Genomic DNA, 60,948 nt, shown 5'->3' with positions numbered 1-60,948 from the left:
TCTCCAGCCTGTGTGATTCCGTGCTGCAGGCTGCCTGCTGTGCACAGGAATCAAAGCCCTCCTCTCCTGTTCTGGGCAGAGGGAAAGGCTGCACTGTCTCTCCTGCAGCCTTGGATAGCAAGTGAGACCTAGCTGCTGGGAAGTTGGACCTGGAAATGAAAATGAAAGTGAAACTCTTCTGGAAGTGGCAGGGTAAATGGCAACATGGGAGCATCAAAAATCCAGGCAAAAAATCCAGCAAAAATCCAGGCAAAGCATCCTGGGCAACAGGCTGGGATGTACTTGGATACTCCCAGAAAAGGATCCCTGTGCTTCAAGAAGCTCCCACAGCTGCCCCTGTAGGAGGTAGGGGGATGGAGTGAGTGCAAAGGGCCAGTGGTTATTTCAGTCCCATAATTGCAGGCTCATCCCAAAGCTCTGGAGAAGCATCTCACTGTTATTCCAACTCCAGATGCTGGGGAATTGCAGCTCTACCACTCTGCTCGAATCAGTTGTGTCCAAGAACTTGTTTTTGGAAAATGTGAAAGGAGCTGGGGTTGAGCTCTGTGCCAGCTAATTGGGTAATGATAATGAACCTGTGATAATTATCATGGGGTTGTGATGATGAACTTCTCAGTTGTGTAGAAAAAGTCTGGAACAAGGAAGGGACAGTGAAAAATATGAAAAGTCAGTATAATTCCAGGCAAGGAATCATGGGTTGGGATGGAAGGGACCTTAAAACTCATCCCATTCCACCCCCTGCCATGGCAGGGACACCTTCCACCATCCCAGGGTGCTCCAAGCCCCGTCCAGCCTGGCCTTGGGTGTTTCCAGGGATCCAGGGGCAGCCACAGCTTCTCTGTGCCAGGGCCTGCCCACCCTCCCAGCCAAGAATTCCTTTCCAGTATCCCATCCCACCCTGCCCTCTAGCAGTAGGAAGCCATTTCCCCTTGGGAATGTTTGGACTCAATGATCTTAGAGGGCTTTTCCAACCTTAAGGATTCTGTCATTTTTCTGGATCACCTAAAGGAAGCTTTTTTTGCATGGACAAAAACGCAGGGAGAGCTGTCAGTGTTCCTCTCTGCCTTGCATTTTGGAGGAGCAGCAGGAGGGATATTTGTGCTGGAACATCCAGGTGAGCTGGAGAGAGAACTTCAGCCTGTCCATCCTGCTGGAGCTAAGGGATTGAGTCAGCCCCACGTGGGTTTAGGGTCTAGTTTGTGCTTTCCCTGCCAGGAAATTTGGGAGAGCAGCTCCCTGGTTTAGTGCTTCCAGAAGGGCATGGAAGGCAGGTGAGAATCCTGCCAAAAATCTGTGCCAGCAGGGTGTGGGGTGAATGTCCTGCTGCAAAGAGAGCCCTGATTTGGGTCAATCAGCACAGGAGAGCTTGAAGTGACTCCATTTAGGAGCATCCTAAATGCTCCTGGTTTAGGAACATCTCCATAGGGAGTTAAAACTTGCCAGCTGAGGCCTCTGCAGGCTGGGAGAGGATGGAATGGGATAAAACTAGCATGGGTGGTGTATTTCTGAGGAGACACTGGCACAGGACTCCCAGAGAAGCTGTGGCTGCCCCTGGATCCCTGGAAGTGTCCAAGGCCAGGCTGGGTGGAGCTTGGAGCACCCTGGGATGGTGGAAGTTGTCCCTGCCCATGGCAAGCTTGGAACTTTGGTTTTTAAGCTCCCTTCCAACCCAAACCATTCAGGGATTCTGTGATGATATTTGGACAAGACAAAGAGTAGATTTTACATCCCTGGCATTAAAGGCCAGGTTGGTGGTGTTTCTGCTGAGTCCAAGGAAGCCCCTGGATGGTGGAGGTTGCTCCAGCTGGCTGTGCAGGCCATAATTCCAGCAGGACAGCAGTTCTTCCCTGTCTTGTGACTCTTAAATCCCACCCCACAACACCCTCCTGTAGGATTATGGTTTTTTCTGACTTAGAAATGTGGTAATTGAGAGGTGTTTTAAAAACTTTCATTTTATTTTTAGTTATATGTGAAGGGTGAGATAATACAGATGTTATAATTTATGTTATTATAATTAGAAGCTAACTATTTCTTAATTATAAGTGGTTTTTAGCGTATTACTTTTTGTTACACTATATTGTAAATGTTTTAATTATTTAAAATTACCCCTCGTGGGCCTTACTACAATGCATTTTTTATAGTTTTATTTTTCTAAAGTATTTAGTCTTATTTGTAAGGTTATATTTTGAAACTTGTTTATTTTTTAATAATGTTTGCTTTATTTTATGGTATTTCTTTTTTAATAATGTTTGCTTTATTTGATGGTATTTTCAAGTTAGTATTTCTTATTTTAAGGTTTGTATATAAATATATAGTATATAAACCTTCTATCAAACTTTGAAATTTTTTTATAAATTTATTTCTTACTGAGCTCAGCTTCCTCAGTGATAAATCTTGGCAGCTGAGATCTGTGTGAGGAAAAGTGTCCTGGAAAGCAGCTGGGATCAGAGGGGATCCCAGCCCATGGATTCCACTGCAGGATTCCCAAACAAAACCGATGTGGCACAAGCAATTTCTGCCCCCACAAGAGTTTGGGCTGGATATCTGGGGTGGATTTGGTTTCACTTCAGGTCACCTACAGTGACCTCAGCCACCTTGCCTGGCTCTGCCTTGGAATGATGACAGTGGGAACATGAGCCAGGCCTGGCATTCCCTCAGTGCTGTGCTGTCCCTTGTCCATGGGCTTAAGGTTTCCCAGCAGTGACACAGAGCTGGTTCACACATCCCTGGTATTTTCACACATCTCTGGCAATCCTGCAAGTGTCAGTGATGCAGGGTTCTGGCTGTTTGCAGCCCTAGGGGGTTCATTTTCCATTGATGGGAAAGAGGTGACAGAGGAAATGGCTTAAAAGCTGAATATTCAGGTCTGGGTTGATGGGGAGCAGATGCTGGGCAGGATGGAGTGGTGAGGAGGTGAGAGGACTAGAGCAGGGAAGGGGTGAGCACGCATTTTTCACTGCACCCCAGAATGGTTTGGGTTGGAAGGGACCTTAAATCCCATCTCATTCCAACCCCTGCCGTGGGCAGGGACACCTTCCACCATCCCAGGTTGCTCCAAGCCCACCCAGCCTGGCCTTGGACACTTCCAGGGATCCAGGAGCAGCCACAGATTCTCTGGGCACCCTGTACCAGGGCCTGCCCACCCTCCCACCCAGGAATTCTTTCCCAATCTCCCATCCATCCCTGCCCTTTAGCAGTGGGAAGCCATTCCCTGGGTCCTGTCCCTCCATCCCTTGTCCCCAGTCCCTCTCCAGCTCTCCTGGAGTCCCCTTAGGCACTGGAAGGGGCTCTGAGGTCTCCTTGGGGGCTGGAGTTATGTTTTAAACTGCTGACCCTCTCCTCCAGATATAATCCTGGGACATCTTTGAGTCCTTGGAGGCTGCTCCTCTTCCTTCCTTGACAGTGAGCTCTCCCATTTGACCTGGGCTGGTTCCCACGTGCCAGGATTGTGTTTATTTTTCCATCCTGCCATAGCCAAGTTTGTCATTTAATAAACATCAACCCCCAGCCTGATCCCTGTCCCCTCTGTCAGCCAGGGGAACAGATGGGAGGGCACAGGACCAGAAATGCCTGACACTGCCCAAAGCTGGAAAGGAGACAACTGGAGATTTTGAGATGAAAAGAAAAAAATTAATGTATTTCCAGCTCTGTTGTGCCTTCAGGCCTGATCCAAACCCCTCAGCTCCTGGAGAAGGAGCCTGTGAAGGCTGAGTGTGCCTGTCAGTAGCTCCTCACTCCTGGAGCATGGCAGAGGATCTTTCCCTGCTTGTTTTTGGAGTGTTGGAACTTGGGTTGATCCCAGGGCAGCCGTGGTGAGCTGCCAGCCTCTGCCAGGGTGTTGGAGGAGTGACAGCCCATGGACACAGGGGTGTTTGTTGAGGGAAGCAGCTGCAGCTCATGATGTAAATTCTGCATGGATTCAGTCCCAGCTTTGTCCCTTTGTTGAGCAGGGAGCAGCCACACTCCAGCAGCAGAGAGCAATCCCTGAGGAGCAGGCTGGGAAGGAATGGAGTGGGAAGAAGGTGGCTTCTCATCCTTTAACCTCCTCACATCATCTGCCATGGCCTGAAGTGAACAGAATCCCAAAATCCCAGATTGGTTTTGATTGGGAGGGGACCTTAAAGATCATCTTGTTCCATCCCAGGGGCAGGGACACTTCCCACCAAAATCAATCAGTTCAGGAAAATTCACACTTAATGAATGTATTCTCTGGGGAAGTCAAGGTGGCTACCAAGAAGTGGCAAAATCAGTAGCCAGAAGCAGAAAAGATTTTACAGAATTCTTGTCTGACTTACTGCTACACATATTTTAGGTCAAGGGTAATCTGATTTTTTAATTAATCCTTTAAAGGTTAAATTGTATAGAACGCCTGATCACAGAGTAAAGAAAAAACCCAGCAGTATATACAAAAATAGCATCCATTTAAGTTACATAAATCCTTATAAATATAAGAGAGAAATCAGTTATTCTATAAAAAAAATAATTTGGAACATGTGTTCCTGAAGCACCAGCAGAACATCCTCATGCTAAGGACTTCAGCTAGAAAATCTTTATAAATATACCTGCAAAATTCTTCCTCACTCTGACCAGAAACAAGTGCCAGGAGATGCACATTTCTATTTTGCACTGAAACAGGAGCTCTCCTATTTGAATCTCAAATGGCCATTGGGTTTTTTGGCAATCACAACACGTCCCATCCCTTTGCAAACACCTTTCAGGGCCACATAAATTCTACTGGCATCCTCAAAGCTTTGTAGCAGAAATTGAGACAGTTTGGGCGGGGGTTTGTGGATGGTGCTGTCACTGCTTTGATGCCTGTGCATGGAATTTTTGTTTGACTCAAAAGAAATAAAAAGGAGGGAGGAAAAGCAGCCCTAAGCTGAAAGCACTGAGGGTCTGTGCACTTGAAGGTGCCACTCAGAGGGAAGAGAGTGGCCTCTGCTGTCCTCTTTGCAGTTGTCTGAGTCACCTGTGGATTGAGTGACTAATTCATAATATCCTCAAGATGTTTGTGTCATATTAATAATAATTTCCACAGTTGGAAATTACAGTCATGTAGCAGAGTCTGAAACAGAGAAACATTCATATATGTGTTTGTGTGTGTTTATGAATTATATTTTATTATTTTTATTTTTTTCTCCCAGTTGTGACTCTCCTGTGCCTGTAGCTGGGAACAGTCATGTCAGCCCCAAAGGACAGATGGATTTCTTCCTTGGTTTTCCTTCTCTCCTGTGCCTCCTCCATTCCACAATGTGAAAGTGTCAGCCTGCAGCAGGAGCAGAGCCCCCAGCACTATTTCAGTGGCTTGGAAGCTGGAAAACCATCCTTGGCTTTTTTCACCCCCAGTGGTACGTGTTTAATGTGAGTTTCCATCCGCCTGGGGGCTCAGCAAGGCTTGGTGAGAGTGGAACAATCACAGAATCATGGAATGGTTTGAGTTGGAAGGATCTTAAATCCCACCCAGTGCCATCCCCTGCCATGGCAGGGACACCTCCCACTGTCCCAGGCTGCTCCAAGCCCTGTCCAGCCTGGCCTTGGACATTTGCAGGGATCCAGGGGCAGCCACAGCTGCTCTGGGAATTCTATCTCAGCCAGGAATTCCTTCCCAATATCCCATCCATTCCTGCCCTCTGGCAGTGGGAAGCCATTCCCTGTGTCCTGTCCCTCCAACCCTTTTAGAGTCTCTCTTCATCTTCCTTGTTGGCTCCTTCAGGCACTGGAGGGCTGCAGTTAATTCACCCCAGAGCCTTCTCTGTTTTCTCAGCCTTTCCTCTAGCAGAACTGCTCCATCCCTCTGATCAACTTGTGGCCCTCCCCAGTGAAGGGGCAGTTCCTGAGATCTTTAAACCCAAAGGGGTTTTGAAGAACTGGTCGAGTGCTGTGTTAGCACAGTTCCAAGTGCTCCTGACCTCTTGGGATGGGTTCTCTCCTGGCTGTGTCCTCAGGCACAGTCCTTCAAACATCTTCATTCATTTTCTAGATTATTTTCTGGAGGTACTGTGGAGGAGAAAGCCAATTTCCTAAGGAATTTTCCCCTCTTCCATAACACCTGCTAGAAAAAGCAGGAATCCCTTTCATGAGGGAGAACTAAAGGCTGTCATAGATTAGGAGAAGATCCTTGACCTTGCTTTTGTTCTTCATGATCCTCTGGCTGTGATTTCCCAAAGGCATTGGTGTGGGCTGAGGAACATCTCCCACACCTCAGTGTGTGGCAGGAGGATGCTCTTCACCCTGAGGACTTGCAAATGATTTTTGTTTTTGTGTGTTTCAGTTTCTCCTGGTGCCCAGCCCTTCTTGGAGCACATTGAGAGCTCAGCTGAGGCCCTCCAGGACTATGGTGTTTCTGTGGTGAAGGTAAATGGGGCTCAGGGAAGCTGCTGGGCGGGATGGATGAGTAGGAGATGAGCAAGGAAGGGATGGGCACAGATTTTTCATAGAATCATGGACTCACAGCACAGCTTTGGCTTTCAGGGACCTTAAAGCTCATCTCTTCCCACCTCACCTTCCATGGACAGGGACGCCTTCCACTATCCTGGGTATCCCTGTCCAGCCTAGCCTGGAACATTTCCAGGGATGGAAAATCCCCAACTTCTCTGGGCAGCCTATTCCAGTGTCCATGTTCCATGATGGATGAGCTTGGTTAGCTTCTTTTCAGCTCAGTGCAATAAATATTTCAAACAAAGGAGTTTTTAGCTGAAATTTTATGCAGATTCACGTGAGGGAATTACAAATTCAGGCAAGTGTAATTAGACTCTAAGAAGTGCTTATATATTTATATTTGGATTTATTTAGTTTCCTCCAGCTACAGACCAAGTTCAGTAAGGAAGCGCTGATCTGTCACTTTGAATATGCTGGGCAGATCATGGGGTCCTTTGATCCTGTCTGACCCAAATCAGCAGGTTGAGCTGGAAAACTGAAGTACAAACTCCACTCTTCATCTCTGGTCTTCATTTTGGTGGATTTTACCTCCCAAAAGGTTTGGAAAGGCTGGATTTACACTCTTGGATGGAAGAAAGCTGTAGGGGATGTGTGTGGTCCTTGTGGGGCTGAATCCATAATTACATGTATTTGCTGTCTAGGTGAATTGTCCCAAGGAGGATGTCTCAAGATATTGTGGAAAAGAAAATGCATTAAGGAAAGCCTTCCTGTTCAGGTGAGGGGCATTTCTGGGCACTGCACTGGGATTTCTTTCCAGTGCAAATGTTTGAAGGAAGCACTGTCAGCAGAGATGTCTGTGGAGGAATGAGAGGAGCCATGAGGACAGCAGTGACCTGCACAGTTCAGCCAAAGGTACCCACAAAATTCCAGCACAGGCAGAGGAGATGCTTTGTCCTCAGTGTGAATTCTCCCATCCTGCCCCAAGTTCTTGGAGCAGCAGAGGGATGAGCTGTGGAATGCAACCACAGGAGAAACCCTTCATCAGTGTTCTGCTGTTCCTCTGGCCTCCCACACTCAGAGCTATACTCAGGCCACAAGATTTTGGGTCTAGTCCAAGAAAGAAACACTTTCTGGTGCTCTCCTTGTTGGTGGGGTTAACTCTTCTGCCCTGGATGGGAAGGTTCAGCTCCTGGTCTCTCCAAGGGCTGTCACATGGAAGCTTTTCCATGTATCAGCTCAGTTCTCATTGACTGTTGTACTGATAATCATGGAATAATTAAGGTTGGAAAAGACCTTTGAGGTCATCAGGTCCAACCATTCCAAAGACCTTTAAGGTCATTAGGTCCAACCATTCCAAAGACCTTTAGGGTCATCAGGTCCAACCACTCCAAAAAACCTTTGAGGTCATCAGGTCCAACCATTCCAAAGACCTTTAGGGTCATCAGGTCCAACCATTCCAAAGACCTTTAAGGTCACTAGGTCCAACCATTCCAAAGACCTTTGAGGTCATCAGGTCCAACCATTCCAAAGACCTTTAAGATCATTGAGTCCAACCCTTCCCCCAGTGCTGCCAAGGCCACCATGTCCCCAAGTGCAGCAGGAACCTGCTCAACTGGGCTTGAACGATTCCCAACTCCAATCAAAGACATCTCAAGTGTGTTCTGCCATTTCTCCATCGTCCTCTCTGTCCTTCTGTGTCTGCCTTGGCTCCCTTTTCCCATGGATCCATGCAGTGGATCTCTCTCAGTTCCCTTGGTGACTCTCTCTTCCCTCTGCAGAGGGAACCGACTGATCCGAGAGTTCCCCACTGACACCCTGTTCGACGTGAACTCCATCGTCGCCAACGTTTTGTTGTAAGTCCAGACCACATCCCACTCTCTGAAATCCTTTTCCTTTCTAGTCCCACTAAATGCCAGCCCCAGGTTGATGCCTTTTGTCCCATCTGGGTGAGCAGAACTGATGCCTTGAGCAGGCTGCCCTGGAGCAGAGGCTGGGTGGAGTCACAGAATAAAGCAGGGATTTATTCAAAGGATCCTCCATGGACCCACCTTGGGCAGCACCAGAGCCCAGCCAGGGCTGCACCCAAGATGAACCAAAATGGCCCCAAAATGCCCGGCCGGGCACGGGGTCTCTCCCTGGGATCAGTTCTGCTCCATCTGCACCTTGCAGTTCATTGTCCCATCCCAGCTTTAGCCCCTGCAGTCCCACCCTGCTTGTTTTTCTCTCTCCAGCCCACGGGGTTTGTGCTCCTGGCCTGAGATTTGGGTCCTTTGTCCTTGGTGCCCAGCTGGAGCAGGAATTGTTTTGTCTCCCTGCTCTGTGCACAGAGCTCACCATCCCCTGATATGGAGCTCAGACCCACACACTAAAGCAGCACAGAATGTGAAAAATAGAAAAGCTAAACCTGAGGGATCAAGGTATTCCAGAGGCTGCTCTCAGTCAAGCTGCTCTCTTCATTATGGTTTGACCCTGTTAAACTTTTTCCCTTGAGACAACTCACCAGCTCATACCTGGGCACCTCCATTTGGCTGTGAGTCCTTAATCTGTCAGCAAGAAGCTGGAATTTTACCCTGTTTTTCCCATCATGGTTATGTGGCTGCAAATTTACTCTTCAAGCAGTTACTATTGAGGTTTTTTCTGTTTCCTCAGTGCCCTGCTCTTTAATGAAGTTAAATATGTTGAAACACTGGCAGATCTTGAGAACGTTGAAAATGTGTTGAAAGGGAAGTCCAACATGGTCTTTGCCTATGTACCAGCTACTGGGACAGCAGGTATGGATGCTCAGCTTTCCTTCTTTCCTCTCTTCCCCCAGCCTTTTTTTTGGTAGAATATCTAGGAGCTGAGTTTCTGACCCAAAATCCTGCAAATGAAAACCTGAAAGGGCCTCCCAGCCACGAAATCTATACTTCCATGTGTCTTGCTTTGTTTCCAAAGGGATCAGTTGCACCAGAAAAGTTTTGCTGGGAGCATAAACCTTGAGAGATGGACTTGGAAAGGGAAAGCAAGCCAATGGTTGCTGTCTTAAAAATAAAAAATCCTGGCTCTGCAGTGGAATGGATTCTCACACAGCACCTGTTTGCTGGGGATCAGGAATGGGATCCAATTCCAGTTGCTCACTTCCCTTCACAGTGTGTTTTCAGACAGACTCTGTGACATTGCACCAAGAGTTTCTGAAAGCCTGGGATTTGATATTTACACCTGGGATTTGATATTTACACCTGGCAAGGATGAAACAGGAGATGTGGAGGAAACAGAGCTGTGCTCACCTTGCCTTTCCCTTTCCAGAGCACAGAGCTGTGATGGAGGCAGCTTTTGTCTATGGGACCATCCACCAGTTTGTCCTGACAACTGAGGCAGCACTGCTGAAAGCCACCAGGTACTCCCAGAGACACCCCCACCATGGAGAGCTGCTGCCATGCACTGTTTGCCTCACTCCTGGTGTCTCAGATTCCCAAAACAACTCTGGCATGGCATGAGGATGCTGTGCCAAGGGTGGGCAGGCAGATCTGTTTTCTAAAAGCTGCTGGTTGTGTTCCTGGCTGTGGAGTAGCCTTGCTGTTTGTGGCTGTATTGGGTGGGATTCCACAGGAGAAGAGCCCTTTGTCTCCTTTCCATGGCTGGTGGATCAAACCTCAGCCATGGGTTTCCAGGAGATGTTAAAATCCTAAAGAACTCCCCCTTTGTGCTCTGCTATCCAAGAGCAAGAACTGTAGCACTGCTCATGGATCTGGGAATTCCCATCCCATGGCCTCACTGGCCACCCCCTTCCCAGGCAGGAGGAGCTGCTTTAGAATGGCAGATCCCTCCATGTGATGCTGATGTGACCTCCTGCAGTCAGGAATGTGAGGGAGGAGCTGGGAACATCACATGGAGTGTTGTTTCCTCAGCCCACAGTGTGCCCAGCTGGCCAAGAGGCCAATGGCACCTGGCTTGTACCAGCCTGTGGCCACAGGCCCAGGGCAGAGATTGTCCCCTGTGCTGGCACTGCTGAGGCCACACCTCAGATCCTGGGGACAGCTCTGGGCACCACATGACAAGAAACACTGAGGGGCTGGAGAGTGTCCAGGGAAGGAAACAGAGCTGGGAAGGGTCTGGAGCACCAGGAGAGGCTGAGGGAGCTGGGAAGGGGCTGGAGAATCCCTGAGGAGCTGGGCAGGGGCTCAGCCTGGAGCAAAGGAGGCTCAGGGGGCCCTTGTGGCTCTGCACAGCTCCTGCCAGGAGGCGACAGCCAGGGGGGCCGGGCTGTGCTCCAGGGAACAGGGACAGGAGGAGAGGGAACGGCCCCAGGCTGGGCCAGGGGAGGTTTGGATTGGATATTGGAATGGATTGGATATTGGGGAAAATTCCTTCATGGGAAAGGGTTTTCATCTCAGAACAGCCTGCCCAGGACAGTGGTGGAGTCCCCATCCCTGGAGGGATTTAAAATCTCTCTGGATGTGGCACTTGGGGACATGGCTCAGTGATGGCCTGGGCAGTGCTGGGGGAACGATTGGACTCAGTGATCTTGGAGGGCTTTTCCAACGTTACTAACTCCATCATGAGTTACCTGGGATTTTGTCACACGCACCAGGGTGGCCCTTCCCGAGGTGCCCTTCCATCCTTGCAGGGTTTGGGGGAGTTGTGCTGTGGCTCCCGCTAGATGGCACGGTTGTCATTGCACAGGAGTCGCCTGAATTCTTAAAGCAGCGCCGCCCCCTCCCGAGTGCTGAAATGGTGGGAGCTGCTCCAGCAGGAACAGCTTCCAGCCAGCCAGGGCAGCAAGATTTGAGGTCTTAATAGTGCACTTTGATCTTCCATGGAGAGCTCTTAAATCCTTACCCAAAGAAGGTGATCCCCGTTTTAGGGGTAGGGAACGAGTGCATCAGAAAAGGAAAGTGACTTCCCAAAGTTACCCACAGCCCAACGGCAGTGAAGGTGTCACAGGTAACCAGGGACACCTTCCACTATCCCAGGGTGCTCCAAACCCCATCCAGCCTGGCCTTGGGCACTGCCAGGGATCCAGGGGCAGCCCCAGCTGCTCTGGGCACCCTGTGCCAGGGCCTCCCACCCTTATATTTCCCAATATCACCTTTCTCCCTGCTCTTTGTCAGTGGGAAACCGTTCCCTGTGTCCTGTCCCTCCATCCCTTGTCCCCAGTCCCTCTCCAGCTCTCCTGGAGTCCCCTTAGGCTCTGAGCTCTCCCTGGAGCCTTCTCCTCTCCAGGGGGACATTCCCAGCTCTTCCAGCCTGTTCCACAACCCTGCCAGAACCCTTTGCTTGTGGACAATCTATGAAGCACATCAGCAAACCTGCTCCTTCTGTCAGGGCACTTGGAACCCCTGCTCAGGGTGGATTTTGTTTCCTCTCTCACAGCCATGATGACCCTGATGTCTCTTCTGCCTGGCTCTTGTTCTTCCACTGCCAGCAGGTGACAGAGCCAGCCCAGGCCTGCAGGAGGACAGCCCTGGCACAGCCCCTGACCCTGCTCAACATCCACAGGCACCTGAAGCTCATGGGGGCTCCACTGGTGGTAGGACTGGGAAGGAGGAGCTCCCTGGGTGGGAGGGCAGGGAGGGGTGTGAGGATGAGGGAGGTGAGAGAAGAGAGAAAGGCTGAGTGTGGGAATCTGCCCCTTCCAGGGTGGGTCCAGGCAAGGAGCAGGAATCACCTGATGCAACTGCCTCACCAATTCAGGGCTGGCCAAAACCGAAATTAATTATTGGGGGCATTTTCCAAATGACTCTTGAGCACTGCCCAACTCAATATGAAGTTTGTTCCAGAGCTTTTGGTAAAGAAACCTTCCTGATGTTCTGTCTAAACCTCACCTGATGCAGCTTTGAACCATTTCCACATGTTCTATCCGTGGATACTCTGGAGACATCAGTGTTTCCTTCTCCACATCCCCTCAGGAAGCTTTGGAGAGCAATGGGGGTCATCCCTCAGCCTCCTTTTCTCCAAACTAGACAATCCCAAAGTCCTCAGCTGCTCCTGTAGGCTCAGGAGCATCCCCTCAGGAAGCTGTGGAGAGCAATGAGGTCATCCCTCAGCCTCCTTTTTTCTAGACAACCCCAAAGTTCTCAGCTGCTCCTGTAGGCTCAGGAGCATCCCCTCAGGAAGCTTTGGAGAGCAATGGGGTCATCCCTCAGCCTCCTTTTTTCTAGACAACCCCAAAGTCCTCAGCTGCTCCTGTAGGCTCCCTCTGGAATTTGATATCCTTCCTCCAGCACCCTCTGGAGTTTGATATCAATCCTTCCCACCTTGGTGATCACAAGGAACAGGAGGTTCCCTCCTATTTCCTCCTTCCAAGGGGCAGAGAACTTCAGCAGCCTCCTGTTGCCAGAGGTGATCCCTGCCCATCCAAAAGGATGAGTGGATGAGCTGGGAATGCTCCTTCTGCCATTTTCCTGGATTGAGCCCATGGAGCTTCATCAAGCACCCCTGTGCTGTCATGAAGCAGCACGTCCAAGGCAGGAAGGGAAAGATTCCAGCTCTTGCATGTTGTGGCTGGGATTTTCAAACTGCTCCAGGGAGTGGATGCCAGGTAAATAAAAATGAGTGGAAATTTGACGTCTGGAATTGCTAAACCACAAAAAACCCCCCACACAATATAGCTCATGTTTTTAACGGGGAAGGTCGTGACACGTTGGAACAGTTTAATTGGAGTTGTGTGGGTTCTGCTTCCATGGATGTTTTAGAATTGGGGTTGGAAGCTTTTTCCTGAGGATTTCTGTGGCTGGGGAAGAGCTGAGGTACTTTCAACTTGTGGAACTGTGCTTGCAGCATAACCCTGGCTGTTAACCCTGGCTGTTCTCCAGACAGAGGTTGCTGAGGACCCAGAGAAGATCTCCACTGTTCACTTGCAGCTGGGGCTGCCCCTGGTGTTCATCCTGAGCCAGAAAGAGACCTATGAGGCTGACAGGAGGACAGCAGAGTTTGTGGCCTGGCAGCTCTTGGGGAAAGCAGGAGTTGCCCTTTTGTCCAGGTATTTCTCTCAGGTGTTTTTGGGGTTCTTCTTGCTTTTTGGGGGGTTTCTGAGCTGGGTTACCCCAACACCAGCAGGACAGTCAGTGGACTCAATCACACTTGGATGAGAGCTAGTAAAACCAGGCTATATCCTATGACATATTTAAGGATTTATCCAGAATTGTATTAATTTGGAAGTTTTGCTCACTTAGGGGTGAAAAAATATTCAGATTAAGATGAGATTTTGGAGAGGAAACTTAGCAGTGATGGAATTAGGGCAGAAAGAGGAGGGGTGACCTTCTGTGTCCCACCATCTAATGTTCACTTTGTGTTTTGGAAGGGACCTCGTGGAGCTGAACGTTCTGCACCGGTCAAACGTGGCCCTCAAGACACCAGATCAGGTTGGATGCTGGATTTCTTCATTGGACACCTCTGAGCTCTGGAGAGGGTGGTGGGATGTTGCTCATCTCTGGGATTGATTTGACAGCATTCCCTGAAGCTCGAGGAGAAGTGTCTTTCCCAGGTTATCCAGAGAATCTGTGCATTTCCCAGCCCTGGAAGTGTTCCAGGCCAGGTTGGACAGGGCTTGGAGCAACCTAGTGGAAGGTGTTCCTGCTCATGGCTGGGCTGGAACTGGGTGATCTTTAATGTCCCTTCCATGATTTGGGTGCTGCAGAGCCACTGTGCCTGCTGGGAAGGAGAAGCACTGAGTTTATTTCAGGTTCAAAATACCAAGTGCCATCTCCACTACCCCTTAAGGCAACACAAGGTTGTGAACTCCATCCAAGTGCAAATTCCCCAAAAGATTTGGACTTCTGAAGGCCTTAGGAAAGGTGTCAAAAGATGGGAGAGGGAGTGAGTGTGAAACACAGAGCAAACAAGCAAAGCTCTGTGCTGGGCTGATGTAAGGCAGTGCCTCTGGCAGGGAGCAGGGAGCAGGGCAGGGTGTGAGTTAAATGAGGCTGATCAGGATGAGTTAAACTCTGGAGGGACCTGACCCAGCTTGTGAGGCAGGCTGGAATGGGGTGCTGGCAGATGCCAGGGAACACAGGTGCCCCAGATTACCTGAAGTGTCCCACTGGTGATTTCAGGTGCAGGATCAGACCTGAGCATCCCCTGAGGGCTTCCCGTGGCCTGCTGAGAGATGTGCACTTGGGTGGCTCTGGGAGCCCGTGGGAGGTGCCAGCACCTTGTCATTCCTTTCAGCTCCTGGTGAACTTCCCATTTTCTCTGCAGTGCCTTTGTCTGAGCTGGTGCCAGCACTGGTTTTAAGCTGACAAGGTCTCATTTCTGAGAAATTCATGTTGCTTTTTTGCTTCTTTCCATGGGTGGCCAGTCCCTGAACACTTGGGAACGTTTCTCCTGAGCTCCATGAGATAAAGGATTTTTTGAGCTGGTTTCCCAGGCTGTGATGGACTCCTTGGACCCAGCCTGACCCCTCTAATGAGGGGACATCCAAGTGGCCCCTGTACTTCCCTGCTCTCCTTCCCTGCTTGGCCACTGGGATTTTTCCTGCAGTTGCTGGGAGATGGGGCTGGTGTTCACTTTCAGCAGAGGATCCCTCATAGCCACATTTACTCACATAGCAAATTTTCCTTACATTTACAAGGAAACATCAGCCTGGAGTGAGAAAAACTCAAGCACAGGAGAAATTGGAATAAAGAAACATTACCCAGACATTCTCCTGTTTGGCAGCTTCAGGGAACTGTGAGATATCCCAAAAATAAGGAGTTGGGAGATGGTTCCCATCAACCTTGAGTCTGATCTGCAGACAAAATAAGCAGAGGGGGATCTTGTGCTCCCACTGATTTATTGTTTTCCTCAGGGAATGCCAATCCAATACCTGGTCTTGGAAGACACTGATGAAGTTATAACCCTGGTGGAAGATAAGAACAAGGTGAAACAAATCCAAGAGGATGAGCAGGAAGAGGAGGAAGATGAGGATGAGAAAGAGAATAACAATCAAGGTGTGCAATTAATCAAGTGAAAAGCTGATTGTAGTCAGACAGAAGGTGCAATCAGCATCAGACATGGCAAAGCATTAGAGAACAGTTGCAAACCATCACAGTCACTTCATGGTGGCCACAAAGTGTCTCTTTCATTCTCTGAGGTCACTGGAATGTGACACAGGTCTGATTTTTAGTGGAAACACCAGGGAGAAAAATCAGAGCTGTTAGACAAACAGCTGCTGTGTGAGGGACAAGAATGTGCTTGGATGCTCCAAAGGCTGGAGGGGTTAAAAAGTGCACCCAGCACTGTGTCCTCTACAATCCTCTACAAGCATCTGAAAATCATCCATCCCTTTGGAAGGGTTTGAGACACGTTTTTTTGTAAGAGCAGATCCAGACTTGCTTCCTCCAGGGAGAAAACTGATCTCTGCAATGCAGAATTGAAAATGAATTTGTTCTCTCTGCAAATCTGAGGGTGTTTTCTTAAAAAAAAAAAAAAAGGGGGAGGCAGGATCCTAGAGGAGCTTAGAGTATTGTTCCAATCAAGGGCAGAGCTGGTGTGAGATGGGATTGGGGCATTTTGGGGGGTTTGTCTGGGTGGCTGTGCCTCCTCTCCCCACACAAGATTTCACTCACCCCATGTCTCTGCTGAGAGGTTCTGGATTACAAAATCAGGCACTGGGGTGGCCCAGGGGGCTGCAGTTCCCCCTGCCCTGGACACACCTGTGGGTTTTTTGCAGATATTCAGGATGACCAGGTGGTGGAAGCAGTTTCCAGGGACAAGAAGAGAGAGCTGCCCCTGGAGCAAATCCTTGTTCTTACAGAGGAGAACTTCCACTCTTCCCTCTCAGAGGCTACCAGGACAGTGGTGCTGTTTTATGCCAGCTGTGAGTATGAAATGTGGCCTGGCTGTTCCTTTTGTAACTTTGGGATGTTCTCTGTGCTTTCCATGATCCTGGAGAGATCCTGGAGACAAATTTTGACCATTAATCTGTGCCACATCCTGTCCCATGGGCAGGGATTGAATACAGTTCATTAAAAACAATTAATAACAATCAGATTAAATTAGTTCTTCTCATTGGCTGATAATAGCAGATATCAGTCTGATATTAAGATATTTTTAACCTTCATTTTATAGTGGGAAAAGAGGAGAAATTAATGTAGCATGAACTCATGGGCTGGCCTAGACATAGGCAGAGACATGAAGCATGAAGTTAAATTTTCCTTATTTATTTCAAATCTTCCAGAGCTTAAAGCACCTCAGGATGCAGAGATTGCTAATGTGACATTGTCAGGGAGCGAGGTGGGGCTGGCTGTCCCCTGCTGTCCCTCAGGGCTGTGTTTCCCCTCTCCTGTGTTTCAGGGGAAGCCGTGTCCCTGGCAGTGCTGCGCTCCTACTCCGAGGTGGCCGCTCAGCTGCAGGGTAAGGAACCCCAGGGCTCAGGGTTTCACTTGCTCCTCTTGGCAGGAGGAACCAAGACATTGATGGCACCTCATGCCCTGGAATACACTCATTTATCCCCCTCAGACTCTTAAGGAAAGTCATATCCACACCAGGTTGTTTAGGAACCTTTGTGTCTGATTTAGGGATCTTTGCAGAGTCTCTGTTCCCAAACAAAAAACACAGGACAGGAGGAAATGGCCTCAAGATGCACCAGGAGAGGTTTAGGCTGGATATTAGGGAAAATTTCTTCATGGAGAGGGTTGTCCAGCCCTGGCACAGCTGCCCAAGGCAGTGATGGAGTCCTCATCCCTGGAGGGATTTAAAAGCCATGTCACTTGTGGACAGGGGACAGTGGTGGCCTTGGCAGTGCTAGTGGAACAGTTGGACTCAGTGATCTTGGAGAGCTTCTCCAAGCTAAACAATTCCATGATTTTATGATCCTGGAAACATTCAAGGCCAGGTTGGATGGGGCTTGAAGCAACCTGGCATAGTGAAAGTGTCCCTGTCCCTTCCAGTCCAAATGACTCTGTGATGCCACTTGCTGGGCACAGTGACTGCATGAGGGAGAATTTGGGAAGGGCCAGGGGGTGACACAGAGCAGCAAACAGCAGGAACTGTGCCTGGAACATGGAAAGAGGGTCCTGTCCTGCCCAGGCCCAGGAGAAGCTCCATAAATAACACAGGGATGGTGAACAATCAGCACTTAGAGACAGCACATCAGGGAATCTGGGAACAAAGGCAGGAGGGAGGGATCCTTCAGCAGGGTCTGTGCAGTGTGAGCCCCACATTCAGGCCTTCAACCCCATCCCTCTCTGGTTTGTGGAGAGAGGTGGGTTCTTTCATGGGCTGAATCTCTTCCAGAGGTGCCTCTTTTCTCCCCTTGGCTGCAGGGGACACTGAGGTGACTTCATCCCACTGTGGCACAGTGGGGAAGTCACATGGATGTGAGCTATTCCAGCACCTTTGGAGGTGGCTGGTGCTTTCTCCTGGCTTTTTTCTCTCAAGGCTGATTTTTCCTGGTGGTTGCAGCCCCCTGGGACTGGGCACTGTGTCCTGCAGGTTTCAGCAGTGGGGACATGAATGGAGTGTGCAGAGGACCCCACAGATTTCTGGGAAGCAGCTGCAGTGGGAATTGCTTACAAGAAGCTGTCCTGGGAATGCTGCAGGCAGTGCTGAGGGCTGGAGGAAAGCAGCTCAGCATTCATGGTCTGCATGAAGGGAAAGTCACCAGCAGCTTTGATCTGGACTGAAATCCCAGGAATAAACAGGAAGGGGCAGGAGAGGTTGTTGTTGTGGGGTTGCTGGTGGTTTGGGGTTTCTTTTGGACTTCCCCAGCAGCCAGACCAGCTAAAGGAGCAGCACAGGAGAGTCTGTGGGTAAAACCCAGCCTCTTCCCAAGCCAGTGGCCAACCCTTGGTGGGTTCTGCAGGGCCAGGATTTCACCATGTGTGTTCTGAATCACTTGATAACAATCTCAGGGCAGGGAAGCAGCCACAGACAGATTCTCAGCAGAGATCATGAACTGCCTGGGGTCAGGGCCTTTCCTCTGTGATCACTGAGGTCTCTCCAAAGACTCCCAGGCCAGATGTGACCCTGTGGAATGACTCCAGTCTGCTTTCCCTGCCATGACCTAGGAGCAGACACAGAACAGCTGCATTGGTGGATCTGGAGATCCTTTTTCCCTGCTGCTGGAGGAGCCTCAGGGAGCTGGGAGAACCAGCTGGGAAAACCTCGGAGGATGCTGTTCCTTGGGCTCTCAGTGATGGCTGGATCAGGAAGAACTCAAGCTGTGCAGGACTGAGAACAGGACATGGGGTATGGCTTGGGGCACTCTCAGTTCCCCAGAAGCTCTGCTGCTCCTGCCTGGTCCGGGGTGGAGCTTCCTTCTCAAGAGCTGGGAATCCACAGGCAGCTGTCTGAGGAGTGAATCACCCCTGCTGGAGGCACTTTTTGAGTTGCAGAAGCAGGTCCTGCTCCCCATGCCAATTCTTTGTGCAGAATGGCACTGAGAACAGGCCATGTGTGATCAAACACAGGGGAGTGGAGGAGGCTGGAGACTGCAATGACCCCGTGAGTCATCCCATTCCAGATGCTCAGCAGATCCTCACCAAGTGAAGTTTCCAGCCCTCAAGTGTTTTTCATTTGTTGAGAGATCCAGTTTAGCAGGAGACAAAGAGGAGCATCTCTGCCTTGCTGAACTGAGCAGGTTTTCTACCCTTGCAGCAAGAATTTCCCAGTCCCCCTGGGGCTCACTGCTGCACCCCTGGTTTGCTTTTGCAAGATGGGAATTTTTGGAAGCAGCAGGATTAAGAGCAGAGGATGTGGAGGTGAGACAGTGCTGAGCATTTATTGGGTGAGTTACTGGCCTTTTTTGCAAAGAAGAGAGGAAATCAGTATCTAAGAAGAGCAATATATTGTGATGAAAAATGGTTCTGCTTCCCTCCTCTGTGCTCCTGGGGTCTTCTTGACCAGGGACTTACAAAGACAAGGTGAAATTGTAGCTCAAAGGCAGGAAAATCAGCTGCATGATTTAGCAATTTATATCCATGCAGCCTCACACTGGAGTGAGGATTTCAGGGTTCATTGTGTGATGTTTTCCAGGCAGATGTTCCCATTCTGTATTGGATTCTTCCTCTTGAAGTGCAGCACTTTGTACATAACTTCTCTTTCATGTTGTAGCCTTTGGACCAGCTCTTCAAGTGAGCTGTTTTTTTGGTACAATCATGGAATTGTTGAGGTTGGAAAAGCCTTCCAAGATCACTGAGTCCAATCATTCCCCCAGCACTGCCCAGGCCATCACTGAGCTGTGTCCCCAAGTGCCACATCCAGAGAGATTTTAAATCCCTCCAGGGATGGAGACCACCACTGTCCTGGGCAGCTGTGCCAGGGCTGGGCAGCCCTTTCCTTGAAGGAATTTTCCCTGATTCCCAGCCTAAACCTCCCCTGGCCCAGCCTGAGGCCGTTCCCTCTGCTCCTGTCCCTGTTCCCTGGAGCACAGCCCGGCCCCCCCGGCTGTCCCCTCCTGTCAGGAGCTGTGCAGAGCCACAAGGGCCCTCTGAGCCTCCTTTGCTCCAGCCTGAGCCCCTGCCCAGCTCCCTCAGCCCCTCCTGGTGCTCCAGACCCTTCCCCAGCTCCATTCCTTTCCCTAAACATGCTCAAGCACCATGTCAGTCCTGCCTTCCAAATAATTCTAAGTTCAAATGATTATAAGTTCAAGGGATTCCTGATTTGTCTTGTTCCCTATGGCATTGATGGTTTGTCTTGTCCTGGTTTTCTAAGACCTCTAGGACAGAGGTTCTTGCTGGTGCTGGGTTTAGTAGCACCTAAAACCACAGGGAGATTTTGTGTTCCTCTTTCACCTTTCTTCCCACTCAGCAGTGACCACAGGGCTGGACAGTCCTTTGCTGAGTTCCTGAGTTCCTGAAAGTTCTGCTTGTTCAGTCATTAATGAAGTGGTGCAGGTTGGGATGGGAGAGGAACCAGCTTGCACCAGATGTTTTTCAGGCCACATGGGGCTCCTTCAGAGCACATGGTAGATAATTCCCTGAGCTAATATCCAAATATCAAAATTCATCTTTGAAAAAGCTTCAAGCAGCCTCACAACTCGATTTTAACAGGACATCAAAGCCCCATTTCCATGGAATTATTTTCCAGAGTTGGGCAAGACAAGATGATGTGGTAAGAGATGATGAGAACCAGCTACACTGGCTCAGAGGTGTGAAGTAAATCTGAGGTCAGGCTTTCAGTTGGAGATCTTCTTGCAGAGTCTGGGAACGACACAAACCATTTCTGCTCTCGTGGAGTGTTTGGACAATTGCTGCCTGTCTGAGTGGATTTGCAGGCCCTTCACTTGTGCTGCTTCCTGCTTTTTCTGCACAAGAGTTTGACACAAAGCAGAACAGCAGCAAACTCCTGATGCAGAACCTCAAATGAAGGTTGCAGAAAATGGTCCTGTGGGAGGCCAAGGGTACAGGGATAAGGAGTAAGAACTCCTGCTGAGGTCACCTCTGCCTTCCCCCCCATCTACAAAATCCTCATGGAATCCCAGAAGGGTTTGAGTTGGGAGGGACCTTAAATCTCCATCCCATCCCACTCCTACCATGGGCAGGGACACCTTCCAGTATCCCAGGCTGCTCCAAGCCCTGTCCAGCCTGGCCTGGAACCCTCCCAGGGGTTAGGGGGTCCACAACTCCTCTGCACAACATTTGTGCAACACTCAGCTGTGCTCAGTTCTCAGGAACTCCTCTCAATATTTGGTCAGCCCTCCCCACCTTGGGCTGCTGCTTGACCCTGCCCAGTGCTCCCACTGCCCCCCAGAGCACCCCTGACGTTGTTGGGTTTTATTATTTCTCTCTCACTGGTGATTCCCAGGCCAAACTTGGTTGGGTTTTTCCTCAGGAGGAAAATCTTTCAAACTGCTCCAGATTCTCATTTGCTTAAACCATTCCAAAAACATGTTTCCCAGGCTGCTTTGCTGGGCTCTGCAGAGGTTTCACCAGAACAGAAGAACTTAATTTTCTTCCCATGGGCTGCAGATGCTGTTGAGTGTCCATCCCTTTCCTGCTTCTCCTCATGGAATGCTGCTGTCCTTACACTTTGCCCTTCAAATTGCTTTCTGCCCCTCTAGGCTTTAGATCAAAACCAGATTGGATGTGTTTTATTCCATCAGCCAGGCCTTTAATGGAAATAGTGATCAGAATCAGACTCAGGACAGGGAGAGAAGAAAGCTTGGCTGGTTTCTCTTGAGAAACCCTCATCATCTGCCCCAAGCCTGGTTTCTGGAGGATTCTTTGCCATGGTCTGCCTCCATGTGTGTACTTGTCTCTAGGGTTTATCCCATCTTTCCCAGGCAGCTTTTGAGTCTTGTTCAAAGAAGGATTTGGGGAAGGAATGAAGATTTCTGAGATTGGGCATGGACAACTGCACACTGGTCAAGGCCTTGAGGCAGCTCAGGTGAGGCTGGAAGCCAAGGGAAGGGAGGGAGTGAAGCTGGTCAGGATTTAGGTCAGGCTTAGCCATGGACCAACAGCAGCCTGTGCTGGGCTTCACCCAGCTCAAAGATGAAAGAAAGGCTGATAGAGTCCTGGAGGTGCTCCAGGCCAGGCTGGACAGGGCTTGGAACAACCTGGGATGGTGGAAGGTGTCCCTGCCATGGCAGGGGGTGGAATGAGATGAGCTTTAAGGTTCCTTCCCACCCAAACATTCTGTGACTCCATGATTCTTTGCTGAAGGAAATGCTGGAACTGCACAAATCTTGGGCTCACAGAGAGCACTCAAAGAACCAACTCTTAATTTGTTTCACTTCTTACCAACCTCTTGAGTTTCTTGTGTTGGTGAGACCCTTAAAAAGCCTTTTTAGGACATTTCCCAGGACCCACAGTTGGACTGACTGCTCTCTAATTCCCAAGTGTTCTTCCTTTCCCACTCCCTCACTTGTGAGACCCCTTTCTTGAGGTCCTACAGGTGTCTGCTCATGGCTTGGGTGGGATCACAGAAAATCCTGACTTGGAAGGGATCCACAAGGATCATCAAGCCCAGCTCCTGCCTCTCAGCACTGCCCCAAGAATCCCACCCTGTGCCTGAGGGCAGTGGATGGGATATCTCTCTTCCATCCCCTTTAACAGGTCCATGTGCATTTGGCTTCATGCTTGAGGTAGAACAGAGATTTTTCAATATTGAACAGATTAATAAATGCAAAAACCTTGGCTGCATCCTCCTCCTCCATCATGCCAAGCTTTATCTTCCCTCTTTCCTGGAAGTGAGTGCCTGCATTATTTCTTCCTCTTGGCCTCATTCCTGAGGTATTTCCAATACCTTTCCCTACTGCCTTTTAAGCTCCTGGACAGCTGTCTCAGGATTTTGTGGTGCTGCTTGGAGTTACCAGTCAGATGTGAATGTTTTTGGGAATGAATGATTTCAAGAGAGAAATGGGCTGTATTCAAAGGGGGTTGTGTGTATTTGGGGCTGGATTAAAGAGGGTTGTGTGTATTTGGGGCTGGATTTTGGTAGATTTCTGCCAGCATTAATACAAATATAGACAATAATATCCACTGAGCTAATAAAAAGCTCCATTTTCCAACCAATTGATTGTTGTTTTTAGTTTTGCATATCATTCATGAGTATTTCTTTTCCACTCTAGGAACCCCAGGGGTTTTGCTGTCCCGGGTGAACTGCTGGGACTGGCCTGGCCTTTGCTCCCAGGAGAATGTCACCCAGTTCCCCACCATCAGGATTTACCAGGAGGGACAGCAGTCAGTGACATATGGTGGCATGTGGGGAACTGAAGAGCTGAGCAGCTTCATCCTGCTGTGAGTGACAAATCCCCAGTGGGACATCTGTCACATCTTCTGTCACCATCCCTGTCTTTTTGCTGGAATTCCTTCTCTGTTATTGTTAGTGGGGATCCCAAAGCTCTCAGTTTGGCTCAGGCTGTCTTTGCTGTCATCAGCTCCAGCACCTCTCTGCTGATAATTATCACCATGCCAAAGGATAATTTTTGTCTCTAATGAGGTGTCACACTTGTCCCATTGTGATGGGGCCTTGTTGGGTTGAGGTTGCCCTGTTGTCTCTTCATCCCAAAAGCAGAAGAAACAACAGCCCAAGTTCTTTCTCTGCCTTTCCACAGGAGCCAAGTTTCCTGCCCACTGAAGCTGGCCACCATGGATGAAGCAGAAGGATATTTAAGAGGGGAGTTTCCCTCTGAGCTTTCATCCCACCACCACACCTCATTCCTGGGAGTTTTTAGCTCAGCCACCAGTGAAGGTTTGTTGGGATTGGTGGGTTAAGCACTCTCCAGCTTCAGTCCTGGTGGGACAGGTGAACTTCCAGCTGCTGGAAGTTCACAACACAACATCTGGCACTGCCTTTTCCAGTTGTACAGTGAGAGGGGGTAGCAGGTGGTTCCAGGGGTGGGATTTCAGATCCATGACATTCAGCTGCCAGGTGGGTTTGCTACACTCACTGTGGAGTAGAAACTTTCCCAGCCTCTTGTCCCTGCTGTGCCTCCTGCCCCTGACCCTGAAGAGTTTTGCTCTGTCCTCTTTATGAGTCCCTTCAAAGTAGTTGTAGGCTGGCACTAAATTCCCTTTAAGCCTCTGGTTTAGCCCAGATCCATCAGCCTCTTCCTGCAGCCCATGTGCAACTTGGCCCAGCAAATTTTTCCTTAGAAAAGGAAGAGATCCACTCTTGGATCTTGCTGGCTTCTCCTGAAGAAGCAGTAGACCCAGTTCTTGTAACACACAATCCAAAACCTTTATTGTTTAAAAAACAGAACAGCAATTAGATAAAATAGAAGTTTTGTGCATCAGGAGGAAGAAAATGTGAACAACTGAGTGAAATCCACTTGTGGGTTTTGGAATAGATGGACACAGAAATGGAGCATGTTACCAGGGGAGAGGGAATAAAGCCAGTCTGGAGAGAGAGCATCAGGCAAATCACAGAATCATGGCAAGGTTTGGGTGGGAAGGGACCTTAAAGCTCATCCCATCCCACCCCTGCCATGGCAGGGACACCTCCCACCATCCCAGGCTGCTCCAGCCCTGTCCAGCCTGGCCTGGGACACTTCCAGGGATCCAGGGGCAGCCACAGCTGCTCTGGGCACCCTGGGCCAGGGGCTCACAATTGGGAGCTGAGATCTTCCAAGCCTACAGACTCTCAGTTGCCAGCTTCCACTGGGAATTGCTGCATTAAAAATAGGAGAACTTTCTGATCTTGTTTAAGATCAAACTTTCAGACTATTTTTCATTTTAAAGCTCCCTTGTGCCTCTAAACTTTGGTTTACTGCAAACCAAGCTACTTTCTCACGTGAGAGGGTCCAGAGGGAAGAGGTAAGAACAAGACAGGATGCCTGGAACCAGCCAGAAAACACTTGGGCTGTGTTCCCTGAGCCAGCTGAGAGCCAAATCTCTGCCTTCCTCTGGAGATCTAATCTGGTAAATACAGCAGGAAACCCTACTGATCCCAAAAAACCTTTAATCCATCCCAGAGAAGCTGTGGCTGCCCCTGAAAGTGTCCAAGGCCAGGTTGGGCAGGGCTTGGAGCAGCCTGGGATGGTGGGAGGTGTCCCTGCCATGGCAGGGGGTGGCACTGGGTGGGCTTTGGGGTCCCTTCCAACCCAAACCATCCTGGGATTCCACAGAGAAGTTGTTCATTTCCTTCCATGCAGACAAGAACCTTGGGGGTTTCCAGACAGTTTTTGTGGATCCTGCAGGATTGCCTCTTCCCTCTGGGCACATTCCATCTGCAGTCCAGGATGGCATCCTCAGCCTGGGCTAACTCAGCCACAGGGAGATGAAATTTGGGATGTCTTCTCCACCCACTTGCTGAGGGTGCTGGAGCTGTGATGCAGAACAGCCTGAGGGAGCAGGAACCTGGAGCCAGCTGTTCTGGCATCAAACCAGGCTGGAGTCAGGAGAAGCACATTGTTCCTCTTACCAACCTGCAGATTTATCTGGAATTCCCAACCATTTTCTCATGGCAGAATTCCTGCTCTAACCCCGAGCAGCAGCGAGTGGGGTCATTGTCTTTTCTGGTGAACTGAAACAGAGCAATGTCCTGCTAAAAACATCCTGGATGCTTTCCAACCCTTAGCATCAGGACTATGTTAAGAAGCTCTTTGTGGGGTCTGAGCTAAAAGAGGCTTGGTGGAAAAATCCTAAATAAAATTTACTAGGAAGGGGTGGATGTATTATGAGGTTTTTCTGGAAACTCAGAGAACTTTTAGGACAGAAATCTGATTTTGATGCAGAAACTGGAAGCACCTTAAGAAGTAAAACTGTCATAAACCCTCAGGAATATTTGAAAATATTGAAATATTTGAAAATATTTAAAAATATCCCTGAGCTCTGGTGCCTCACAGGGCTTGGCAGCATCAGTGAAGAAGGCAGGAGAGATGCAGCAGGAGCTGCTGTGCTGGAGAGCACAGTCAGAAGATGCCTCCTTCCAGAGGGGTAAAGGTGGGGCTCAGATCCTGCTTCCCAAAACTCTGCAGGGATTTTAGACCCTTCCTCATCAGGCAGCTGGAGCCCTTCTTGTTCCCAAAGCAGTGAAGTTGTGCTTGTGCAATTCAGGGCAGCTGGGATTGCAGCTCAAGGATTGTGCTGCAGAGCATGGTCAGCCCCCTCAGGGAATTAAAATTGTGCTTTCAGGGGAGACTAATTTCCTAGAAAATATTGAAATGGGGTTTTTTTAAAGTGCTTCTTGTCTGCAGTGGAGCTGTGTGAATTTGAGGGGGTTTTGGGTACAAAGCAAAGAACCTAGAGAAATATGGGCTGGTGTGTGGCTCTGGGTCTAGAACAGGCAGAAATAGGGAAAATTTGGAAGTGTGACAGGGAGAGGGGATCTCATCAGGTCATGGAATAATCCTGGTGCTGCTGGAGACTGTCCTGACTTAGGAGGGAATTCCTGCAGCCAGGGCTGACCCAGGGCACCACTTCAAGACAATTTCATGTCTCAAGTGGGGATTTAAAACTTGGTGGAGGAACTTGGGATGGGAACTTTTCTTTCAGCACTGATAAAATCAAGAAACCAAACACCAGAAGAGCTGTGAAGCAACATCCAAGATTGGTTTCTCTGTAGCAGCTGGAAAGGGGCTTTGGACAATGGCCTGGAGTGACAGGACACAGGGAATGGCTCCCACTGACAAAGGGCAGGGATGGATGGGATATTGGGAAGGAATTGTTCCCTGGGAGGGTGCTGAGGCCCTGGCACAGGGTGCCCAGAGCAGCTGAGGCTGCCCTGGATCCCTGGAGGTGTCCAAGGTCATGTTGGACAGGGCTTGGAGCCACCTGGGAAGGTGGAAGGTGTCCCTGCCCATGGAAGGGGTGGCACTGGCTGATCTTTGATGTCCCTTCCATCCCAAACCATTCAGAGATTTTATGATAATGACTCTGCCCTTAGTGAGCCACTCCTTAAGGAACTCCTTCCATTTAAAAAGGAAAACACTTTAAATGAAAGTTTATGGGCCACATGGGAAACAGTGGAAAATACAGCTTTGAGTGTAGCTGCAAAACAGGAACCAAAGAACCAAAAAGTCACCAATTGAGAGGCAGCTCCATCTATTGAGCTCTGAGTCACTGCTCCCAGGAGCTTGGGCTGGCCTGCTGTGTGTGACAGTGAAGGTTCTGAGGAGCAGTCACTGGTGTGTGACAGCAATTTATGTCATGGCTGTGTCTGAAATACCTCCTTTATTCTCAGGAAAAATCTGGCTTCTCCAAGAAGTGAGATTTCTCCCTCTCCTTGGGTCAGAAGAGCTGGTTTTGTTGCTTTCAGTTGCTCAGTGCAAAGGAAGAGGGGGGTGGTGGTGTTGAAATCCTCCCTGTTCTCACCCCACCTTTGGCAGCAGCTGTCTGGAGCTCTGATCTCTGCATTTCACAAGCTCCCCACCATGCCTTGCATGTTCCCACGAAGCTTGGCTTTCCCTGGATCCACTGCCTGAAAGCACAGCCAGGCTGGACAGGGCTTGGAGCAGCCTGGTCTGATGGAAGGTGTCCCTTCCCATGGCAGGGGGTGGAGCAAGATGAGCTTAAGGTCTTTTCCAGCCTAAATCATCCTGGAATTTTGTGAAATTGGAGGCTTTTTATAAGGGAATAAAGCAGCTGTGCAGTCAGCTTTGGTTTGGAGCTGTGCTCTCAGTCTCAGCTGCAATCAAGAGAGCCCAGCCTGGTTTTTCCTTATCCTGCAACAGCCCCAGTCTGCTGGGAAGAGCTGGATAAAACAAGAGACACTTGAGGGAAAGGTTGGTTTATCTCCAGGCTCTTAGCCCTACTCCAGTAAAGCCACCATCCATCATTTCTCAAAGGTCACTGGGATTTATAAAATTTCTGTTTAGACTTATAATTGGTCTCCTGTTTCCAAGAACACTTACAAACTCTAAGTCCTTAAAAATATTTCATTTTCCAGCAGTGCCTCTGTCCTGCAGATCCTGGAGGCTCAGTGCTGGTGGCTGAAGGGCAAACACTGTTCTCACAATGGGAATTTCTCCCTAATCCTTGCTCTCTGCCTGCTCCTCCTCCCATGGCCTGCAGCCCTGAGCTGCAGTAATTTCTTGGGAGCCTCTAATCCTGGTTTAATTCCTGAAAATCTGCTCTGGCAGGATGTTATGTGTGCAGACATCAATCAGGTTTCCAGGTTTCTAGGAAAAAGCCTCAACACCTCTCTTTGTATTGTTTATTCTTGTGTCTTTGTCTTTTTTTCCAGCCAGGGAAGCTTTTGAAGAGGCAGGAAACATCCTAAGTGGCCACGTAAGGATGGGGATGTATTTTGAAGATGATGCCTTGGCTTTGTAAGTGGTTTCTCTTTTTGTTTGGGAAAAATTCAAACTGATCTGCACTTAGTGAAAGGCAGTGCCTGGAGCAAGTGTCACTGTGCTCAGGGACAGCTACAAGTGACTTTTTCCTGCAGGGGGATGGGTCAGGGAATTGTCACCTTGGCTCTGCCACTGTTTCTCAGCCTGTCCGTGGTCACCTTCCTGCTGTTGATATTCACTTTCATTTTCAGTCCTTCAGCCTCCATGGATGTGGTTGTGCTCCTCCCACAAACAGGAGTAAACCCTTCTGAAAATAAAAAACAGACTGGAAAAATGACACCATCAGTGTGTGAGGGAGGAAAAAATGATGGGTAGACACTGCAGTGCCTTCCCTTGCTCTGGTGGTTGCCCCCAGTTGCCAAGAACAGGCAGAAAAGAAGCTGCTTGTGACTACTTGGGCTTGGAGTGGACAGGGAGTCTGGGTGCTGGAAAAGGCTTTGGAAGCTGGGAAGTAAATGTCTTGCCATGGAGCTGCATTCCTGCTGGAATTGCAGCCCTGACTTGAAGTCAAGTGGGAGTTAATGGGATCTTACCTGTGTCATTAAGACTCCAGCAAGGGACAAAGTCCTTTGGGTTGGAGTGTGAGAGGTGCTTCAGTGACTAGAAATGCAGCTGCATCCAGGGGGAATCTCCAGCTTGCCCTGGCATCTCATTTCCATCAGGAATTAGTTAGCAAGGCAGAGTTAAAAATCTCAGGAGATCCTTGGCCTGTTTTCCAGGTGTGGATTTAACAGCCTGAAATGCAGCAGGAAATTATTTTCATTAGTTCTTCAGAGGTGTGATGCATTCCTGATGACACACTGGCATTTTTGTGGTGAGCACAGAGAATAAAAATGCAAATACCTTGGGATTACATTTCTATTAACCAAACTGCTCCAGGCATCAGTTAAGACTTCTCTTTCCTGAAGATTTCAGCCCAGCTGATAGAAGAAGAAAAAAAGAAAAAGCAGAGGACAGGGTGATCTCTCAAGGTACCAGTAGAAGAAGCCTTTGTTCTCTCAGAGCTGACACATGCAAGAATCCACCTCCCTGCTCCTGGAGTCTGCAGCCTGCTCCTGTTTAGCAGGAATATTTAGTGCAGTTTATATTGATAGTCCTTCTGCCAAATTTGGATTTTGGCTGTGATTTGTGGATGAAGCTACTGTAGCTGATGGACTTCTCAACTGTAAGCAGAAAGTAAACACTTACAGGAATTCCTTATGCAAGAGCCAGGCTCACTTCCCTTCTTCAGAAAATGAAAAGCCATTCTTGAGCTCAGTGCTCGAGGAGAAAATATTTATGGCTCCCAGGTCACAGAAAGCTGATTCCTCTTTTGTGCATCCTGTAGACCCAGAGTAAAAAGGGCTGCAGGATACACTAAGGCTGTTGTGAGCAGAGCTGTTTGCTCAGCAGGCACCTGCTGGGCTGGTCACTAATGAAGGGGAAAAAGGCATTGAGGGAGAAATGCTTTGCATGAGGTCCTAATTGTCAGAGATTCCTGCCAAGCATTTGTTTGCAGATGGTTTTGATTGAAATGCAAGACTCGTGTTACTCACTCAATGGTCCTGCTGTATAAATAGAAAGCTGTGGTGAGCAACAGCACAAGCCCTTAGCACCAGGAAGAGGAGAAGGCATTTCAGGACAGAGTGTAGCTGGGGAATTCGGTGATTTTTGGCAGTATATGAGATATTTCCTTATAGAATCATAGAGTAGAGCCCCAGAATGGTTTAGATGGGAAGAAATCTTAAAGCCCATCCAGTTCCACCCCCTGCCATGGGCAGGGACATCTTCCACCATCCCAGGTTGTTCCAAGCCCTGTTCAGCCTGGCCTTGGGCACTTCCAGGGATCCAGGGGCAGCTTCTCTGGAATCCTCTTCCAGTGCCTCACCACCCTCACAGATGCTTATCAAAGGCTGCTGAACAAGGTGATGTATTTTAGATACAGGGAACAAGAATCCTCACTGCTCTGAGCCATGACCAAGCCAAAGAATCTCTGTAAAACTCACAGAAGTTTAATAAATTCAACATCCCTGAGTTAAATACTTCTTAGGATTTTGCCAGACTTAATCAACTGTAAATACATTAGCTCACAGTGAGGTCTGCGTGGTTGTGTTAGTCCTAGAGAGATAAATGCTGTGATGGAGGATGGGAGAGGCCTCCATAAGAGCTGGACATCATGAGATGAATTATCTGCAGTTCCCTTCACTTGTTGTGTCATTGATGACCTAAAGAAATTCCTCCCTGGGTGGGTGGGCAGGCTCTGCACAGGGTGCCCAGAGGAGCTGCGCCTGGATCCCTGGAAGTGTCCAGGCCACGTTGAACAGGACTTGGAGCAGCCTGGGACAGTGGAAGGTGTCCCTGCCATGGCAGAGGAGTAGAACTGGCTGAGCTTTAAGGTCCCTTCCAACCCAAACCATTTTGGGATTCTTTGGTGTCACAGCCTTTGAAAAATTGCCAGGAGCCTTTGAAAAACCAACTAGACATGACCCCAAAATCTGCAGAGGCAGCTGATTTCCCCTGTTACACCCTTCCTCTGTGCAGTGTCATCTGGAGCCTCCAGAAGTTCCTTAAACTTCTAGAAAATTGCTGTCCTGGCTTGGTATCCCCCCTGCCCTTTCTTTGCTCAGACTTCTCCTATTTTTGCTTTTCCCACTTTCTCAGCTTCTCTTTGAGTAATTCAGCCCCTCTTACCAGAAGGGAATTGTGGTACAAAGGATCATCTGACTACTCCACCAAGAGAGGGTGGGTGCAGCCTGTGTGTGTTGCTCCAATGTGGGGCTTGGACTTCATCAGCATTTTTGGGTTTCTTCACTGAGGCAAAACTTGGATCTCCTGGAGGTTGTTTTGTGTGGGTTGCATCCCTTGGATGGAATCTGGGAGCTCTGCTTGCCTTGGCTGGGGAGGCAGAGTGAAGCCCTGGGTGGGTTTTTGCAGCACCCAACCATAGTGTGAACATGAAGGAGAAGTAGGAATAAAATCCCAGAATCCCAGAATGGTTTGGGTTGGAAGGGACCTTAAAGCTCATCCCATTCCACCCCATGCCATAGGCAGGGGCACCTTCCACTGTCCCAGGCTGCTCCAAGCCCCATCCAGCCTGGCCTTGGGCACTGCCAGGGATGGGATGAGTCTCCAGGAGGATGCCAGCTCTGTGTGGAGCACATTTGGGGTTGTCTGGGTTTGGAAAGCCAGGTCTCTGCTAAGGAAGGCAGGAGCCTCCCCTGAAATGCAAAATGTAAACCCCCTCCCTCCCTCCAAATTATTATAAATTTGACATTAAGGGGCTCTCAGGCAAAAATATGGAAGCAGGAATAACAGTTTTTTATTAGGGAAGAAAAATTAAAAGATAAAATGTGGCATTCACATTCTCTGAAATAATCCCTTCGCCCAGGATTTTTCTCCTAGGAAGCTGAGAAGCCTCAGAGAAAAAGAAAACAATTCTTATCTCATTTGCTTCTCCTGTGTGGAATGTGTTTGGAGATTGTTCACCCACAGATGATTGTTTCAGTGCATTCTGCTGTGAGTTGTTTTCATTCTTTGGCCAATCAGGGCCAAGCTGTGTTGGGGCTCTGGAAAGAGTCAGGAGTTTTCATTATTATCTTTTTAGTGTTGAGTAAATATCCTTTCTGTATTCTTTAGTATAGTATTCTTTAATATAATATAGTATTATAAAGTAATAAATTAGCCTTCTGAGAACAGGGAGTCAGATTCATCATTCCTGCCTTAGTCAGGGCAGATTCCCAGCAAATACAATAATAAAATAAACAATGCAGTGAGCCAAACCAACACTGCCAGAGCCAGAGCACAGCCTGACACCCTGTGGGTCAGGGTGCTGCAGCAGGGCCATTGGAATTGTGGCTCAGCCCTCCTGCAGGGCCAGGGGTGGTTCTGCTGGAGCAGGGATCCTGGAGAAGGGGGCAGAATCCTCTGGAGATCCAGGGGCAGAGGCAGCTGCTGTTCCTCTGGGAATGCAGTGGAGAAGCCGTGCTGGTGTTCCAGAATCTCCAGATTCTATCCAGGCAGGAATGCTTGGCTCCTCCCTCTGGGCTCACATCTCCCATGGGATGCTGTAGCTCTTATCAGCCATGCAGGGACATTCAATGGCCTCTTATCAGCAGGTGTCTGCCCAAGGGAGGAGTGGGTGTGGAAGAGATAAGGAAACTGCCCAATGGACAGAAGATAACTGCCATACTGATGGCAAATAGAAAACATCTTGCCTTGCAATGTGGGACAGGGTTTGCCTAACCCCTGTGCCCATCCCTGTTTTTCAGATCCCAGAAATACTCCGTGTCCCCCCCTGCCCTCCTCCTAGCCCGGAGCGGCGGCCGGAGCGTGGAGGGCATCACTCTGTCTGAACACAGCGTGCAGGACATGGTGCAGATGATCAGATATGAACTGCTGGACATTTTTGTGAGTAAAAATAAAATAAAAATATCCTTTTTCCATTGCAGTCTTTTGCAGAGCCCTGATTATAGCGTGGAGTTCTGCGGAACGGCCGTGTCCGCTTGTTATTTTTATCATGCCAAGTTTGTTTTTAAATTTTATGGCTTGGAGCAGGGAGTCAGGGCAGAAATCTGCTCTTTGCTGTGTGGCCTTGGAGCAGGAGACCCTGGAGTTGAGGGACTGGCCTCACAGTCACTCACCTGCTAGTTGTCACAGTAATTATTGGGTCTATTCCCTATTCCCAGGGCTTTTTCCATGTGCCTTGTGGAGCCTCTGCCTGCTCTGCTCACATCCCCATCTCCAAGCTCACAGCTGCTCCCACAGACTTGGTGCACTTGGGTTGGGCAAAGACATCTCCAAGTGCACCAAAATCCCAGCCCTCTTCCTGCTTCCCACATTCCACTCGGACACTGCAGCCTTGCTTAGCAGAAATTGGAGTTTTCTCCTGTTTTCTCCTCCCAATAACCCCAAATTTCTTGTTTGTGACATCCTGCAGCCAGAAATCACCGTGCCAAATCTGCCTCAGTACTTGCAGCTGGGAAAGCCCTTCCTCATCCTGTTCAGTGCTGGTGACATCAGTCAGGTGGAAAGCAAGGAAATGCTGAAGCTGGCAAAAGGAAGACCCCAGCAGACATTTGTGGTTTGCTGGTTGAACCTGTGAGTGTTTGAAAATCTCTTCTTTCCATTAACACGCTCTGAGCCTTGCAGAAAAAAACCCTGAGGCTGCAATTGCTGAGAACACGAGCTGGAAATGTGAATATTTGGTCTGAAATCATCAGAAATTGGAGGTCAAACCATTGAGCAATGGTTCACTCAGTGTTCTGGGCAACTATAAAAATTGCCTGACAAAGTAAAATTAGTAAATATTTAATTGATTGCAGAAATCATTTTCAATAGAGGAAAATGTTCTCTAGTGCTTGTTAGTAGCTTGACCCTGGGTCTGGTGTTATTTGCATTTTTGTTGGGATGGAATGAAGTGCATATGGGAAGAAAAAAAAATGGAAATTTGCCCTCCTGGAATGTCTTATGGTGATTTTCCACCAGCAATTCGAGGGAATGACTGGTCATTGACTGGGGAAGGAAAGCTTTCACAAAAAGGTTCAACCAGAAGCCCCATAAATTAAATTTAAAAAATATTCAAGCAACAAAATTAATTTAACGCCTAAGGATACAAGGTTGTAGGAAAGGGGATTTCTTTTTTTTTTTTAATCCTCCTCTTCTTAGTTGCATTTTGAATGTTTGGCCTCTGTTTGTTGTGCCCAGGCCCAGAGAAACTTCAGTGGCTTAATCATAACTTGCTTTGAAGTCTGGGAAGCGCCGTCCAGCGTGGGCTGGAGCTTAGCTGAGGGGGAAGTGCACATGTGCTCAGAGAGAAGGGGATTGAGCTGCCAGTAATGCACCAGAAATGAGAGCCCTGGAACTTCCCCACCTACACATCTGCCTTTGCTCTGCCTTGCTGAGACACAAAAAGCCTTCCTGTGCCAGAGCAGAATGGCACTGCCACGAAACAGAGCAGAACCCCAGGAGGGTTTGGGGTGGAAGGGACCTTAAATCATCTCATTCCAACCCCTGCCATGGGGGCTGGGAGTTATTATATTCCACTATCCAAGATATCCCATCCAACCTGGCCTTGGGCACTGCCAGGGATCCTGGGGCAGCTCCAGCTGCTCTGGGCACCCTGTGCCAGGGCCTCCCACCCTCACAGGGAGCAATTCCTTCCCAATATCCCATCCATCCCTGCCCTCTGGCAGTGGGAAGCCATTCCTTGTGTCCTGTCACTACATGTCCTTGTCAAAAGTCCCTCATCCTAGAAAGAAGCCCTCATTCCCAGGGCAAGAGGCAGCTCAGACAGACCTGAAGCCTTAAAATAGTGCTGAAATGTCTCAGCACCTCTGTGGGCTTGCTGTCCCTCTGGCTCCATGTCCTGTTTTCACTCTCTGTGTGTCACCTGAGGAATTTGCCTTTCCATCCCTGTGGAATTGCAGTGGCAGCAGCTGCCTGGAAGGAGCTGGCAGCTGTCCCTGCAGACAGGGCCTGACCTGGGGGCTGCAGAACCTGTCCCACTCTTGTCCCACCTCTTCTTAGAAGCTTAAGGTGGAAAACATCTCCCACCTTCCTACAGACTTTGTCCTGCTCAAGGATTTCTTCCCACATCCAGACTGTTGTCTGCTCTCTCTCCATTGGATCCTAACAGGTTCCTTAAGCACCAGTGCTTAGAATCACAGAATCCTGGAATGGTTTGGGTTGGAAAGGACCTGAAAGCCCATCCTTGGGCAGGGACATCTTCCAAAGTCCCAGGTTGCTCCAAGCCCTGTCCAGTCTGGCTTTGAACACTTCCAGGGATGATGCTTCTGCAGTCCCACCAAACTGTGCTTTGGTGGTTTTTTTTTTGACTCTCAATCCTGTTGTGCTGCCAAACCTGAATCTCCTCTTCCCAACAGGAAGAAGACTCCAGTGGGATATGGCATCCTGAGGACATACTTCTCCACCACTCCTCCCTTGCCCCTTCTCCTCTGGGTGAACCTCCATGCTGGGGGTCAGGTGTTCAAGTTCCCCTCAGAGCAGTCCATCACTGAGATGAACATCTTGTCGTGGCTGGAGAAGCTCCAAGCAGGACTGGAGATTCCCAGCAGTAAGTGGACACAGGTTTACAACATTCCCAAGCACTCACTGTGAGCTCCAGTGTGTTTATGAGAAGATTCTACGTGCAATAAATTGTCTGCCCTGGAATTTAACGATGGAAAAAGCAGCTCTGCTTGTTAGAGCTGCAGAAGTACAAATAGTCCAGCCAAGAGAGAATGCCCACACTCACAAGTTTGCTTTGGGACTGTTTAATGCTCAGAGCCAAACGTGGATAGTTTGGAATTGACATCTTTTGCCTGTGATAATCCCCAAATCTGGCTGTGTTTTCCCATTCCCAACCACAGCTTGCTAATAAAATACCTCCCAGCTCCCAGCTGACCGTGTAAGAAGTAGCTGCTCTTCAGGCACCTTCCTGCATTTCTTTTTGGATGGGAAAGCCTGAGGGAGCTGGTGTTTTACTGGAGGCTTGTGGACATAAAGGGTTGGCTTGTGCTGTGAAGTTTTCACTGCATCCCTCCTGTCTTGCTCAGCATGGGACAAGGGATGGAGGGACAGGACACAGGGAATGGTTTCCCACTGCCAGAGGGCAGGGATGGATGGGAGATTGGGAAGGAATTCCTGACTGTGAGGGTGGGCAGGCCCTGGCACAGGGTGCCCAGAGCAGCTGTGGCTGCCCCAGGATCCCTGGAAGTGTCCAAGGCCAGGTTGGACAGGGCTTGGAGCAGCCTGGGACAGTGGGAGGTGTCCCTGCCATGGCAGGGGTTGGAATGAGATGATCTTTAAGGTTCCTTCCAACCCAGATTGTGCTGTGGTTCTGTGATCTTGCAGAAAAGATTTTTAGTTTTGTATTCATTAGAATGGTGGGGGGGAAAAGCCATAATACCTCAGAAAGGGAAATATCCATGGATGTGGGACATAACCCTTCACCTACTAACTGGAGCTGTGTTTGCTGCTCAGGTACCTTGTCTGAGGAAGACTGGAAGCCACCACTCCCTGCTTACGACTTCCTCCAGATGATGGAGCCATCCGTGCCTGAGCTGTCCCCTCGCCCTGGGGACACCCCGGCACAGCAGCCATCCAAAAACCCCGGAGGGGACACTGCTGGAGGGGACAGTGCCACCCGGGAGGAGCCATCCCAGGAGAGCACGGCAGAGGAAGTTGGTGCCCCTGGGAGGGGCCTGCGGGGGACGGCCCCGAGGCTGGCAGCGAGGGACAAGCAGGGCAAGAGGCACAGCGAGCTCTGAGAGCCGGGCTGGGGAGGGGTGTGGGGCTGCCCTGGAAAGCCTGGCACTTTCCCAGCCTTTTCTCCAAGGAGAGAAGAGGTTTCAGCTCTCAAGGAATGGTGAAAGGAAAGGCCACTCCCTGCTGCTGAGTGCTGGGGGTTTCTGATCCCAGGGAGGTGTCTGTACATTCCACTTGTTGTTCCCTGGCTGCTCTTGGGAGCTCTTCAAGCAACCAGCTACACTGGAAAAGACAATTCAGCCCTGCTCTGTAGATTCCCCAAGTCTCAGAGTCACTTCAATTGCCCCTGAGCAGGAAGGGGTGAGTGATTCCAAGATAAAAAGCCCATTTCTCTCCTCCCTGGTTGCAGGAGAAGCTCCACTGATGTGTGACAGAAAATCCTGTGATTCCATCTGCACTGGAACCGTGTGGAGCCAGCATTCCACCACTCCAGGGCTGCTCCAACCAGCCCCAGTTGTGTTTACACCTGACTTGTGACCTGAATTCGTGAGCGTGTTCATCCTCACAGGGGGAGAAGAGGAGGATCTGGTCAAAGCAGATTTATTCCAGAAGCCAGAGCTCAGGTCACACAACAGTCCTGAATAGCTGGGACAAAACTCTGCCAGCAAATCCCAAGGGTGGGCAGGTTGGGAGATGGCTTTCCTCACTGCTGGCATTTTCTTGGTCACAAGCCCAGGGGCTATTTGCAGCCTCCATTTGTCTTTGCTCTTGTGACAGCAGCAAGGTTGGTGCCTCCTGAGCTGGGAATGGTGCAGGGAGCAAGGTCTGTGGAAAGCTGAGTGCTGTGGAAGAGGGGAGAGATATGAAGGGCAAGGCTGGACTCTTCCAAGGTGGGATGGAGCTGCTTCACATCCAGAACTTAAGTGGGGAGATGCAAAAGCTGGGGAGGTGGATTTCCAGCCTTTGTACATCTCCTGGGGACAAGAAATGGCAGGAGGTTGAAAGCAGATGGTCAAGGGTTCCATGATCATCCCACTCCCTTCAATGAACTTGATCACCCTTCCACAGCACTGCTGAGATGTGCTGGGAGAGTCAGATCCTCTTCCTACTCCTTAAGGCTCTGAAATTACTGGAAAGAGGAAAAAATCCTGGTAAGGGACTGCTGAGAGCATTGCAAACCCAGTATTTCTCATCCTGCAAGCAGCACATGTGGCTATGAGTCTTTTGAAATACCCAGAAATAGATTATTAGTCCTGGGCTGTCCTGGAAGGCCTTAATTGAGAGTGACCATTTTTGGACTGAGTGACAGGCTTTGAGCCAAAATGTATGTATTTAAAGGAATAAACTGCAGCCTGCTGATCAAAGGCATCATTCCCAAGGGAAGGGTGTGAGCAGATCCTTCGTGTGTTCCCGTCATTCCTCTGTTCCATGAGGTCCTCATGCTGCTGAATTCCATCAACTGAACATGGCTCATTTCCCATGCTGGCCCTGATCATCAGCATCGAATCCCAGAATGAGTTGGGTTGGAAAAGACCTTAATTCCCATCTCATCCCACCCCTGCCATGGCAGAGACACCTTCCACTGTCCCAGGCTGCTCCCAGCCCTGTCCAACCTGGCCTGGGACACTTCCAGGGATCCAGGGGCAGCCACAGCTGCTCTGGGCACCCTGTGCCAGGGCCTGCCCACCCTCCTAGTCAGGAATTCCTTCCCAATATCCCATCTAACCCTGCTCACTGGCAGTTTGAAGTGCAGTACTCAGGTTTTTCATTGCATCTTTAATAAACTCCATCTCCAGTAGGCTCCTCTGCATGTTTTGGGTGGTGGGAGCAGGGGGTCTGGGGCCGGTGCCCCTCATCAGCAGCAGGATCATTTCCTTCCCCAGGGTTTCTGAGGAGCATTCCCACATCCCTGCTCTTTTCCACGTGTCCTTTTCCAGGCACAGCCCTTCTCCGGTGCAGGGCTGGGGCAGGACTCGGTCAGCAGGGGTCAGTGCCACATCTCCGTTGGGGCTCTGCAGATCCCGGCCTCTCCCAGTGCTGCTGGAGCGAGGCTGGAGCGTCACCAGCAGAGCGCTGGAGGTCGGGAGCAGCTTCCCAGAGGGATCCTGTGGGGATGCTGCTGCTGAGGGGCCGAGCCTGGATAGTCCCAGCTCTGCTGGCTTCATCCCCAGCATCACCAGTGGGATCCATCAGCTCCAGCCTCCCAGGCTGGGCTGAGCCCTGAGCCGAGTCCACCTTGCAGGTGCCAGCACTGAGACTTGGGAAGGGAAGTGCTTATCAATGTCCCATCACTGCCAGAATCCAGCTGGACTGCCAGCTCTGGATGCAGGTCATGGTCCTGGACCACATCATCTGGCTTGGAGTTTACTGGGGTTTTATTTTTCAATACAAAATGTCTTTTCCACTTTGTAGCCCAAACAGGCGCTCGGGGAAATCCATGGAGGCAGAAATGTGCCAGGTTTTGTATGGACAGGGGGAAAAATGTTAGGGATACTGAGGGTAGTTTGATGGGGGTCTGCATCCCAAAGTTTCCTCCAGAGGAAATGCTCCAGCACTTGGCCGTTTCCAACAACTCCAGCTCTGGGGGCAGAGCAGAGTGGACAGAAACACTCTGAGGGTGTTTATGGGATCAGAGCCACAGAGGGGTTTGGGCTGAAAGGGACCTTTAAAGGGCATCCAGTCCAACCCTACCATGGGCAGGGACACCTTCCACTGGACAAGGCTGCTCTGATTCCCATCCAGCACAGCCTGGAATTACAGCCTTGGGTGAGAAGTAAGGCAGAGGAGGCAGAGCTCCGGGGGCAGCTGGGAGGGACAGTGATTCCCTCTGGAATGGGATCTGTCCTGCACACAGAGGCTGGAGGAGCAGGATCTGTCCTGTCCCAGGAGGCTGGAGGAGCAGGGTCTGTCCTGCACACAGAGGCTGGAGGAGCAGGATCTCTCCTCCCCACAGAAGCCAGCAGGGTCTTCCTGCTCATCAACCTCCCTGAGTCAATGCTGCTGCTCAAGTGAGGTGAGATCACCAGGGACACTGATGTTATCAGCTCCCTCTTCAAACATTTAACAATAAAAGTCAGCTCTGGAATAACCACAGCTCTGCCTTCCTCAGAGGTGCAGGCTCAGCTCAAGATTTCCTGGCTGATACAGATCGAGTGCAGCTTCAGACCAAACTCTTCTTCTGGTGGGACTTCTTTTCAGCAGATATTTGGATGTGCTCCAGGAGCCTTTCAAGGGGTGTTTAAATTATCAGAAGATAGAACAAAGATACACACACACCCAAAAAAGGATTATGTGCTTGTACTGAAAGCAAAACAATTTATTGTCCAAAACCACAGGAAGTTCTCCATGCACTCCTTGTTGGACTCTTCCTACTCAGGATATTCTGTGATTCTCTGATGTGTCCCCATCCTTTAGGAATCCCACAAAGCCAGGCTGGCAGCAGTGCTCACTACAAGGCAGAGGGAATATTTAAAATGTCTGTTGTGTTTTCCACATTTAAAAGGTTTTAGCGGGAGTGGTCTCAAAACCGTGGGACATTGGAAGCACTCACGGCATTCCTTCCATGTTTTCCACCCTTTGAGCAGAACCTGGGTGCTGAGAGACAAACCCGTGTCTTAGATTGTAGATTTTCCAAATTGGCTGAGAATTTCCAAATTCCCAGCCCATCCTGGAGCACTGATGGGCAGCCACAGTCCCTCCTGGGGAGGGTCATTCCATGGCCAGGCTATGCAGCTGCAGGATGGCAGGAGAGGTGGCAGGACAGGACTGTGATCCCCAGGAGGGAGATGCTGCCAGGCAGGAGCAGGGCCACGGGAAGGACAGATCTGCCTGGACGGGTTCCAGCAGGATGTGGAGCAGGACAAGACCTGGTGAGCTGGCTCACATCCCCTGGGCTCAGCGGTGCCTGGGGCTGGGTGGGGACAGGGAGGCTGGCAGGGCTGGGGGACAGTGAGAACCAGTCCCTCCATCCCATCTGGTGGCTCAGCCTGGCAGAGATGCTTTCCCTGCGGGGCTGGGTCCTCTCCAGCACGGCTTGGCCCTGATCCCTGCTCTGGAGCTCCCTCCCTCCCCTGCCACTGGCTCCAGGAATGTTTGTCTGTTTGTCAGGAGCTGCCAGCTGAGACTGGGCTGCTGCTGAGGGTGTCTGGAACAGCCTCCTCCAGACCTCAGCCCACCCCTGGGGACATCCAGGGTGATGCAATCCATCCTGGTGCCCTGCATGTGTTCCCGGAGCCCCTGGCATCGCCCGAGGGGATGCAGAAGGATCCCGCAGCTGCCTGGTGTGTCCATCACCGGCCGCTTGTCCCCATCCCAGTGTATCCCCCCCTCAGTGTGTCCCCTCCCCAGCATGTCCCCTCTCCAGTGTGTCCCCCCCTCAGTATGTCCCCTCCCCAGTGTATCCCCTGCTCTGTGTGTCCCCTCCCCACCCCAAACCAGCTCCCCCAGCCCACACCATGCCCCTGCTGCCTGTCAGTGTGGGGCAGGTGGTGGGGACCAAACAGGGACAATCTGGGGACAGACAGACAGACAGATGTTGGTCCAGGGGTGGGGAGGGAAGCAGTTGATGCCATAGTGGCAGGGTTGGAGGTGGCTGAGGAGCTGAGCTGGGGACAGGAGGGTGCAGGATGGAGCTGGGATGTGGGATAAGGGGTGCTGCCTGAGCAGGATGGGGATCCTCACAGCTCAGGGTGGCTCTTCCACCTGGCACTTCCATTGTTAAAAAAACAAATGGCCCAGGAAAGTACTCCCAGTCCCCAACCTGTTGCTTTCAGGGTGGCCAGAATGGGGTGTCCATCTCTCCTGCCCCGTGCCCAGCATGGGCAGGAGTTGGGTCTCAAGGACACCACTGGCTCCATCCTCCTGGATGGGGATTGGGATGGAGCTGGGAAGATCAATCCAAGCCAGCTCCTCACAGAACACCTTCTGTTTGTATTTTCATTCCCACAGAACGTGCTCCACCTCCAGCCTGTCCTGGCACTGCACAGCTCTGCTCTCCTGCTCCATTCCCAAACCAGGTCCTTGCGGGGTTCTCACTGCTCCTGACTCACAGGCTGGGGTTGAAATCAAAATCCAGGTTGGAAGAGCAGCAACCATCGTGGAACATCCCACAGTAATTCCTTCCTGCTGTTCCCAAGAAGCAGGAGCCCCCAGGGCTCCATGGGGCCGTGGAGGGAGCAGGAGTGGCACGTCCCCTTTGGGGACATTGCTGTTCTTTGTCCATTGTTCCCTCTTGGCTCTGGTGGAGACGGGGAGCGATAAGTGGGGAGAGGGCAGCGCTCGGTTCCTGCTCCCCGACAGGTTATTTCCCGACCTCTCCTTAGGTAAACTCAGCCCTTCACCTCCCTCAGAGTTTGCTTTGCTCTCCCTCACCCCTGCAGCACGGCGTGGGGCCCAGGAGAGCAGCCTGGCTCTATTAATAGCCCCTGGAATTGCCAAATCCCTCCTGTGTGTTGAAAGAGTGGCCGCGAGCCCATGATTCAGCTCCGTGGTAACGCACGGGACAGTTCCCCAGCATGGCTGTGGTGGGAAAGCTCCCAGCTCTGCTCCAGCCCTGCAGGGCAAGCTGGGCTCTCCAGTGGGGAGGGGAGATGGGCAAGAGCCCACCAGCTGGGATTTCTTGGCTTGCTGGCAACACAGATGGTTTTTGTTGCTAAACTTGGTGGTGTTCTCTGCTTTGGCCGCTGCCCGAGCTGGCTCTGCACAGGGATCCACAAAGAGTAAAATCCAGGAGCCTCAGAGAGGGCAAAGCCATGGAAATCATGGAATCCTGGAACCATTTCAGTTGGAAAAGCCCTGTAAGATCATCGAGTCCATTCCCCCAGCACTGCAAAGTCCCACCCAATCCTGTTCCCAAGTCCACAGCTTTTAAATCCCCCTGGGGATGGTGGCTCCACCACTGCCATGGGCAGCTCTGCCAGTGCTTGGCCACCCTTTCCAATGAAGAAATGTTTCCCAATATCCAATCTAAACCTCTTCTGGGGTGACTTGAGGCTGTTTTTTCTTGTCCCCAGGGCTGAAGCAGGCTTTTGGGGTTGAAATCCATGGTGTCTCTATCCCAGCCTTGCTCCATGAGCAGTCGTGTCCAGAGGAGAGGGGAGAGCATCTCCTCAGGCTCCTGCTGGGTTTGAAGTCTTGGACTCTCCTTAAGTTGGGCTTGTGAGTGACTCACGTTGGGGAGTGGGAGCTTTGCAGGGCTGAGGTGGCTCCCTGTGGATCCTGGACCTGCTGTGGGGACATGGGTGGGACAAGTCACCCATGGGGAGAGGTGGGATCCTGGATATGGAAGTACAAGGGATGCTGCAGCTGGGAGAGTTCAGCTTAGCACAGGAGGGAGCAGGCAAGGAGCCCCAGCTGTGAGCAGGGCCAGGCCCCAGCACCAAGGCAAATATTTGGGAAGGCATTTGCTGCCCAAAAATAGCTGGAAAAGCTTTCAGAAGCAAAGTTGGAACTGTGTCTGTGGGCAGCAGCCATAGTCCCCCAGACCAGAGCAGCTCCCAGACACGGGGGACAGAGATGGGGAAGGGGAATGACCAATATCTGCCCATTAGTTACCCTTTCTGTGGTGGGGTGGAATCTGTGGGGCTTCTTTTGGAGGCATCCCATCCCACAGACCTGGAAGCTGGATAGGGGAAAAGTAGCACCATCCTCCTTGTCAGTACAGGGGTGCTGAAATGTGGGAACCAGCAATTCAATGATCTCATTTGTTCCCAGGAGCCAGCACCTTTGGATTCAAAGGAGCTGTGTGCTTTTGGAGGGCACAAGGTGACAGAGGAATGGAGCAGATTTCCAGACACCCAGCTTGGAGCTCAGAAACTTCAGCCTGCTCCCACTGCACCAAAGCTGGTAAATCCAAGCAGGCAGCAGGGACAGGCACCAGGAACATCTGGGTGGGATTCCTTGCCCAGAGTCAAATCCTGCCTCTTCCTGAGCCATCCCTGGCATCCTGCATTTCCCTCCTGCTGAATCCCACTGTCTCTCCCCAGAAGGACACAGGGTGGTGACAGCACCCATCTCCAGGTGTTGGCAGTGAGCTAAGAGGACAACCAGGGTGGGAACAACCGGTTTGAGTCACTTGGCCAATGTCCCCTCCTGGGTCCCCACCCTGGTGACACTCATCCCTCCTCCTCCTTTCAACAGGAGAGTGAAAAAGATGAGCTGGCAACTCTGCCACGCCATCCTCAGGGATTCTGGCTCCCAAGGGACACCAGCTGAGGACCCCAGAGGGACAAACCCCAAAAGGTCTCTTGCCTCTCCTGCAGCCTCCTGCTCTTCCCCTCGGGCTGGGGAGGAGGCAGCAGTGAGGCTCCACAGGCTCCAGGTGCAGCAGGATCCTGTTTCATTCCTTCTCCTGCTCTGAGGCCAGACTGAGCTCCTGGCTGGAGTCCTCCCTACCATGGATGCACTCAAAATGCTTTTGGAGCTTAATTAAGTGCTGGCTTAATTATAGGGCTGGCTGTGACATCCCTGTGTCCCACCTGGCAGTGCTCCATGTTCCCACTCATCCCCATCCCTGGGGCATCAGCAAAACCCAAAATCCATAAATAAAAAAGCCACCAAAACCCAACCTGTCTGTCTGTCCTCCCTCCATGATTTCCAGTGGTGTTGGAGACAGGAGTTGGGAATGCCTGTGGCTCCCAGCTCGGACATGATGCTGTAGCATCATTTGGGTTGTTGGGTGTTGGAGCAGCATGGGAGATTGGTCCCAAAAAGTTTGGAGGTCCCAACACCAATTCTGGGAATGGGTCACCTCCTGTGTGGCACCTTCACCACCTCCAAGGACACCAGGGCGGCCATCCTGAGGGGCACCTGCAGCAGAGACCCCCAGGGTGAGGGGGTCTCTCATCCAGCCTTCCCTCTCCCTGTCCCTCCAGAAGGACACCCATCCCTTTCTCCCAGTCTGGAACTGCTGTGTGCAGCTTTCTGCACTGGGGACAGATGTGTCCCTCACTCCACCAGGACTGGGATGCCCAGCAGGGACTGTCCCCACTGCTGGCAGTGGCAGACAGGGATCTCTCTCTCTCCCTGGCAGTGAAGCAGCTCAGGAGAAATCCATGGGAGGGTGGGAATGTGATTCAGGCTGTGTCAGCCCAGGGCAGCGCTGCCCTGGCCAGAGGAAATCCCTCCTGAATCATGGCCTGGGAAGTCCTGTGGCTTTTGGGGACCTCAGTGAGCCAGGGATGGCACCCCACAGCAGAGAGGGCTCTGGGTGATGGGGCACTGCCAGGTGCCAGCGTTGCTCCCTGCTGGGCAGCCTGGCCACGGAGATTCCAGGGATGACACACAGGTCACCAAAATGCTGGAAGAGACCAAGCTGGAATTTTCCCCAGCAGGGATTTCTCCTTTCCTTGCTCACAGCTTTAAGGAGTCTGCTCCAGCTGGGACAGGTCTCACATATTTTACTTCATCTGGCTTGACTTTACTGTGCAGTCTGATTCCCAGGGAATGGGAAAGGCTTCCCAACACAGCCCAGCCTGGCTCCTGATGGCAGAGCTTCAACTATTCCTCATGTCCCGCCTTGTCAGAGGGGCCAGCTGGCTGCAATTCCCAGCTTTTCCCCCTGGGAGGGCATCCCCCAGATCCCTTGGCTCCACAAGGTGTGTTCCCCACCCATGGATAAATCCCTGATGGCCCTCAGGTGCCTTGGGGGTGGGGGTCCCTACAGGAAGGGGCTGGGTTGGCTTTTGGGAATCACCAGCTGAGGTTGTTCTGGCTTCCCTTGTCCTTGGACTTGTTCCCTAAATCCCAGCTCATGTCTGCTGCTGGAGATGAGCTACAAAGAGACTTTTAGTGTGAGCCAGCAGGGCCAGCCCTACACATTCCTGTCCCAAGCAGCTCCCCAAGCAGATCTCTGTCTTTAGGATGTGAGTTAAAGCCATTTAATCACAAGCCTCCTGTTGTCCATTTCCTTTGGACGTCCTCAGCTTTCCATGATTTTTTTTTTTTTCTTGAGCAACATCCCTCTGAGATCCTGGGGATGCCTGGGAGTTGAGTCATCAGATGCAGGGACTGTGGAACTGTGCTCTGCTCTCTCCCCCTCTGTGGCTCTTCCCTGATCCACCACAGTCCAAACTCCTCTGTGCTCCCACCCTCCTGTGCAGGAAAATCCAGTGGTGCTGGAAACATCCAGCTGGGAACATCCTGCTGGGAGCATCCTGCTGCTTGGTATCTGGGGTATGGAGCCAGCCTGGGAGAGCTGGGGGTGCTCACCTGGAGAGGAGAAGGCTCCAGGCAGAGCTCAGAGCCCCTGGCAGGGCCTGAAGGGGCTCCAGGAGAGCTGGAGAGGGACTGGGGACAAGGATGGAGGGACAGGAGCCAGGGAATGGCTCCCAGTGCCAGAGGGCAGGGATGGGTGGGAGATTGGGAGCTGGGAATTCCTGGCTGGGAGGGTGGGCAGGCCCTGGCACAGGGTGCCCAGATTTGCTGTGGCTGCCCCTGGATCCCTGGAAGTGCCCAAGGCCAGGCTGGACAGGGCTGGGAGCACCTGGGACAGTGGGAGGTGTCCCTGCCATGGCAGGGCTGGAATGACATGATCTCTAAGGTCCCTCCCAACCCAAACCATTCCATGGTTCTGTGACAGGAGACAGCTTTTCTTGGACCTACAGCCAGCTCCATTTTCTTGCCCAGATGGACAAAGGTGACTTTTTGTCCCCTCAGCCCTCATTCCCAGCTGGCAGTGCTGACATTGGTCACTTTATTGGTGACTTTATTCTCTGCAGAGCTCAGCTCTTGCTCATCCCTCCTTGTTCTCCTGGCCATTGCCCTCTCACCCTGACCTCTGCCTGCCCTGTCCTGCTCTGATACCCCCAGTGAGGCTCTGTGGGATTTTCCAGACCACAGCAGCTGTTGGTCTGTCCCATAAATTGGATTTTCAGCCAACTCCTTGTCCCCTTCCACCCTGGCTGTTGTCCCTGGAATGTGGCTCCCTGAGGGAGACACCCAGCTCCCCTGGGCTCTGCCATCCCCTACAGATCCCCTAGGAGGGACAGCGACCTCAGAGCAGGACAAGGACACCCCAAAGGGGTTCAGAGCCTCTGTGAGGATGAGAACCCCACAATGACTCCCTACAAGGACAGGGATCACCCACAGGAGAACAGGGACCCTCCTGGTAAGGTTGAGGATGCCAGCACAAGGATCTCACAGTGACTCCCTAAGGAGCCTCTGAGTGACTTCCCTGCAAGGATGGGGGCCCCAAAAGTGTCCCCTGTTAGTTATGGCCCTGTGGATTGCCAGCAGCCTTCCAGGGTCAGGAAGGAAGCAGTGAATCCAAGCAGGGGTGAAAGGGAAATTAAATAGGATTTAAAAAATGCTCTGGGCATTGCTGTGTGGAGGAAAGTCTGAGAGAAAACATGCCCTCAAGAAGAAATCCTCCCTGGCTTAGCACTTCCTTCTAAAAACACACAATGACTTCAGAAAAATGTGAGAAAACACATTTTCCCTCCCCAGAGGGAGAGAGGAAAAACAGAGGAAAGCAGCAGTGTGATGGTGTCTGGTGACTGGACCTCAATCCTTGTCCTGGCAGGGGTGGGAATGTGCTCCAGGGGCTGGAGCTGTGGGGGCATTGGCAGCAGACATCCCTGAGAGCACCTCTGCAATGCCCAGGCAGAGCTGATCCCCCTCAAAAACTTGTCAGATGCTCGATGTTTGCTCCCAAACAGAAGGGTTGTGCCACCCCTGCGCCCTCCAGCCCCCTCTCAAAGGAGATTATTGAGTATAAACCTTGGAAATCCTGATTTATTCTAACAGCATTCATCCCAGCCATGAATAATTTGGGGAGTAGCTCTTGTGTTTGGCACCGTGGCAGCGCTGGCTGCTTGAGGCTGAGCCCAGTTTGTCCCTGCTGCAGTTGGAAGTGGCACCATGGCAGGAAAATGCTGTGCCCAGGGAGGCAGAACTGGCCTGGATTGAGCAGAAACTCCAACAAGGAGGAAAGTGCTGAGCAAACCACTTGGGGAAAATCTCTCTGAGGGGGAAAGAGCTGCTTGAAGCAGAGGATGCCCTGCCCTGGATGTGCTGGGGGTTGGTTTTGGTCCCTGAGCCCTTTCAAGCATTGTCAGGGCTCTGTGTTTTGCTGTCCTGAGATGCTCCCAAAGCCCTCAGCAGCACCAAGGCTCCAGTTCCCAGAGCATCCTGCAGGGAATGCTGAGGTTCCCAGGGCTGATTGGCTGCTAAAATTGGGGAATGCAAAAGGCAGTGAAGGGAGGGATGATGGCAAAATGCCGCTGAGAAACCAACCAGGCACAGCAGTTCCCGTGGTCAGACACACCAGGACAGAGCCTGGAAGCTTTCCCCTTGTCCTGTTTCCCCTTATCCCTTTGCCCTTTAGTCTTCCCCTCTCCCATTCCCTTCCCCTTGTCCTTGTCCCCTGTCCCCTGTGCCCTGTCACCTGCCCCCTTTTCCTTTCTCTTTTCTCTTGCCCCTTTGCCTTTTCTCTTCCATCCCCTTGACCTCCTTCCCCTTTCTTTTGTTTCCTGTCCCTTGTCCCCTTTCCACCTTCTTTTGCCCCATTTCCTCTTTCCATTTCCTCTTTCCCCTTCCTCTTCCCTTTCCCCCATCCCCTTTCCCTTTCCCTTGTCCCCTGCCCTCTCTTCCCTTCTCTTTTCTCTTGCCTCCTTTCCCCTGACACCCTTCCCCTTTTCTTTGTTTCCTGTCCCTTGCCCCCTTTCCACCTTCTCTTGCCCCATTTCCCCTTCCCCATTTCTCTTTGCCTTTCCCTTGTCCCTGTCCCCTTTTTCTTTCCCTTTTCTATTCCCCTTTCCCTTGTCCCTGTCCCCTTTTTCTTCCCCATTTCTCTTTCCCTTGTCCCTGTCCCCTTTTCCTTCCCCATTTCTCTTTCCCTTGTCCCTGTCCCCTTTTCCTTCCCTATTTCTCTTTCCCTTGTCCCTGTCCCCTTTTCCTTCCCCATTTCTCTTTCCCTTGTCCCTGTCCCCTTTTCCTTCCCTATTTCTCTTTCCCTTGTCCCTGTCCCCTTTTCCTTCCCCATTTCTCTTCCTGTTTCCCTTGTCCCTGTCCCCTTTTCCTTCCCCATTTCTCTTCCTGTTTCCCTTGTCCCTGTCCCCTTTTCCTTCCCCATTTCTCTTCACCTTTCTCTTGTCCCTGTCCCCTTTTCCTTCCCCATTTCTCTTTCCCCCATCCCTTCCCCTTTCCCTGTTCCCTGTCCCTTATCCCCCTTCCCTTTTCTCCTGCCTCCTTTCCCTGGTCCCCATCCCTATTTGAAGAGCTGCAGGTAGGGAGGTTTGCAGAGGCTCTGTGCTCCTCCTCATCCTCCTCAGGGCATTGTCCCTGACAGGAGGGATTCCAGGAACAGCCCCAGGGGACCCCAGATGCCCGGGATGAGGATGAGGATGACCCTGGAGGAAGCAGGAGCACTCCACAGCTTTCCAAAGCCGATGTTTGACATGATCATTCCAAGATGATGAGCAGCTTCCTCCAGCAGCCCTGGGGAGCTCTGGCAGAGCCCCTGAGCAGGGCAGGGGCTGCTCCTGCCTTCCCCAGGCACTGATCTGCTGGGAGGGCTCATCCTGATGGATCTGTGGCTCATCCTGATGGATCTGTGGCTCATCCTGATGGATCTGTGGCTCAGTGCAGCCTCTGCAGGGCCCTCAGAGAGACCTCCCAGCTCAATTAGCTCAATTCCCAGCCCCAGTCGCATGGAAAAGGTCTGGAGCAGAGGAAGCAGCAGCTGCTCATGACAAATAAATGTTGTCTCATGTACACATCCCCTCCCATGACAAACCCCATTGCTGTGCAGGGCCAGAGCTCTGGTAGCACGAATGGCCAGGGATAAACAGGCTCCAAACCACCCTGGAACAGCTTCTTGTAAACAGAGACTTTTCTTTTTAACTCTGTTCAAAACTCTGTCTGCTTTGATGTTTCACATCTGGGCTGGCCCTGACCATTTCCTACTGCCCCCACAAGAGGAGGCTGATAAAACCTTGTCCCTGCTGTGGTGTTTGGGATAGGGGGGTCCCAATAAAAGGCATCCATGGTGGATTTATCCATCCCAGTTCTGCCAACCACTGCTGTGCTGCTTTTTCAGCACCTTCCAGCTGCAGGGGGAGGAGGGTGGTGAGGAGGGTGGTGAGGAGAGCGGCGCTGGAGTGGGTTTGGGGAGGGTGATGTGCTCAAGGAGCTCTGGGGGGTTCTACAGCCCCATTTCCAGCACCACAGAGGGGAAACTGAGGCAGAGCAACCATAGAATCCCAGAGTGGTTTGGGGTGGAAGGGATCTTAAAGCTCATCTCATTCCACCCCATGGCAGGGACACCTCCCACTATCCCAGGGTGCTCCAAGCCCTGCCCAACCTGGCCTTGGACACTTCCAGGGATGGGACATGCCAGACCCGAGGGCTGGAATTTTGCCTGTGGCAGGAGCTCACTCACAACCCAGCTGCTGAGAAAATCAAGATTTCCAGGTGGTTTTTCAGAGAGTTTTCAATTCAGCCACAAAATGGCACCTTCTGCATCTGGAGCAGCCCAGTGGGAACCACAACGAAACCAAAGCCCCAGCACTGGCACATAAAACCCTACAAAGATTTATGGCCTGACTTGCTTGGTAACCCCCGGACCTCTGCTCTCCCCCTCAGCTCATGAGGCTGCTGCTGGGGTTCTGATTTTTCCTAATAAGTGTGGGGTTTTTGGGGGGAGAGGTCACAGGCTCATCCCACAGGGCAGGATGGTGAGAGATCCACCCCGCCCCACGATGCCTCGGAGCTTTTACGGCCCCTATAAAATCCAGATGCTCCATGTGAGTTTGACACTGTTTAGTCTCTGGGTTTGGAAGATTTAGGTCGCTTTGGGAGCAGCAGATGGGCAGCATTTCCCTGCGGATTTGATGGACGTGGGTGTTTGCACATTCCAGGGAAAGCCAGTTTAAAAAAAAAAAAAACAAAGCAGCCTGGCATGGGAAACCCTGGCGACACCCAGGAGTGTCCCCAACACATTCCCCGCCTCAAGCTGCCAAACAGGGACACCAGGTGGCCCTTCCAGAGCTCTGGAAAAGCCCTCGGGCACCGGGGGAGGTGAGATCCCGCCCTCCCTGCCGGGTGCATGGGGACGGGGATATAAATCCTCTCGCAGCCCGTCTGGATGCTCCTCAGGGACAGGACTTTCTCCGGGGGCGGGTGCGCAAGGCAGCGGTGCCTCGGAGCGCCGCTCCCTCCCCGAGGCACGGCCGCTGTATTTTTAGCTCCACGTCCCAGCCAGGCTTGGAAAACTTTCCCTTCTTTCTGTTTTCAGTGGCTTGTGGATCATCCGGGAGCTCTGGCTGGGTTTTTCCCAGTCCCTCTGGTTGGATGTCCCCCAGTTTGAGGGGGGACTCTGGGGGGCTCTGGAGGGCTCTGATCCATCCAGGCCTTTGCCTGTGTGTGCATTTTGGATAAAGGGTGGAGCAGGGAATAGCAGGGATGCAGGAGTACAGGGATGCAGGGGGACAGGGATTCAGGGATACAGGGATTCAGGGATTCAGGGATACAGAGATTCAGGGGTACAGGGACGCAGGGGTACAGGGATCCAGGGATACAGAAATTCAGGGATACAGAGATTCAGGGGTACAGGGACGCAGGGGTACAGGGATTCAGGGATCTGGGGATACAAGGATTCAGGGATACAGGAATGCATGGACCCAGGGATACGGAGGTACAGGGATACAGGGATACAGGAATTCAGGGATTCTGGAATTCAGGGATACAGGAATTCAGGGATACAGGAATACAGGGATTCAGGAATTCTGGAATTTGGGGATTCAGGAATTCAGGGATTCAGGGGTACAGAGATACAGGGATTCAAGAATTCAGGGATAGAGGGATACAGGCATTCAAGGGTACAGGGATTCAGGGATACAAGAATTCAGAGATTCAGGAATTCAGGGATACAAGGATTCAGGGATTCAGGGATTAAGGAATTCAGGGATATAGGGATCCAGGGATTCAAGGGTACAGGGATTCAGGAGTACAGGAATTCAGGGATACAGGGATTCAGGAATTCAGGGATACAGGAGTTCAGGGATACAGGGATACAGAAATTCAGGGATTCAGGGGTACAGGGATTCAGGAGTACAGGAATTCAGGGATACAGGGATTCAGGAATTCAGGGATACAGGGGTACAGAAATTCAGGAATTCAGGGATACAGGGGTACAGAAATTCAGGGATTCAGGAATATAGGGATTCAGAAATTCAGGAATTCAAGGATATAGGGATTCAGAAATTCAGGAATTCAGAGATAGAGGGATTCAGGAATTCAGGGATACAGGGATTCAGGGGTACAGGGACACAGGGATTCAGGGATCCAGAGATCCATGGATTCAGGGGTACAGGGATTCAGGGGTGCAAGGATACAGGGATACAGGGATACAAGATGCTCCAGCTCACCCTCCCAGCACACCCAGCTCCATCTGTGAGGAAAAATGAGCAGCAGGAGGGCTGGAGCTCCATGGAATCATGGAATATTTAGCTTGGAAGAGACCTTAATGCCCATCTTGTTCCAAGTCCTGCCATGGGCAGGGACACCTTGCACTGAACCAGGATGTTCACGTTGTTGTTTTGGTGTCAGAGGAGGAGAAAAACAGAGTTACAGGAGAAAATGTCTGGGCACAGCCCTTCTGAGTGAGGTCACACCCACAGCTGAAATCAATCTGTTAGGCTTGAGAAATGGACAGTTTATGGTAATCTGGGGAAATTAATATGAGACCTTCACCCCCCTGCAGTGCTGAACCCAAAAGCCAGAATGAAAATAGTTGTTATTACTCATATATTGTAAAAAAGCTTGAGAACTCAAAGCTCTGCTGGGAGAGCAGGGAGTGTTCACCTGGAGAAGATTCCAGGGAGTCTTTAGAGCCTTTGCAGGGCCCGAAGGGGCTCCAGGAGAGCTGGAGAGGGACTGGGGACAAGGAATGGAGGGACAGGAGCCAGGGAATGGCTCCCAGTGCCAGAGGGCAGGGATGGATGGGAGATTGGGAACTGGGAATTCCTGGCTGGGAGGGTGCTGGGGCTGATGCAGGGATCCCAGCCCGTGGATTCCACTGCAGGATTGACAAGCAAAACTGATGTGGCACAAGGAATTTATGCCCCCACAAAGGTTTGTTCTGGATCTCTCAGGTTTCACTTTAGGTAATTCTGCTCAGCCCTGCTGCTTCCAAGGTCTCATAACCCCCTCACAATGACAGGGGAAAGCCACAAATGACTCATTTTGGGTCTCAGTGTTGGGCACCAGGCTCTGATTTTAAGCCTATGAAGTCTGGGATGCCACAAACAATCCCTGGAAAAGGCTGATCCCTCTTTCAGAACAGGATCATTCTGATGTGGGTGACCTGAAGAACTCAGAGGAAAGGTTTCCCATGAACATGTGGGGATGCAGAGGTGCAAAACCATCTGCAAAAGCAGAAGGCAGCTGTGGCAAAGCCAAATGTGGCATTTTCCTGTGGCATGGGAAGCCCTGGGACCACTGCAGAGCCAGATGGGAAGCCCAGCCATGCCATGTCCCCATAAGTCACTTCCTTGGCTAATTAATTTAATCCAATTTAACATGGATCACACCATCTGGAGCCCAGGGAGGGTTCCTGTGCCTGGAAAGGCAGCTCTGCTTTGCTTCCAGCATCCCAAAGGTCTGGAGCAGAAATTCCAGAAGTGTTCTGCAGGAATGCTGGGTTTGGACACACCATTGCACCCATCCCATTGCATTCCATCCCATCCCATTGCACCCATCCCATTGCATTCCATCCCATCCCATTGCACCCATCCCATTGCATTCCATCCCATCCCATGGATCTCATTCCATTTCATTCCATCCCATCCCATGAATCCCATCCCATGGATCCCATCCCGTAGATCCCATCCCATGGATCCCATCCCATCCCATGGAACCCATCCCATCCCATGGATCCCATCCCATAGATCCCATCCCATCCCATGGATCCCATCCCATCACATTCCATCCCATCCCATGGATCCCATCCTATCCCATCCCATCCCATCCCATCCCATCCCATCCCATCCCATCCCATCCCATCCCATCCCATCCCATCCCATGGATCCCATCCCGTAGATCCCATCCCATGGATCCCATCCCATCCCATGGAACCCATCCCATCCCATTGCATTCCATCCCATAGATCCCATCCCATGGATCCCATCCCATCCCATGGATCCCACCCCATGGATCCCATCCCATGGATCCCATCCTATCCCATCCCATCCCATCCCATCCCATCCCATCCCATCCCATCCCATCCCATCCCATCCCATCCCATCCCATCCCATGGATCCCATCCCATCCCATGGATCCCATCCCGTAGATCCCATCCCATGGATCCCACCCCATGGATCCCATCCCATCCCATGGATCCCATCCCGTAGATCCCATCCCATGGATCCCACCCCATGGATCCCATCCCATGGATCCCATCCCATGGATCCCATCCCATCCCATGGATCCCATCCCATGGATCCCATCCCATCCCATGGATCCCATCCCATGGATCCCATCCCATCCCAGTCCCATCCCATCCCATGGATCCCATCCCATCCCTAGCCCACCTTTGCAGGGTGTTCCCAAATGCTGCCCATATTTCCTGATCCCCCTGAATGGTACTGAAGGATTTTTGTGGCCCCCAAAAAACCTCAGCCAAAAGAGCCCAAAAATGAGAGTTTCCTCCATGCTGACAGCACAGAAATGGGGGAGATGTTCCAAACAAGCCAGGAAAGGAGGGAGCAGGAGGGAAGTGCTTTTCCTTTCTTCTCTACTCTCCCAAAATGCCTTTTCCCCAAAACCATTGTGTGGGATCAGCACCATTTGGGAATGGAGAGGGATCATTTCCAAGGGGCTGAGGTGCCAGAATAAAGGGTCCAGAGGGGATATTGGTGTCCTGGATTGCCAAGGGAATTGTTTCTATTTGCCATCTGTGTGGCAGTTCTCTTCTGTCCATTGGGCAGTTTTTCCTTATCTCTTCCACACCCACTCCTCCCTTGGGCAGACACCTGCTGATAAGAGGCCATGGAATGTCCCTGCAGGGCTGATAAGAGCTGCAGCATCCCATGGGAGATGTGAGCCCAGAGGGAGGAGCCAAGCATTCCTACCCGGATATAATCTGGAGATTCTGGAACACCAGCACGGCTTCTCCACTGCATTCCCAGAGGAGCAGCAGCTGCCTCTGCCCCTGGATCTCCAGAGGATTCTGCTCCCTTCTCCAGGATCCCTGCTCCAGCAGAACCACCCCTGGCCCTGCAGGAGGGCTGAGCCACAATTCCAATGGCCCTGCTGCAGCACCCTGACCCACAGGGTGTCAGGCTGTGCTCTGGCTCTGGCAGGGTTGGTTTGGTTCGCTGCATTGTTTATTTTATCCTTTCATTTTCTTCCCTAACACAGAACTGTTATTTCCTGCTCCCATATTTTTTCCCTGACAGCCCTTAATTTCAAATTCATAGCAAATAAGAGTGGGGGGGAGGCTCCTTCCTTAGCAGAACACCTGGCTTTCCAAACCCAGACAACTGGGAAGGAATTCTTCCCTGTGAGGGTGGTGGGCCCCTGGCACAGGGTGCCCAGAACAGCTGTGTCTGCCCCTGGATCCTTGGAAGTGTCCAGGGCCAGGCTGGACAAAGTTTGGAGCCACCTGGGATGGTGGGAGGTGTGGATAGGGGGTGGAATGAGATGGGATTTAAGGTCCCTTCCATCCCAAACCATTCCATGATTCTATGGCAGATTTTGGACAAGATCCCCACTCCCTGCACCCCCCCAGGCACTGTGGAAAGTCTCACAATTTTTAGGAAGCCTGAGGAGGAGCAGATGCCCTCTGTTGTCTCCAAGGAATGTCTCCCCCCTCCCTCCTGTCCAGCAGCAGATTCCCAGATGGAAATGCAGGGTTAAAGACCAGCCTGGAGCTTCCCTGTGCCAGCAGGTTTTCGGTGTGGGAATAAAAAAGTCATTAAGGGCTGGCACAGACAATGAAATGAAACTTTGTCATCGTGGATTTGAGCTGAGCAGACGCTGAGGGAGCTGATGAGAGGAAAATTAATTTGCTTTTTCCGAAGGCTCCTGCGTGACGTTAATAAAAGCAGCGTTTTGTGCAGGCTCATGGCTCAGGATGCAGAGATTCACAGTCCTCCCTGTCCTCCCAGAGCTCTGCTGAAGGCCTTTTTCCCATTTGGAAGCAGAAAAAGGAGGAGTTTTTGGATTCCAGAGCTTGGGTGTAATCCCTGGCCAGCAGCTCAGGATGTGTCCTGGCAATGGGGCTCAGGTTTAAGGGGTTCCTCTCCTTGCAATTTCCCTTTTATTTTGGCATTGAATTCGATCCAAATCATCTCCCTGAGCCTGCTTGCCAGGATTGCTGCCCTGATGGTTGGGAGAGTGCCCCTCCTGCAGCAAAAAGCCAATCCCAGGGGATGGATGCTGGGAGGTTCTCTCCCAGCCCTGAATTTCCTGATGAGGAGCCATAAACCTCCCAAAAAAAACCAGCAGCTGCTAATTAGTGGTCAGCAGAGGAGCTGGGGGCTGGCAGGAGTGAATCCTTGGATCCTGGGAGAATCCTGCTTTTGGGCTGTGCCACGGCTCCTGCTGGGCTCTCCTCCCACCCTGTCACATTCCTGCAGGATGCAACCTCCTTGCCATTTCCAACATTTTCCCCAATTTTTTTTACATTTCCTTTCTAAATTTTCTTTTCTTTTGCACTCCAGGCAGCCATTCCCTCTGGCTTAGAGGAGAATTAGGCAACTGGTCCTGAAATTCCAGCGTGAGCAACCAGGTCATGACCATCCAGACAAACAAAGCTCAAGGACCCAAGGCTCTTCCTAAAGTTTTTTGTCTCCTTTTCCAGCTGAGCACACCCTGAGACACGATGGGAGCCCCAAAACCGAGGCCAGATTGTGTGAGGGAATAATTTGGGAAGGGACAGCTGTGCCCTGCCAGTCCTGGGTGGGATGGTGCCAAATTTGGGTTGGCACCAGGATTAATGACATTCCATGGGCGTGGGGAGCACCCCAGCTTCACCCCCACGGGCAGTAAGCTGGAAACCCTATCCCTAAAATTCCACAGCCCCTCCACAGCCCCCCAGCCACGGGGTGCTGCCAAAAATTCATTTGAGCAAGAGCAGCCCCTGCCTGGCATCTGCCCACACATCTCTGGGAGGCCAGGAGACTTCCTGTGGACATTGGCTGCCTGACAGAAGTGACCTCAATTCTGCCTTTTTTTAGGGTGGGTATTTTTGGGGGTGGTGTTTTGATAACAGGTGGGAGCCTTGCCTGCCTCTCCCTGGCTGTGGGATGGGCAGGTTTTAGGGAAGAGCTCAGAGATGGAAATTCTGGAGCTCTGGTAAAAAATGTCATTCTCCATCTGTAAAATACATTTTATTGCCACTTTTTAGGAAATTGGAGGCAGCCACTTCCCCCTGCCAGCCTCTCCTGCTGCCTTCCCGTGGTTTCATCCCACATCCAACACATTTCCTCCAGGAGCCAGACCTGCCCTGAGGAGCATCACAAGCACAAACCCACACATGATTCAGCAGGCTCCTTTGAGAGACATTTATTATTTAAATAATAACTCTTTTTTTTTTTTTTAACATCACCTCGACTCACAAACCACAGAAAAGCCCCAAATCTCAGCACCTTTGGGCTCCCTGAGCAGAGCTGCAGCTCCCAAATGAGACTCCACGCTGGGAATTGCACAGATGTCACTGGGATGGAGCTCAAATGGGAGCCACAAGAAAATTCCTAATGGCAGTGGTGGCCTTGGGATGTGGAGTTGGATGCTCCTCATCCCAGTGGGAACCATCCTGGGGTCCCAAAGAGCCAGAGGAATCCCAGAAAACAAAATAGAGGTGTTGAAGGATGCTGCCCAACTTCAAAACCTGCATGGTTTTTTTGCTTTTATTGATTTTTTTGGGGTTTTATTTTAAATAAACATTTGTCCCAATAAAGGACAAACCCAAACCCCACCAGCAGCACCACCCTGGACGTGGGTGAAGCTCATGGCTGTGACCATTCCCTGGTCAGGCTCTTGATTCCCTTTGTTGGCTCTTCCAAAGGGAATTTCCAAATGGGTGCTGAGGAGAGGCTGCTCTGCTCCATCACAGCACCAGGGAAGTACCAAAATTTGGCTTTTTTAGTACTTTGGTGCCCCTCAGGGACCCACCAGTGCCTAAAATCTCAGGGGTGTGGCACAGACAGACAGACAGACAGACAGACAGACTTGGCCCTGAAAAAGTGCATTTCTTCAGGCAACCAGCCTAAAACAATGGGGATTTTTTAAGGACACGCTGCTCCCTTCCTCTCCCTCCCAATCCTTATGGATCTCAGGGCCCAGATGGGTGTTTGCAGCCACCCAGCCCCATCTCCAGGAGCTGCAGCCCTGCCTGCATCCCCAAACCCCACTGAGACCAGCAGGAACCTCTGCTTCCCAACACCCCCCAGCCGTGGGGTTACAACAAAACCCTCCAGGCTTCACCAGCCCTTCCAACCCTGTCCTGCTGCACTTTTGTCCCTGTGAGAGGCCACAGTGACTTCCCAGGTGACACCTGAGCCACCCCCAGCTGGCCCAGGCTGCAGCAGGCACCGGATGGTCCCTAAGGCAGAGCTCCACAGAATTCCCAGAATCTCTGGGTTGGGAGAGACCTTCAAGGTCATCGAGTCCAACCCAGCCCCAACCCCTCAGCTAAATCCTGGCACCCAGTGCCACATCCAGGCTTTGTGGGAGGGTGACTCCACCACCTCCCTGGGCAGAACATTCCACAACTTTATCACCTTTCTGTGAAAAACTTTTCCTGATATCCAACCTGAATTTCCCTTAGTGCTGCTCCAAGCTGTGTGCTCTGGTTGTGTCAGTGCTGCTGGAGAAAGAGCCCAGCTGAGCACAGGCACCTTTCAGGAGCTGTGCAGGGTGATGAGGGCAGCCCTGAGTCTCCTTTTCTCCAGGCTGAGCACCCCCAGCTCCCTGGGGTTTGTGTTCCCAGCCCCTCTCCCGCCTCGTCGCCTCCTCCGGATGCTCTCCAGCATTCCTTCCCAAGCCGAGGGGCCCAGCACTGCCCATCAGGAGGCAGGATCCTGCCGGCCCTACTGCCCACAGAGGTGTGGCCGTGCTGGCAGCTTTGTGACAGCAGAGGACATGGCGTGGCCGTGGGGGGCCGTGGGGGTGACCTGGCAGCAGAGCACGGAGCGCATCAGGCGCAGCACGGACGGGCGCAGGATGGCGAAGACCCAGGGATCCACGATGGAGTTGATGGACAGGAAGCGCAGGGCCAGCAGGTCCCACTCGTGGTCGCCCTCTGCCTCGCTGAACTTGTTCACGTAGGCACGGATCTGCCAAAGCAGGCGTGGGGAGGAGGTTAGAAACGGCCTCGATTCGCACTCTGGATGTTGGGCTGGGCTGGGTTTATACGAGCCACGTCCACAGAATTCACAGCATGATGGAATTCACAGAGTGACAGAATGACAGAATTCACAGAATGACAGAATGGCAGAATTCATAGAATGACAGAATTCCCAGAATGACAGAATTCACAGAATGGCAGAATTCCCAGAATCCCCAGAATGACAGAATGGCAGAATTCACAGAATGACAGAATTCCCAGAATTCCCAGAATGACAGAATTCATAGAATGGCAGAATTCCCAGAATGACAGAATTCCCAGAATGACAAGAATGCAGAGAATCACAGAATTCACAGCATGAAAGCATGAGAGAATTCACAGAATGACAGAATGACAGAATTCATAGAATGACGGAATTCACAGAATTCACAGAATGACAGAATAGCAGAATTTACAGAATGACAGAATTCCCAGAATTTACAGAATTCACACAATGACAGAATTCCCAGAATTCCCAGAATGACAGAATTCACAGAATGACAGAATTCACAGAGTGACAGAATGACAGAATTCACAGAATGACAGAATTCCCAGAATTACAAGAATGCAGAGAATCACAGAATTCACAGCATGAAAGCATGACAGAATTCACAGAATTCACAGAATTCACAGAATTCACAGAATTCACAGAATGGCAGAATGGCAGAATTCCCAGAATGACAGAATTCCCAGAATTCACAGAATGACAAGAATGCAGAGAATCACAGAATTCACAGCATGAAAGCATGAGAGAATTCACAGAATGACAGAATTCACAGAATGACAGAATTCCCAGAATTACAGAATTCACAGAATTCACAGAATGACAGAATGGCAGAATTCCCAGAATTCACAGAATGACAAGAATGCAGAGAATCACAGAATTCACAGCATGACAGCATGACGGAATTCACAGAATGACAGAATTCACAGAATGGCAGAATTCACAGAATGACAGAATTCAAAGAATGGCAGAATTCACAGAATGACAGAATTCAAAGAATGGCAGAATTCACAGAATGACAGAATTCAAAGAATGGCAGAATTCACAGAATTCATAGAATCACAGAATCACTGGGTTGGGAAAGTCCTTCAGGATGATGGAATCCAACCCAGCCCCAACAGCTCAACTCACCCCTGGCACCCAGTGCCACATCCAGGCTTTGTTAAACACACCCAGGGATGGGGACTCCACCACCTCCCTGGGCAGATAATTCCAAAACTTTATCACCTTTTCTGTAAAAAACTTTTTCCTGCTATCCAGCCTATATTTCCCTTGGTGCTGCTCCAGGCTGTGTGCTCTGCTTCTGTCAGTGCTGCCTGGACAAGGTGCATCCAACCTGGTCTGGAACCCTTCCAGCCACAGTTTCCCTGTATCAGGGCCTCACCACCCTCACAAATAAAGAAATTGTTCCCAATATCCCATCTAAACCTCCTCTCTGTCCTCTCTGAATCATTTCTCCTCGCTCCTGTCACTCCAGGCCTCTGTAAAGAGTCTCTCTCCATCTTCCCTATAGTTCCTTTCAGGTACTGGAAGGTCATAATTAGGTGACCCTAAATCCTTCTCTTTTCCAGGGTGCACAATCCCAATTGTTCCAGCAGAGCTGCTCCATCCCTGCAATCAACTTGGTGCCTCCTCTGGACTCACTCCAACAGCTCCAGGTCTTTGCTGTGCTGGAGGGACCCCAGAGCTGGACACAGCACTGCAGAGGGGTCCCACAATCACCTCCCTCAACCAGGGACAAATCACAGGGAGAAATAATTCCGAGTTTGATCTCCCAAGATCTGCCCCCCCAGGCAGCTCTTTTGGGGCGATTTGGGCTGTCACAGCAAATTTGCCGACTCTGTGGGTTTAAATGAACTTTGAGTGCAAGCTCTGCTTCGTGCAGGGCTGCCGGAGGAAGTGGTGTCTCTCACCTTGAGACCACACGGCAGCAAGGACCGTGGGACACCGAGAGGATGAGCGCCGCCGGGCCGGACCCCGCCGGTCCTTCCTGCGACTGCCGACTCATCCCAGCCCGCGGGGCTTCCTGGAAGGGTGACTCAGCACTCCTTACTCATTCGGGTCACTCGCCACCCCCTCGCTCCGGGCTGGGGACGCGCAGGGATGGGGCCGGGCGGCAGGAGCATCCCTGCCCTGCCCGGCATCCGCCGGGTACCACCCCGGGATGGCACACGCACGCTGGCAGCATTCCAGGCTCTGGTGGGTTTTGGGAAGGAATTTGGTGGCCTGAGGGGTTTGTGTGCCCCTCCTGGGGGGAGCTGTGGGCAGCCGGGGGCAGGAGAGAAAGTGTCACCCCAAGGAGGCAGCTGGGTTTGAGCCGCTGCCAAAGCGTGGCCCCACAGGGGAGGGGGGCGGTGGGAAAAGGGAAGCTGGCTCTGGATAAGGCCATATCTGCCACCACAGGGCCCATGGGAT

General features: G+C 51.2%; 2 protein-coding genes across 2 annotated transcripts in view; one reads left to right on the top strand and one right to left on the bottom strand.

Annotated features, from left to right (window-relative positions):
• Window positions 1-4,909: 4,909 nt before the first annotated feature.
• Window positions 4,910-37,468, top strand: TXNDC16 (thioredoxin domain containing 16). The gene is made up of 19 exons (XM_084207784.1): window positions 4,910-5,348; window positions 6,272-6,354; window positions 7,080-7,153; window positions 8,157-8,231; window positions 9,028-9,149; window positions 9,664-9,754; window positions 11,731-11,887; window positions 13,173-13,339; window positions 13,661-13,721; window positions 15,146-15,287; window positions 16,010-16,156; window positions 16,633-16,692; window positions 22,853-23,021; window positions 23,339-23,475; window positions 27,910-27,994; window positions 32,266-32,404; window positions 32,934-33,094; window positions 34,879-35,069; window positions 35,978-37,468. Exons 1-19 carry the CDS (start codon window positions 5,180-5,182, stop codon window positions 36,262-36,264), a joined length of 2,517 nt encoding a protein of 838 aa, XP_084063910.1. The 5' UTR covers window positions 4,910-5,179; the 3' UTR covers window positions 36,265-37,468.
• Window positions 37,469-58,233: 20,765 nt separating this feature from the next.
• The window catches only part of PTGER2 (prostaglandin E receptor 2), a gene marked incomplete at both ends in the record, with an annotated part of 4,872 nt that continues 2,157 nt past the window's right edge, over window positions 58,234-60,948 (bottom strand). The window contains one exon of the mRNA XM_084207803.1: window positions 58,234-58,479. Within this exon, the coding sequence (XP_084063929.1) occupies window positions 58,234-58,479 (246 nt within the window). The remainder of the gene's footprint in view (window positions 58,480-60,948) is intronic.

Source organism: Fringilla coelebs, assembly GCF_963513975.1.
Source record: "Fringilla coelebs genome assembly, chromosome: 6".
In the NCBI taxonomy this organism is placed as follows: Eukaryota; Metazoa; Chordata; class Aves; order Passeriformes; family Fringillidae; genus Fringilla; species Fringilla coelebs.
This window is presented reverse-complemented; position numbering and strand designations above follow the sequence as displayed.

Coding starts and splice junctions, on each gene's coding strand:
- TXNDC16 (XM_084207784.1), top strand. CDS start 5,180: ATGTCAGCCCCAAAGGACAGATGGATTTCTTCCTTGGTTTTCCTTCTC. Junction 8,232..9,027: donor ATCGTCGCCAACGTTTTGTT/GTAAGTCCAGAC, acceptor CTGTTTCCTCAG/TGCCCTGCTCTTTAATGAAG. Junction 16,157..16,632: donor GGTGCTGTTTTATGCCAGCT/GTGAGTATGAAA, acceptor CCTGTGTTTCAG/GGGAAGCCGTGTCCCTGGCA.